The sequence below is a fragment of the Ammodytes marinus genome (assembly GCF_949987685.1).
Source record: "Ammodytes marinus genome assembly, chromosome: 4".
Taxonomy (NCBI): domain Eukaryota; kingdom Metazoa; phylum Chordata; class Actinopteri; order Uranoscopiformes; family Ammodytidae; genus Ammodytes; species Ammodytes marinus.
Genome location: NC_137233.1, coordinates 18,277,526 through 18,337,825, shown reverse-complemented (window position 1 = coordinate 18,337,825; position 60,300 = coordinate 18,277,526). Strand labels below are relative to the sequence as shown.

General features: G+C 39.0%; 1 protein-coding gene across 2 annotated transcripts; it reads right to left on the bottom strand.

Annotated features, from left to right (window-relative positions):
* Positions 1 to 20,978: 20,978 nt before the first annotated feature.
* Positions 20,979 to 59,360, bottom strand: rad18 (RAD18 E3 ubiquitin protein ligase). Of its 2 annotated transcripts, none has more exons than XM_080025737.1 (13): positions 59,223 to 59,360; positions 56,840 to 56,918; positions 56,285 to 56,346; positions 55,131 to 55,201; positions 45,710 to 46,140; positions 44,893 to 44,992; positions 43,816 to 44,009; positions 41,488 to 41,558; positions 39,676 to 39,736; positions 32,353 to 32,481; positions 31,593 to 31,719; positions 28,264 to 28,308; positions 20,979 to 21,610 (listed from the first exon to the last, which is right to left on the bottom strand). In XM_080025737.1, exons 1-13 carry the CDS (start codon positions 59,250 to 59,252, stop codon positions 21,511 to 21,513), a joined length of 1,500 nt encoding a protein of 499 aa, XP_079881863.1. In that variant the 5' UTR covers positions 59,253 to 59,360; the 3' UTR covers positions 20,979 to 21,510. The 2 variants fall into 2 exon arrangements, with proteins under 2 accessions (XP_079881863.1, XP_079881864.1); XM_080025738.1 differs by having other exon boundaries at positions 43,816 to 44,003.
* Between the last annotated feature and the right edge of the window lie 940 nt (positions 59,361 to 60,300).

Here is a 60,300-nt window from a genome sequence, read left to right as displayed (position 1 = left end):
GGCTTTGCAAACATTCTGACCTCACACATTCACCAGTAAACATTTGTGCATCACAAATGATTTCCTTGCTCATATGTCAAAGCGCTGTGGTGCTTTTCAAACAAAGTGAAACTAGCTTTTACTGCACGTATACCGTGTGCAGAAGGCGCTCACGAAGAAAATACTGGACACGGATCATGTGAAACTGTTCCTGCTGAGTCTTACTGCAGAGGATTAAGTTGAAACCGCTAGAGGAAAATAAAAATAAAAATTAATTAGTAGATAAATGTAATGGCTTGGGTTCAATGATGAGGATATCTTATGTGAATATAAGAATGGAATATTTGCCACTTGAATTTCTTTATGTGCAAGACTCAAATAAACTGGTTTGATATTTTGTTACAAAAAGAAAAATCCCAGAAATGGAACAAAGTGTAGCTTTCACGGGCACGGAACGAGGCTGTTAAATCTAAATTATCATATTATGCCAGCCAGACAAAGAGTGATGGTACTACTCGCTTTTTGGACTGATTTTGATCAAGACAAGCAGACTTGGCACAGAGCTGTACGTGATGGGGGATAATCAGTGCTCTTTGAAATACCGGTAGCTCCCCTCTCTCAGACCATTACCTCCAAATACACTAGTTAGCTGCTGGCCATTAGGCCGTTTGTTATCCTGTGTGTGTGTGTGTGTGTGTGTGTGTGTGTGTGTGTGTGTGTGTGTGTGTGTGTGTGTGTGTGTGTGTGGTGCAGAGAGAATGGAGCTCTTTGGAGTTTTGATTGTATGGTACCATTTCATACACTTAATAGACTGCATCCATGGCTCTATATATACGTATGTCCAAGAGTGTACGCCTGTGGCTGTCATTTCAAATGTAATTGATGTCAGAAATATTCTGCCACCAGCTACTAAGTCCCAGTGATTTCAAAAACTACTTAGAAAGCTGCCATTAGTAAACCCAATGTGCTCAAGTTAGGAGAAAGGCTGTAAGTGAAGTAACTTTTCCAACAATGGTCATTCTGAAAGGTTATAAAAGGTATAAATAACCTTTTTATTTTGGACAAATATAAGCGTTTTCACACTTTTCATTGTTAAAACTAGGCAGGGTCAGCTGAGGTCTGTGCTCTGTCCTAGTTCTTGTGCGCTGATGGGTATGATTTTTCATAGAGTCATTACGTAATGTGGCAAAGTTCTAAAACATCTTTTACTATGTGTAACTTAATAAGCTTGCATGTCTCTCTAACAATTTTCGGTAATTATTTTGATCAAGGCCTGCACAGTGTAATTTGTTTCCAATTTGCAATCCAATTAAGTATTCAGATTGCAACCATCATTATTCGCCCACATGTTGTTCCCTTGTATCCATGGTATACGTACTGTACTGAAAGACTGCAAACTGTGTGCGTTGCAGGCGGTTATCTGAAATGATTCCAACTTTTCTCTAGTAATCTTTACATGCCCGACACAGCGGCAAAACGGTTCCATCCCTATAAACACAAAGGTCTGTCAACGACTGACTGAGTGATGAAGTCCCACCATTGGCCAGTCGAGTGTTGTAATTTCCCCACTGGCCATTACTTTTTTTTTAAATGATAAGGTACAAAGTGGACCTCCAGGCTCGATGGTGAGGTTATTCCAGCACTAAAAACGTTTAGTCTACACATCCCCTTACTACTTCTCACATTGTGAATAAATTGAGACTTATCACCCTCTAAAGCTTTCTCAGTACATCATACGCACACGGTACATTACTTGATTGAGAACAGCTCTGAGTGCGCCGATGAGCATGAGGGAAAACATAACAATCACTCTGACAAAACACTTATCACAAAGTCACAGAAAAACAAGACATCCCGAATGTAGTAATGAATATAATAGTTTGATTATATTAGTATTGTTCTTGCAGCTTTTAGGCTCAAACACAGCTTAACCATATTGATATGCTGCTCCAATTTGGTCACAATGTAACACATTGACCATACAATACTACTGTAGGTTTTAAAGGGATAGTTTGGAATTTTGGACATAGGGCCTGATTCCCAAGTTAGCCTAAGTGTTCTTTATCATTGGAGACAACACATTTCATTCAGTCCTTCTAGTTGCAGAGTTTGCTCGTGCTAGGCTAGCGCACAGGATTGGGGTCTAATTAGCCTGCTACTAAAACAGTCTTACCAACTCCACTGTACACCCGAGGCCAATCAATTATAACGCCAGACTATAGATGTAAATGTCTGTGTTGATAGAATAATGTTAGAAATAAAACCAACCTTGCATATTGCATTTTGAGGGGATTGCTGTGTCTCAGCAGCAGCGTTATATTCCTGGTAGTAGGCTTCGGTAGCGGCGGACTGATATTACCTAGGTTACAGGCTCTATAATAGTTTGTTTATCTGCCGCTGTCATTGCTACAGACGCAGAGTACAGTGCACAAAGTAATTTTATTAGCCTATTCAATTAACAAGATATGGCCACGTTTGGAGGACTTAGCGATGCGTCTGCTTTTGAAGACGATTATGAGGAATTTGTTGTATCCAACACTAATCTCCACTAACGTTGTCATCAATCTGTCAGTAGGCTAACATTATGAAAGGGGCCAGCTTTATTAGCTAGTGTAGCCTACCAAAAGTTATTACCTGTTCATCAGTGGCTGTTGGTGCATCTGAAAAGAAGGATGGCACCGCTTTGGTTTTCAGTGATTTATTGGTCTTTAGATTGCGGGGGTTTCTCGAAGTCGTCCAGTCTGAAATTATCGTTCCAAATACTCCGTTTGCGAACAGTTTCCACCGGTGTTTTTATGTCCAAACCAGCAGCAACAAGCCACTGGAAATTGGTGGAAACTTTGTGCTGCACATCGATAGGGTTTATTTTTACAATTCCTAAATGCACACTGAACCACCGTGTTGCCTAGTCCTTCGTTTCCGCTTCTGTCCCACGCTGCTCTGTTTACTTTCTGCTGTAGTGATTCGGTTACACAACTAGCCGGAGCAAATTCCGCTGCTGCTGAGAAAGTAGTCCCTCAAAATGCGATGATTCATGCGATGCGAGGTTGGTTTTATTTCTAACATTATTCTATCAACACAGACATTTACATCGATAGTCTAGCATTATAATTAATAAGCCTCGGGTGTACTGTGGAGTGGGTAAGACTGTTTTAGTAGCAGGCTAATTAGACCCCAATCCTGTGCGCTAGCCTAGCACGAGCAAACTCTGCAACTAGAAGGACTGAATGAAATGTGTTGAAAACTGTCTCCAATGATAAAGAACACTTAGGCTAACTTGGGAATCAGGCCCTATGTCCAGAATTCCAAACTATCCCTTTAACCTAGTTGTGTTATACTACAGGCTCACGTGTTCATAAAAACAGTCATTTCAAGAATGATTTTCTGAAATGATTCAGGACTCAGCAGCTCAAACCCCCACAAGCAAATAGTAACTATGTTTGGCTAAACTGTACTCTGATATGACTTTTCTCATATATCATTCACTGTCTGCAGCTTAAGAAACATGCAATATCATCTCAAAACATTGCCTTATGCAGTACATAGTACCACTAGTCAGGGATGTTCCATTGTTTGCTGTGGAGTTTATTGCTACATATTGTTGCAAGCTTCATGTCTGACTTATGTGGTGTATTTCAGAAAACAAATCATATCAAACCATGTTGTGAAATAAAGACAGAAAATTACCAAATAATTATTAACTGTCAATTCTAAATCTGAATTAAAAAATTCTCACTGGGTTTGTCATTCATGAGTGAACCATTTAGCTTTACAAAACATAATTTGATCCTTTGCTGATACAAAAACTTTTATGGAAAACCTTGTTTACATATATAGGCTATATAAAGACATAAAGGGTCTGGTCATCTTACCTTTCTCAAACAGTATTTATGAAAATATGATATCCGACAGCAGTCTTTGTGTATAACGGATATCCAATCATCCAACTGTTTGAATATGCCAGATAAGACAACATAAGGTTTTATAGTCCAGGACATGCATCTATGTACTATACACTGCTATACTTTTAATACCACACTATTCAAATAGATACAATGAAGTATTCACACATGTAAAACCTAAAATCCAGCAAACTATTAAGCAAGAAATAAGAGAGTTTTGATATATGATGATGGTTGGTTAACTCCTGTCGTGCAAAGAGTTTAATGCTGCACCATCTATCCAGGATTCCATCTTCATGCCTCGGCAGTCGACTGAGTATAATGAAGTTATTGTGAGACAGTGGGTGACAATTATTCAAGTGAACTTCTGCTCACGATGATCCTGCCCTGATACCAAAGAGCATGGCATCTGTGATTAATAATCCCATTTAGTTGAAACAAAACATAATCCTCTTATCAAGTCAATTTTAGCTTATTAGTCAGTCCTCTGTCAACCCATTAGGAGGAAGACTGAGGATTAGATTCACTCTGCATTACTTTCAACTTTTCCGTTTACTTCAAATAGCTGAGGGTCCATTGTGCAATCTGCAATTAATTTCAAGTCATTTCCCCCCTTCATTATCGTCTTTTGCATTTGAGAAAATGCCTTACAAGTATTAATGCTTATAAATGGGCTCAAATGAATTGGAACTAAACATATCAGAAGAACAGCTCATCAATTCATCTAAGAGGCTAAAACAAGTGGTGGCAGAATAAATAACTGCTGTAATTCAATGTGTATGCTCGACAACGACAACACGTTTTTTGACGTTTTTGACGGCATCAAGGTTTTGAGAATTAACACAAAAAATCTTCCATATGCCTCAAGTTGTTGGTATTCCCATAGCAACAGCCTGTGGCCAGCTCATTATGTTGTGTCCTGTGGCTGGGCCTATATGAATTAATCAAATAAATACTTAGAATATCATGTATTAAACAGAATATTTATGGGAAATGGATTTGGGTCGTGAGTTTTTTGTCGATGTGTGTCGCACCCATGAGGCCCTGTTATTTCTTCACACAAGTTCTGTTCAAATCCAATCTAGCACAAAAGAAATAAACTATATTAAAGTAAATAGGTCACATTTTAAAGATGCTTGTGCCAGTGGTCCTTCAGATCATCCTCTATGTATTTGTCTAGAGGTTTGTGGGTTTGTTTTTCTTCTTTATAAGATCATCTCTAGCAATATACATCAAAGGAAGAGCCCTCTAAAGCTTAGAGGGGAAGAATTGACCATGATAAAATAGTCTTGAACAGAGTGAATTGCAGACGGGTGTTGTAAACTAAGATAACCTTTGCATTCTGCTGTAATCAGTCAACTTAATTGAGGAGACTCAGGGTCCATTTAAAATACATACAATGTACACATGTAAGTAACACTGGTTGATGTTATGTACCTATCCCCGTAGGAATAACTGGTGACCATTCAAGGGATTGACTTTTGGGAATCCTGCTACTAGACCCACTTTAAATATTATTAGTTATTGTGTATAATCATCTGCATACAGGACGTCCACAAAATCAAATGGCGCACACAATATACAGAATAGAGGTACAGTAGAGTTGCTTAGTTATTTTATCTGATTTAAAGTGAAGGAAAGCTTTAAACGTGTTTACAGTCCATGCTATATCAGGTATGTTGCACTCCAAAGCAGCTCTGCTTGGTTTTTCTCCCGCTGACTGATAGATTTCTCTCGTTTTCTTCCAGGAGCACAGAGCAGTAACCAGATTTTATTTTATTTGTTAGATAATTTCCTGCTTTATCTATGGTAAGTATAATTACAATTGATGTTTGATGCCAGCCACAGCTGCAATGCACATGCATCACTGGACTGACTTAAACTATTGCCAGTAGTATACGTCCAACTCATTAAGAAACAGCTCAAGTCGAAGGGAGGGAAATAACAGTTTGCACATACAGAGATTTGAATCACATGAATTGATAATTGCTTGATCTCAACTGCATCATCAGACGTCCCTGTGTTTTTTTTAACAAACTATATTAGTAAAGATGCCCTGTGGGAAACAAAAAGTAGATTTCTTCCTAATGATTTCATAAAACTTCTTGATCTTGTTTCATATGTGTGGCTTGTAAGTCAAATAAGTTTACCCAATGCCGCAAATGAAATTATATATTATTACATTTTGTGACAATTAATTCCAGGAAACTGTGATAATGTCTCTGAAATGCCGCCTTCAGATAAGTTGAAAAATGACCGAGGCATACCATGGTGCAAACAGGGAATGACTTACAGAAATACACTGAATAGTAGTGGGAAATAGTTTGAAATTCATACATTAGAAATTACTCAGTGAGAAGAAGTGAGGACCTATAGGGCCAATTCAATTATTGATACTATTAATTAAACTTTGAATCGCAAAATACAAGACTTGGTGAGTGTCTTCGGACACTTGAGGTTTACTTTGGTTGTGCACTACATACTGTATATATTTAAGTTAATGCAAAATTAACAACAAAAAAAGAAAATATATATAACTAATTCAAATGGATGACAAGGATCTTTATTCCATAACTGGACATTTCTTTTGCCCAAGACGGTAAGGTCACAACATTCCAGCCGAGCCTGCTGTGATGGATGAGGTGGGGCTTCATTCCTAAGTTATTTCATTACTGAGACTCAGTGGCACTGGCTGGGTCTGTAAGACAACACACAGTACGGCTGATATCATCCTTACATGCATGTAAACAACCATCTCCGGCACATGAGTCTGTGCACAAAGACATGAACCCCGGAGCGGAAAAGTGCCTCTTATCAATTTAGTAAAATCATCTGAGCAACATGCCATCTTTCTCTGCCACCAAAATAAGCACTGCCTCTCCAGAGACGGCGCAATTAACTCATCAGTGTCGCTATAACAGAAGGAGTGTACCTCCAAAATGTGTGTGAGGCATGGAGGCCACTGGTGCAGTCGGATACTGTTCTTAAGTTTATGTTTGACTTGCAGAACCTGGCAAGTGCAGTGCAGGGTTCCTAATTAGTTCCACCGAGGATAAGATGTTAGCCAGTGTGAATTGGACATCAATATTTTTATGTCTAAATGGAGTGGAAATATTTTAGGCCTCATACTTGCCTTTTTTCATTATTTTTTTACATTCTACATTATTTATACTTTCATAAAACTATTAAAAAAACATGTTAAATTTTCAGAACCTAATTGACCTAATATTACACTAACCAAATGAGATTAAGGCCACTGACAACCTCCATCAAACAGCCCTTTGATAGAGGACTCAGTGCTGTTTTTTTTTGTTTTTTTCTGTTTTAGTTTTAATTTGCATCAATGGATAAATTGAATTGTAACTGCTGTGAATATTAATGACTATATTAACTTTGGAGAGAGGAGAGAGAGAAATGAGTAGCAGGATAGGCCCTGTTGGCTCTGAGTCTTTATCAGGACAGGTTTTACACAAACAAAAGTAATGCACACAAATAAACACACACACACACACACACACACACACACACACACACACACACACACACACACACACACACAAATAGTAATAGATTGGGGGAATATGTTTAAGGGTTCTTCCCTCCTCAGTGATTGCTCTAACAAACAACTATCTCCCTGCCAGTATTCGCCTGGCTGCTTCATACACAGTCTGGCAGCCAAATTGTTGAGTTACTGAGGTGTTTCCTGCATTGCGTTTGTGCTGCTGTGTCCCTGCTACAGGCTCTTTTCTATTCAAACCCAGTCTCTCAGTTCAGAGGCTCCTTGGAAAAGAGAGGGACAAAGTCAAATCGTTGAGCACGGAGTCCAACATTAAATTGCCCCATTGGTCTGGTCCATTTAGAAATTCCACAGTATGGCATGTCACCACATCTTAATTGAAATGTTGCCGACTGCCTCTCTATTCAAGGGCAGCTGCTTTGGCCCTATAGATTCCAGCCACAGCATGGAAAGGAAATCAAGTCAATTTGAAAGGAAGGATATGATAATGTAGAGGTTATTGAGCTGTCTTACATTTTCTATTGCCAGTTTGTCATTTGATGTCCACAGTTAGTGTCCTTGCCATGGCCATTGACAGCCATCAGTTATAATATATTCTATTAGCCTTTTGAACTGTGAACTTGAAACAGGTTGTTTAAATTTTGGGACAGTAGTAGCACCTGCCTGCGTTCCATATTTGTATTTTTGGCATCATATTAATGAGGCTATTGTTGTAGATTTCAGTGTCTGATCAATAATATTGGTTAGTATACGACCCTATACAGGTCAGAGTCACAAGGTTACTCATAGCTTATATGGAGATGTTATTAGATACATCTCAGCTTAGTCGAGACCAATGCAGCAATGACATTTATTTACTAAATGTTTCCTTATATGGAGAGGAACACATTGTGATGTTTACTAAATAGGGAATAAATGTACACACAGCATCAAATGAGGAATTTCAGTTTAAGGCAGCAGCCAAGGGGGCCGGGTGGTCGTTTATGGATGTAAATTACATCTGTCACCCTGAAGCAGCTGTCAGTACATGCAGTAAGCTGTATGTCATATTCAAATGTGTCTTCGGTGGCAGTATGATGAAATCCCAGTGGATAGCACTGAGGGCACAGTCAACAACTAGCAAGATAAGTGTGGATAATGTAATAGCGCACACAGGATTATGTAGATGGCCCCCAGTGAAAAGCCTCTTTCAGGATAATAGATTTGACAACCTGAACACTGTGTGCCACTGTCTCCAAGGAACCATTTAATTTATAAGCAGTTAAAATGATTACATGCACAATGTTCTGAGGCTATTATCATAAAATGAACTCAAATCACCTCAAAATGTCAGTCTAGATAAACAGTTAGACTGTTCACAAAGACAACTCAACATCATCATCATCATCATCATCATCATCATAACCACTTGCAGCCTCGTCCACTCTTTCTCTCACCTGACAAGTATTCACACCTCATTTTGGTTTATCAAATGAATTGTTTTGGTTGTTTATTACTGAACTGAAATGTATGTTACCATTCTGTAGAGCTATTTTTTATTTTTATAAATCTCACTTCACCCTCTCAGAGCAGCCGAGAGATGGATCATCACTCCCGCACCTAGCTGAGCCTGCATGGACAGAAAGGGAGAAAAAATAACAATCCCATTGTCATGGCATTTCAGCGTGATGAGATGAGACCAAGTGCAATGTTGCCCTCTGCAAGGTGTTTTGTGGCTCTTGTTATGGTAAAGCTGCTTTGTATTGTCTGTCTTGGAGATGCAGGGACACATCTGTAGGCATAGATAGCAGCATGCCTCAACTGTTATAGACAGGCATTTTTATGATTTATGTTTTTTTTTTTAGTTTTGAAAGCTTAATCATCATTAATTGTTGACATTTGAGCAACTTTTATCAAAAATGAGTCACTACCGCTGCCCAGAGTTTCAAAGTGAACATTAAAGCTTTTCAGTTCTAAGTGGTATTGCTGGTTCTCTGCTATTAACGATAACGACATGGGTGGGAATCCATTAGGACACTTATCACATCCACTGAATCCCTCCTGTTTCCCTTTTTAAGCTCTCGACAAAGAAAACAGAAAATGGCTCTACATTAGATGTGACGTTTGGTTTTACACATCAAAAAAAGAGGTTTCCAAGCCTTCTTTGACATGCCACTCTAACTGTGTCACTGTATTACACAGTAACAAATACAGACAAAACATTAAAACCAGATCGTAACATTTTACATTTACTGTTTGAAACACATCTTCAACAAACGTTTTTAAATATCTCTTGGATTCTTCCAGGAGTGTTTTTTTTTATTTTGCGAAAAGCTTTCATTATTCCTCATAGTGATATTGTTAGAATATTGAATAAATAATCATATAATTGATCTAATCCTATACACATGCTTTCTGTGTTCATGTTATCTACTCTGTGTCTTCACACATACAAAATGCCATCATGAGAAAAAAAAGGAGATGTCTTAGTTAGTGAGGGGAACTGAGGGACAGAAATGATCCCATGAAATTCACCCAGAAGGGGTTTAGCACTGGAGGCCATGCATGATTGGTCTGGTGGTTTCAATTTCCTGCTGGGTTTCCAAATATTTGTTTTCATGTAACCTCTATTTCTGCTTCACCTTTGTGTAATCCCAGACAAACACATTAGGAACAAGTTCTGACAGCTGACAAAGAGTCTAAACATGTTGATTTGATTGGGTTGAAGAGGAGAAAAAGAACCTTTGATTTATGAAAACAAAACTGACAGTAGAGAAGTGCTGGCAGAGTATATATATATATGTACATATGTATCAGAAATAGAGACCTGGGGCCGTATTCACAAAACATTTTAAGGCTAAGAGTAGGTCCTAACATGCTGATTTAGGAGTAACTCTCAAAAATAAGGGGCGTTTCACTCCTAATTGTAGGACTCCTAACTTTTTAAGATAAGTGTAATTCACAAAGCATTTTAGCGCTAAAACTAGCTCCTAAATCTATAAAAAGCTAGGAGTCCTCGAGAGGACTCCTAAGTCACTAAGAGTAAATCACAGACAACCATTTGATGGTGTTTTGGAGAGATTTAATGCTAGTGAGCTTTATAAAAAGGTACCTTTAATAGCTGTAAGGGTTTAATGATCTTAGTAAAGCTATATTTAGAAAGTATAGTTTATATTTATATAAAAAAATATTTATTAAGTTCCTTTTCCTGCAGTTGCTTTGGGTTTACGATGCACTGAAAGTTACTGTTGATGTCACGTTTGGGTTTAATTTCCCACTAGAGGCCTATGTGGCGCTTCCCAGCATCTCCTCCGTTCCACAGGTCCGCTACTGTATAGTTGCGCGTCTCGCCTTTTTCCTTCCTCATGCACTTTACGATTTGGCCGGCTGTTGTTTCTAAATTGTGAATTTCCTGGTTTGTCGCTGTCTGACTATTGCTACATAGTCCGCCATTGAGAGAAATACAGTGAGAGTGCATGGCGTGCAGCTGTTCAATGAGGATATTTTTTCCGATTCAAATCATTGTAAAATGAATAGACCTATGTGGCGCTATTGTAGGTTAATTGTGAACGAATGTGTGGGAAACCCTGCAGTATCTTGGTTTCATGTTAAATCAGTGTCACTTGTCATTAATTGTATATAAAAACTCTTTACTTTAATACAGCGACACGATATGGATATCTCCCACAGTGTTTCCATCATAAATTCACTCTTAGCTCTCATTCCCTCTCAGTCAATCACTGTAGGCATAGAAGGTATGAACATGACATCATCCATAGCAACAGGGTCAACACCGCCCTCTAGTCTTAGCTAAGGAGTCCCTCCCGTTCCTTAGTAAAAGTTGGTCTTATCAGCTTTGTGAATAGGTTTTAAGAAATTACTCCTTACTAAGAACTTTTAGTGCTCCTTAGGAGTACTCTTAGCGCTAAAATAAAATGTTTTGTGAATACGGCCCCTGAAAGGCAGGCAAATAAATGAAATTGTCTTTTGAAAACCCCTTCCCGTCACTGTGAGCCACAGACTGGAACCGGGAGTGGCTAAGAGACATTTTCAGGCAGATGTTACAGCAGCCTGATGTGATTTGTAATGATGCGGCGTGTTCTAAAGGGAGCGCAGGAAAACATTAGTGATAAACCTGATAAAACATCAAGTCACTCAACAGCTCCCTTGCAGGCACACGTGGATGGAGCAGTCATTTGGTATAGACCACAATCCACATTCTGTGTATTTACTTAGAATTCAATCAAGGCCCCTTTGCAGTAGCATCAGACCAGTTTCTATCCCAAGAACAACCTGGGATGATTATGTGCATTTGGAAACCCAGTTCTCCCTCTAGATAACTTTTTCTAAGTAGATTTTTTCCCCCTCTTGGTGAGATAAGACTACAAGAATGTACCACAGGCGATGCTACAGACTCACTTCACTGCCTTCTATGGCTCTGTGTACACTGTGTTCCAAGTTATCATCACACTAACTTAAATAACCAGCTCAAATGACCAGGATGTGCTATGACCTAAGATAATAAAAATCTCATTGAATCTTCCCTCCAATTAGGAAAAGCGAATAGAATGGAGGAGGTCATGTTAAATTATTGGAGAGTTGATAAATACAGCTGGATACAGACCAATGGTTTAAGTCCACACATGTGGAGCATGGTGTTTTATTACTGCAGTAGTATTATGCATATTTGAAAGTGGTGGTATTGAGGAGTGTTTGTGTTACTCTCTACTGCACTGGAATGGAGCAACAAACGCTGAGAGGGCTCTGGCAAAAGGAAACAATATTACATACAGCCACTTAAGCTTGATTTCACCAATTTAAATATAAACACTACGCATTCAGAAGTGTATTATTGCTTGTTTTGTAAAACATCTTGTGCCAAATCTGGTCTTGGCTGCAGAGAGTCCGTTTTGTTCAGAAGGTTGTTTTTTTAAGTTATTTATAGTACCACAATGATAAAGAGAAAAAAAGCACAAAATAAAAATATACCAGGGAGATAATGGAGATTGCCCAACAGTGAGACAAATGACAGTATGTTTGGCTGCACGGACTGATCGGAACATATCTGATCAGTCAAACCACAAATCTACTGTATTTTATTGCTTAGTTATATAACTTTAGTTCATGGATTTGGTGTGAACTATCACTGCTCTGTTAAAAACCTAATCAAACATTATACCTAACTGTGTTTAAATAAGCGGCACATATTGTAGTCTTTGGCACAGAGCAGTAAACAGTAAGATTTAGCCTTGCACTCCTATGCCATTATCATATACTGTATACTTGTGAAGGACACACCATAAAGATCAAAATGCATGCAGCAGGGCTGTAGATATCGTATTTTCTTCTTTCACACATTCCTCTTCCTTTGTTGAACCTGGCACTTTCATTACCCACAATGCAATAAAACAGCCAACATTATCCTGTTCATCAGTCTGAGTAGTGGGTGTTATGCTTGTAGCAGCTACGGTAATGTCGCCTTGGGTTGCTAGACTAAGCACAAAGGAGGAGCAGGCCACAGAGGACTGGTAAGCTCCCTTCTTTTTCAAACCCTTGGATTTTTTCTTTTTTTATTTAATCTTGTAATCCTCAGAGATGACAGACGCTCACTCCAGTGGCATTGCATGTGACAATGTATCAGATTTCTCACAGCTCCTTCTGAAAACACAAAAGGCTTTACACGTGTTGTGTTCCCCTCATGAGAAAACCTCCCAGCCAATAAAAAGTTGATATCTAGTGAAATCTTACAAGCTGTCATGGCTCTTGATGTGATCTGAACTTGATTTGAACTTTTCTTTTTAGATGTCTCGTCTAAAATCAGAAAAGTTGTGGAAAGTAAATCCAGTGCCTCAATACATTAGGGAAGTTAATTTCCATATGATGTATTCATATAATAGGTTAAACATTGTGTTCCCATGATGAAAAAAGAAGCAGTGATAAGGCAAGGCAAGGCAAGTTTATTTATATAGCACAATTCAGACACAAGGCCACTCAAAGTGCTTTACAGGGGCAAGATTAGAATACATAAAACACATTATAAAACATTTAAAAGCGAATAAAAGAAGAAAAACATTTAAAAGCAAATAAAAGAAGCAAATAAAATGAAAATTGCAGGTTAAAATGGAAACAAAAAAGTCTTCAGACTCGATTTAAAAGAACTGAGAGTTGCAGCAGACCTCAAGTTCTCTGGGAGTTTGTTCCAGATTGTTGGTGCATAATAACTAAAAGCTGCTTCTCCTTGTTTAGTCCTAACTCTAGGGACTGTAAGTAGACCTGTAACAATGTATTTCACCTCTAGTTAACCTTACATCTGCCTCATTAGCCATGTAATAACCGTCTTCTGCGGAGGTCTCTCAACACGATTCAGAATTGATTTTTAATTTATTTTATTGGTTTTTAAAGCTCTTATGGTCTTGGTCCTAGTTATTTATTAGATCTGCTTTGGCCTAATGACCCCTCTAGAACCCTCAGGTCCTCTGGTAGAGGCCTTTTACAGTTTTTCACAATTTCTTAAACACATTTCCTGATAGACTAGCCTACCTCACTTTTTCAAACCCCTAAACACAAATCTCAAAACTCAAACACAAAATGCAGAATCCTTCACTTCTCTTGCAAAAGCACACTTTACCCTCAAAACAATGTTAACTCTTCACTAAATGGTGTTTTCTTTTCAAATGACAAACACACACATCATATGACTAGACATTTCTAGCACTCATTGAACACTGGTGTGCAGAATGGAAAACACTATAGTATAAATGCAAACCACTATATGAATGCTTTATCAGTAGAATTATGCCTTTGCATGTTCATACACTTTCACCTACAGTAACAACAAATACTTTACGGTTTTTGCCAAATGCTAACACTCATGTTGCAGAATAGTTTATTTTGCCATTTCAAACACAATGAATAGGTAGGACTGCAGTTCAAGCAATTCAGTGTGTCAGTTTAAACTAAGAAACAATTACAGTAAAATTAGGGAACAATGGTAAAAAAAAACAGCGTCGCAAGGAATTGGGTGGCTGGATTATGAATCCTTTTATGGATACCGCCTCCTGTTTGCGTCTGGCCACATCGCCTCAACAACATCACACTAAATGTCATCCTTTGAGAAGCAACAGGGGAATGATCACCTGATATCCAGTCTAAATCTCCTAATTATGGAGCGACCTATGGGAGCGACTCAGGTTGGGCTGCACTCTCTGTCCAGGCTCCCTCATTGATAGGCCATGATCTATAACATAGTCCACTATAGTGTTCCTGTTGTATGTGTCTCCGTCTGTTGCCTTATTTGTCCTTGTACTCCTGTCACTCTCTCTCCTCATCTCCCCCTGACTCTTACTGTCTCAGAAAGGAGCTGAACTCACCTGTGGTCTATGTGTAGTGCTGAGGCTTAGACTGATTGATATTCAATTAGTTTAATTTTTTTTCAAGAAGTGTGTTGGAGAATTTCAAACACAGTGCAAAGCATATATCGTGTTTGTAGGGTTGCCCATGGACACTTCGACATGTGGCGGGTAATCGAACCTCTGACCCTGCACTCCAGGGGCGACCTCCCTGCCCACTTCGCCACTGCCGCCCCACTGCCGTTTGGAGTTCAGCAGAATTGGTTAAGTACATTGCACATTGTGTCTGATGTTCCAAAAAATGTGTTTAAACAATTGAGAAAAACTGTAACTGTTTTCTAAACTATTAGTATTGTTCTTTTTCCCTTTTCTTTTTGTCTTCATTTTATTGTGTGAAGCACTTTGTGTCGCCTTTGCTGTATATGAAAGGTGCTTTATGAATCAAGAATGATTGGATTTGATGAGAAGCTGGGGGAAAGCCCCAGGTGGGAAGACTCAAAGTAAAACATGGTAGAAGACATGTTTTGGTAGTCAAAAGCACAAAACACAAGAAGCGGTGGTGTTAAAAGTCCGCAGGGGATTTCAAAGCACATGGTCAGGTACAGTATAACAGAACTGATGCAGATGTGTATTCAGTGTCTCGCCCGATGAGACTTTAGTGGCGCAATATGTTTATATTTACTTAGCCTACCAAAAAAAAAGAGGTCTATCAGGTCACTGCACCAAACCTGCAGCTGAATGACACATTCACTTTTCAATATTGAAAGAAAATATGGCTTTGTAATTCAATTCTACCAGGGAAGCAATTAGATTCTGGTCACAGATTCGGCAGACTCAAAAATCATAGAATTAGGCAGCAGGTACCGTATAGCACAAGTGGGGCTAGGGGAAAACGACTTCAATGACTTCAAAGTGATAAATCTATGAATAAAATACATTTTAATTGGCTGATGTCACTGTGAGCAAAGTTTTGACATAAACAAATCCTACCAGAATTACTGCTTTAACGCTGTATCGAATTAAAGTGACGCCTTATTCAAAATGTCCTCACGTCCAATGTACCCCCCTAAAGCTATTCCTTTTAAGGAAAGACCCGAACGGCAAAAATCATTAAAGTAGTTAGATAAAGGTGTTCATCTGTGCTGCAAGTGCCTTCCTGTTGAACCCGCAACAGCAGCTTGAATTGGCCATATCCTGGACACAAATTGAATTTGTTTAGCGTTTTGTTTGAATATAGCATCTGTAAGCCCACATTAAATCATTTGAACTTGCTTGTGTTGTAAATGCACCACTGATGGCATCCTCCCCTTACGTTGCGGGAACTATTAAGTAAATTGCCGTGTGTCCCATCTGTGATGGTAATGAAATGCATAGACTAGTTGTGATTGCAATGAGTGTTAGACACCAAAGTGTAAAGATGCAATTCAACTGATACTCAAAATAATCTCTATCAGTAATTTCCTTCAACTAGGGGGCAATGTCACACTAGTTCACCAGCAGAAATTGAAATAGAAACACTTCATACCACACACAGACAAGTCATGCTGCTTTCATAACTTCTTCACAGCGCTTGCAGCCTTTGTGTCAAATGGTAACTGCAGATGCAAATAAGGTGCACTATATCTACTTTTCATTATATTGAAGAATGGGTTCCTGGTAGTGTAAGTCCCAAAGAAACACCTTGATATTGTAAATGCATGTAATTTAGCCTGTCAGTGTATTTTCGGTGTATTTTCTTTTTTAATGTCTCAAAACATCACCGCTCAGCATGTCGTTATTGTTCCAAACCTCTGTGTTAGAAAACAAGAAAATTAGGGATTTGCATCTCGCCATTAAACTCTGCTGTAGCAAGCCCTTTAACAGATAACAAAAGACAAAGCCCTCTCAGTAGTTTTCCTAGGGCGCCTCATTGTTTTGCATCCTTTGTGACTGACCAAGGACACAAGGCCAAAACTAAAGTATCCTGCATATCAATGTAATTTTAGAAGTAAAGTCAGATTTCCATTGCCTACCTTATGTATTTGAATATTCTCAAGGATGCTGGGAGTAGCCAAATAGGTCAACAATGGCCACTGACAGAATTCTGCATTTGAGACAATACTATATTATAGAAAAAGGTATTTGAAAACAGATCAATTACAATTTTCTTAGTATTCATCATACACAGGCACATTCTGTCGGAGATGATTTAATTATAGGCTTATTTCTATAAACTCTACTTTATCTCTGTCTCCCTGCGCGTCTTGGAGTCTGTTATACTGTTTGTAGTTGCCTGCGGTTCATCCAACCAGGTAGCTGATTGCACTCATCCTGCACCGCTCTAAGTAATTTCCTTTTAGATTGCAAGGAAGAAAACAATCACAGCACTGTTGTTGGGAACTACTGCTTCTACTTAAACCACACAGATGATATATTTTATTTTCATGCTAAACTAAGCTATTATTATGCAACCAAGGTTCAATGACTTTCCAAGAAAAGAGAGCCATAATCACACACAGCTCCTCATACTGATCAGATTCTTTCTCTATACAGCCTGGATCTTCCTTTGCCTTCTTTATTATTATAATTTTTTATTTAGGTCATTCCTATCAGTTATGGTTACATTTGAATCATTCATATCATTTCTGAGGTCCAGGGACAATCAGTGGTCACAACTTTCCAACATAGGAATACAAATGTATAAGACATTTATTATGAAAAGGTATACTCATCAGGCCCGGTTCTAGACAGTCAGATTAGGGTGGGCCTGTAGAAATTTTCACAACTCTGCTAGGAGGGTCCGGGGGTATGCCCCCCCGGGAGATTTTTTTTTTACCTTTTTAAAGTTAAATGCATGAATCTGGTAGCCTGGCAATCCCAGACCTGCCACTAGGCGCTGGCAAATTAAATTTGCTGCGCGTGTTGGTCTGGACACGCTCCGTTGAAGCTTATCAAGAAAGCCAGAAATCTGGCGGGCGCGCCAGAGCCCCTTATATGGTACTCTGGGGAGGACGTAACCGGATGACGACAGTGACGTGCATGCGACGTCGAAGCCGTGATAGTAAACATCAGAGATGGCTGCGGATATGTTGTGTGAGTTTGAGACTGCTTTGGCCTCGACCCTTAACGATTTGGAAGACGGCACTCAAATCTTTCATTAGCAAGTAAGTGGAATGTTCTATTTTGCCGACCGACAACGGCAAACGTTTAATTTAACAGTTTAACAGCTGTTCGCTAAACGAAAGGGGCTTACGTCGCCTTGTGCATCGCTCTGATTGGTTGTAGTGCTATCCAACTGCGTGCAGTGGCATTTGAAATGCACGAGTAGGAGCCGCCCCTTGAGTTGGAAATTACTATTGATCGTCGCCAGACCCTCTATCGTTCAAGATATCAGGGTCTGGATTTCCAGGCTATGAATCTGGTGCACTTTGAGAGGAAAATTAAGAGGCTAAATCTGAGGAATTTTGTGTGAACAAATAATTTGGAGACACTGGGTCGGATGAATTAGAAGCTATTGAAGAAAGGCACATGGATTTTCCATAGAAATATAAATTTGAAATAATATAAAAATATTATGCAGGGTCCTCTGGGATGGGCTTGGTGCTCTTTTTCTTTTACGGGACATATTTTTCTGTAATATGATGAATTAATTTAAATGCAGTGAGAGGAACGAAGCAGAAGAACTCTGTTGTCCAGTTATCTTTTTTTCCACAGACGAGGCTGAAATAGGCTATAGACTATACACAGTGCATGGGCAACTGAGGGCAGCCCCATTTTCAAATATTTTTAAATAAACTCAATACTAACTGTGCATGCCATGGACTTGAACGTGACGTGATCAGTTAACCTCGGATTACCTCCCAGAAGAACTGATTCAATTATTAAGCTATTAACTATCTACCAAAACATTGTATTCCTTTTATTGTATGATAATTTACATTTACATAATATGATGTTGATATCAAACACACACAAAAAAAAACGAAATAAAAAAATGAATTGGGGGGGGGCCTGGCAGTCGGGACCCTAAGCAACTGCTCATTTCGCTTATGCCTCGGGCCGGCTCTGCTGACCAGTGACCACTTTAAGCGGGTGGGTAACTTGGAGGCAGGCTGTCCTGCCCACCCAATAATACAATTAGAAGCAATGCATGGTAATGGTATATTCTTTAGTATTAATTAATTGTCTGAATTTTATTTGACATTTTCTTGGACAGTGAATGAACAGGTCCGTCCGATAGTGGGTCTGGACTTCCACCTAAAAAAAAACATTTTTTTTTGATTGGGTGGGCACAGGCCACATTTGGGTGGGCACGGCCCACCCTGGCCCCTGGCTACCGCCGGCCCTGATACTCATTCTATTTGACTTGTTGGGATGGCCTTTGCAAAGCATTAAACATCCCTAAAATGGTACTTGTACCATATACAGCTCAGGACATACATACTTTCACACTTGAGTAATATTTCAGGTTTTGTAAAAGAAAACATCGTCTTTGGATACAAAAAGTGTACAATGTTTTGAGTATTTTACAGTCAAGCTGGAATTTCCGAGAAGTATGAACAACCAGCTCAGCCCTGTATGTGTATTCTGTTCCATTTTGCTCTGAATCCTTAAATGTTGCATGGTGCTGCAACAAGGGAGGCTTTCTCTCCTTTGTTTTTTTCTTATCTGCCCAGGAGCTATAGTCTGGGTTGAGTGGTTTTTAATCATAATAATTTGGGCATTGTGAGGACAAGTGAGACAATAGTCAAGAGCTTCAAAAAATGACTAAACGCCTGTCTCTCCCAGCTTCTACAACGTTATGCCCTATTTGAACAACAAGAACAACTAGTTATCCATGTAAAAGAAAACAATGTATCGGTCCTTATATCGGTTTTGTCTTCTGCCTCTTAGTGACTTGCTGTTACTTTATTACACTAGTTTTGATGTAAGGAGTTAGAAAACCAAAGTAGTATGCATTGGAAACTCTGGTTGGTGTCACTGTCAATGTCAGTGTTGTCCTGCATTCTATGGATTTCCAAATGAACATGTTTTGTATAATTTGAAAAGCTTAATAAGAGCTGAAGAAGGAGCAGAGAAGTTCATGCATAACAATGTGTCCTCAGGGGTCACGGTTGCAACGCTGCCCGGGGCTTCCTGAAAAAATCGACCTGATCCCTTACCGTCACGGTCAGAAAGGGAAGACACAGAATCTGGAATGTGAGCAAATGTTGGATTAGGATGGGAGGGGTGGTGGGGGCATCAACCGTCAGGTATGATCTCATTTCAAAATATGATTCACCTCGTGTTGGAAAGATTGATAAATATCCCCCTTTAACATTACCACCAAGCCAAGTACAAATAAGGTGATTGTGAACTCTACTGAAAGGGCTACACAGTCTATGTGTATGGAATGAGTGATATCACTGCCTGCTTCAATGCTTACCCAATCAGGGCAGGGATCAGGAGCCACTCAGGGCTCTCCTGCGGTTTCAAGCAAGAGTAACATCCCCACTAATTAAACCGGAGACTAGCAGCCTCACTGTATAGGAAAGAAGTTGGTGATCAGTGGTGTGCGGAATAATGAGCGCGCTACATTGATATGAGTCCAGCGATGTCTGTCCCCGCTTGGTTTGAGGAAAGAAGACAGCCGAGTCAGAAGCATCGTGTTTCTGACTCCAGGCGAGCTCTGTTTTCAATCAAGGCCGGCTCCCAAATGTGTTCCTGCTCACTCTCCCTCCATGCACATATACACAAACACCAACCTCCCTGTCTTAAGTGTTTACACTCTGGCTTGCTTTGACCTCGGGTTTCCACCAGCACTGGATTGGAATTAAACTGACCCCGGTTACTCTTCTTTCAAAGAAAACAATCAATTTGAAAGGTACAGAATTGGTTGCACGCTTTAAAATTGCACATGACGGATGAATCCCATGTGACTGCGATCCTGATCTCTCAAAAAATGACGGAACATTTTGTAGCATTGACTAAACGTTATGCTTAGTCAATGCTTATCGAAGCATTATCGAAAGCATTAGCTAGTTAATGCTTAACCGTACATTGACTTACCATTAATAACTAAGCATTAACAGTTACTTAATGCTTAATAAGCATTAACTAAGCGTAAATAACATGAAATAAGCATACCCTAACAGTTAATTAATGTACCCTTATTGCAAAGTGTTACCGATCATTTAATACAGCTGCTAATTCAGTAGTCACACCAAGGCAACTATTTCAACATCTATCTGTAACTACATGGGCAGCTTCTTTGAGAACGTTTATTTATCGTGTAATCCAAGCATCGTTCTATACAAAACTAATGGATGCCATCACAGGTTTATTTCTGTTTAACTGCATATTACAGTGGCCCTTAAACAACTTAAACAAATAAAGATAACATGATAAACAACCAATTTCAAGCAGCAATAGAAAACTTGATAATGACTTGGACACTTGTTACGATTTGTCTACAAAGTTATGTTTGCTTAATTCTACTATAAAAACAAAACAATTTATCAAATTTCCAAAGATTAGAAATTAAATGTTTTTCCACACAAAAGTGTGTGAATGGATTCAAGTATTGACTTCAGAGTCCGATACTTCCAGATGTAACCTGCTTCAATTCAAGACTACAGAATGTTAAAATACTAAACATGTATTCATTCTATAAACAGATAAACTTCAGAAAAAAAACATGGAAATGCTGAATAGGAATGTGCATAAAGTATCACTTCTGGATTTGCTTGATCAAGAGGCTCCAAAGTGTATTTGTTGACTCAGTTCGTTGATTCGGTAGACAAGACATCTGTATCTCTCCTCTTCTCTACGTTTTACGCCGTCGTTTTCCAAGAACGGGCGATGGTGCGGCATCGTCTCCTCTCGAGCTGGACGTTCGCTTTTGGACTGAGGTCGTCTCTGTGACTCTGTAAAAAAAAAAAAGCATTTTCAAGGATTACTTCTTAGTGTTTTGTGATTGTTGGGATTAGAAAAAATGTGCAAAGTTTCTGAGGCTAAACATTGAGGATGAATCATTAGTAGACTTTCATATCCAGCAAATACATTGTTAAAGTGAAAAAAGAAGAAAAAGTAAATAGTGCTTAAGGTACCAGACTTTTAAAAACACACTGCATTGACACATATCTGAGCAGGGGAAACAGGTCTTATTTTGTAGTGTGACGTCTCAATGGCACTGCTGTGCACTAATAATACAGATTTAAAGAACACTCACTGCTTGACTACCATCAATACCGTTAAAGCAGAAAATGATCCACAAATTACGATGTGCTCTTTGGGAATATGCATAAGCTATGGGCCCCAGAAGATTGTCAACCAAACACAGTAAATGTAAAAACCCATGTTAAACGTGCCTTCTTCTCTCCTGCCTTCCACCAACATATCTGGGTGTGTATCGTGCATGTTTGAGAGTGTGGGGAAAAGCTAATTCAATCACTTCAAAGATTGAATCATTTTCTGGCAAAGCATCTGCCAACATCATTACTTTAACCATTACCATTTCTAGGAATCAATTCTTCAAATATAGCTTTAATGTATGTGGCAGGCAGGTGAGAGGTTTTAAATTAATATCTGTTTTCCGACAGTACATACAGTATCTCACAAAAGTGAGTACACCCCTCACATTTCTTCACATTTTTCTTTATATCTTTCCATGGGACAACACTGAATAAATTACACTTTGATACAATGTAAAGTAGTCAGTGTACAGCTTGTATAACAGTGTAAATTTACTGTCCCCTCAAAATAACTCGACCCACAGCCATTAATGTCTAAACTGCTGGCAACAAAAGTGAGTACACCCCTTAGAAAAAATTTACAAATTGGGCCCAAAGTGTCAATATTTTGTGTGGCCACCATTATTTTCCAGCACTGCCTTAACCCTCTTGGGCATGGAGTTCACTAGAGCTTCACAGGTTGCAACTGGAACCCTCTTCCATCCATTTATGACAGCATCACAGAGCTGGTGGATATTAAAGACCTTGCGCTCCTCCACCTTCCGTTTGAGGATGCCCCAAAGATGCTCAATAGGGTTTAGGTCTGGAGACATGCTTGGCCAGGCCATAACCTTTACCCTCAGCTTTTTTAGCAAGCCACTGGTCGTCTTGGAGGTGTGTTTGGGGTCGTTATCATGTTGCAATACCACCCTGCGGCCCAGTTTACGAAGTTTGAGTGCACATGGTCTGCGTCGTACACAGAGGTTGGCTTTGGAAAATAGACGTATGAGTGCTGCCAGCATTGCTGAAGGGCTTGAAGGGGTGGGGGGTCAACCTGTCAGTGCTCATACCATACGCCGCACTCTGCATCATACTGGTCTGCATGGCTGTCATACCAGAAGGAAGCCTATTCTAAAGATGATGCACAAGAAACCCCACAAAAAGTTTGCTGAAGACAAACAGACTACGGACATGGATTACTGCAACCATGTCCTGTGGTCTGATGAGACCAAAATACATTTATTTGGTTCAGATGGTGTTAAGAGTGTGGAGCGGCAACCAGGTGAGGAGTACAAAGACAAGTGTGTCTTGCCTAGAGTCAAGCATGGTGGTTGGAGTGTCATGGTCTGGGGCTGCATGAGTGCTGCCAGCACTGGGGATCTACAGTTCATTGAATTCTAACATGTACTGTGACATACTGAAGCAGAGCATGATCCCCTCCCTTCATAAACTGGGCCGCAGGGCAGTACTGCAACATGATAACGACCCCAAACACCCCTCCGAACGACCACTGGCTTGCTAAAGAAGCTGAGGGTAAAGGTTATGGACTGGCCAAGCATGTCTCCAGTCTTAAACCCTATTGAGCATCTTTGGGGCATCCTAAAACGGGAGATGGAGGAGCGCAAGGACTCTAATATCCACCAGCTCCTTGATGTCGTCATGAATGGGTAGAAGAGGGTTCCAGTTGCAACCTGTGAAGCTCTAGTGAACTACATGCCCAAGAGGGTTAAGGCAGTGCTAGAAAATAATGATGGCAAAACAAAATATTGACACTTTGGGCCCAATTTGGAAAAAATTTCTTAGGGGTGTACTCACTTTTGTTGCCAGCAGTTTAGACATTAATGGCTGTGTGTCGAGTTATTTTGAGGGGACAGTAAATTTACACTGTTATACAAGCTGTACACTGACTACTTGACATTGTATCAAAGTGTCATTTATTCAGTGTTGTCGCATGGAAAGATATAATGAAATATTTGAAGAAATGTTAGGGGTGTACTCACTTTTGTGAGATACTGTATAGTCAATCAACACGAAAATGCAGAGGTGATAGAAAATATTCTGTAGATTGCAATTAACTAAGAGGAAATAGGGACAGGTGCATAGCCTGAGTGAGTTCTGATTATCATGCGCTGTATTGGTAATAGAAAAGCTATTTTTACTATCTTGAGCAACATGCTGCTCGAAACACCTTTAGCAAATTCACTATAATTAACACAAGTATAAGGAACAGATCTTCTGACAGCATCCATGTGGGGAATTGCAACATGGAACTGCTCAAACTGCAAGACGGCCGACCAAAAAGTATGCCAGAAATCCACGATTTCCTTTTGAAATAAAAGTACCCCCTACTGCCCTTAACACAAATATGTATATGTGCTTTTCCAAAACTACTGAAGCACAACGGTGAAAAGAACTCCCAAACATTCTGTCAAAATGCTATCGTATTTCTTACAATGTGTGAGAAGCAAAATACACATTGAATGCAATTTTCCAAAAGAGTGTACAGAAGTTCTACAAATGGAAGATGTGGGAGAGTGTTTTTTGCTCTGTACTGCTCGAGTCGGTCGGTATAACAATAAAATAGACTTACAACTAAAGGAAACGTTACTGTTGTTCGAAGTACACATCTGGGCTGAGCGCTTAAAGCCTCTAAATAAGCCTTTTTGCCACCATGCAGGCCTCAGTAGGCTCTACTGCACAGCATGACTTCTTAAGTTATAGCCCCATTAGTGAATCACCTCTGACACAAACTGGTGGACACCGTGGTCTCCTCCTTTCTAGAAATGTTCAGATAGCATGACTTTGAAGCCAAAGGGGAGCCCTCAACCTCAGTGTCCCTACATGTGGAACCACTTACAGCTTCACATGAAGAGTTCTCTGTTGCAGATCATACTTCAGACGTAAATCCCCCTCCAGCCAGTGACTAGGTACTCTGCCTCTTTATCTTGACTGTTTGTAGTGGAAAAACAAAATTCCAGCACTGGAATTTGGGTCAGAAGTCCCCACATGTGGATAGTAAAAGGTGTGGGAGATGTCTAAGTGTAGTGGATAACTTGTAAGCAGGCAGTGGGGGCTGTGCGAAGTCTGTATCGGGGACTATAACAATTAACAATTAACCTATCATTGTTGGATTCTGACAGCCTGGAGGAGGGATGCCAAATGAAACATAACATTTGCTTTCACTCTTGTTACAAGACTTGGCTTCTGGCCATGGAGTTGATGAGGAATTCTAAGGCCCCACACTGCTGGTGTGCTATGATTACATCCAGGAAAAAGCTCTGTGTAGCAAGATGACATTAGGAATGAACATTGGCAGGTTTGGACGTTGCCTCAAGGTCATTCAGAAAGAGATGAAGAGCAGAGTTCTGATTATCCACAATAAACACAAAGTGGAATCCCATTCAGAAGGTTTGTGCTTCTGATGTTTTGACAGTAGTGACAGCAAAGCTTTCTATATGAGATAACCTTGAAATAGATTTGCCTTGTTTGTGGGTGACTTAACAGCAGAGGATGATGAAATATGATATTTTCAGATTTGTATCTCCATTGTTCTACCATGAAAATAACATACATCTGTATTGGAAAAACCAAGTTAAAACAGAAAAGGACATGGTGTCAACTGAAGTGGTAATATCATTTACATTACTTTGATTTGTTGCACTTGTCCTACCAACGACAAGGGTAAGTTTAGCAGCATCCAGCATGCGGCTACACCACCAGAATATAATAAGAGGGAGAGCTGATGCAATGCTGCGTAGACAGCACTTTTTGTAACTAAAATGTATGGTCCTCTGTCAGTGCAGTGGTTTCTGCTGAGCCTTAAAGGGAACTGCTTTGTGTGGCTGTCTTAGAGCACTATTACACAACTAATTTGACAAAGATGATAGTAATAGCCCAGTAACACAATTATTGAGAAAATAAAAGAAAATTAGGGGCGCTTGTGGTGTGGTGGTTAGGGAAAACTTCCCCCGATGAGGCTCAGTCCTCAATGCAACAGACTTGGGTTCGAATCTGGCCCGGGTCGTTCTCTGCATGTCATTTCCCCCTCATTTCATCTCTGTCTCTCCAAAACTGTCTAATAAAGCATAAAAATGCTAACAAAATAATAATAATCCTTTAAAAATAAATAATACAATAAAGGAAGGAAAATTGAATTAATAGCTGACCAAAGTCAGATTCTGACACAGTTTAATTTGATAAAATAGTCTTCCTGGAGACTTAACCCATTCACGCCTATGGCAATACAGTATAGGATACATGTCCTTATCTCCTGACGGTTTTCTGAAAAAATGCTACGAATTGTCAACGTCTACTAAAACCTTAATATAGAAGCCTCTGTAGCACATAGAAACATGAAATAAAAAACTATTAAAAATGTAAGGTTCACAAGTTTTACTAAAACATTTTCCTCAGCACTTACAAACCAACACATTTTTCTAAAAATCATCAAAATCAGATGGGGAAAAAAAGAATAAATTATATAAAATATTTAAAAATAATGTGCTAAATGAGGTTATAATCCTGCTTCCTTTAAGCATGGATAGTAGTGACAGAGTGTGCAGTGGAGAGAAAAATATAGACAGATAGAGGGAGGGAGAGATAGCTTTATTTTATAATTTAGTTCAGTTATCACTGGCTTTGAAACTGAAACTAAACTATCGCCTGGCTGGGCTGACTTGAGGTGGAGCAGCCAAATAGTCTAAATTGATAAATATTGTTACTAAACAGAAGTAATGTGTTGTGTGATTTTCGTCAATAGCCTATAGTAGACCTAGATTCTGCGCTCATACCGCCACTAACTGTTCTGTAATACACTATCACGTGAAGACACTTTTTTTGTTGTTGTTGATTGACGTGATTTTCGGCAAACACCACACCACACAACATTAGGGTGGTCACGTGGTTTTAAAAAATCAACAGGACCCACCTCATGTGTATTGAACCAATGACAGTGCATTCTATGCTGCACGCGCCATGAAAATTATGAAAAAACAACAATGATGCGCCACGCGGCAGGAGATACAATGTTGCGTAGCTCAGCATCCGGTATCAATGGGTCAAGGGTTAACCAGCAGCTCAGTGAAATCAACTACAAGAAAAAAGTTTCTAGCGTTTGCCAAAATGTGTTGATAAGTGCAACTTAATGAGCAGTGTTATCGTGCTGCTTTTTATAACAAGTGCATTTTCCAAAATTGCTGAAGGAGAAGAATTAGATGCGATGGTAATACGAGTCACTAGGGACAAGCAGTCCAACCTTGAGCTGTGAGTTGAAAGCAACATTTATGAATGCCTGCTTATATAATAGTGGCTTGCGGGCCAGATTCAGATTTAAGAAATCCCAAACTTTGGTCATATTAAAAATTTATTAAATATCCATTTCCTTTGTTAGACTTATATAGACATACATTTGGCCTGATACGAATACGAGTCCCAGCTAGAGCTACTTCCCTGCTCTAAAAAAAAATTGCGCCGTCTGTAAACTGTGTTAGAAGTCGTATGATACTTTGTCTGTCCAGTAGTCTGTGTTAAAAGTCAAAGTGAAATCTGAATGTAAATCAATGACTGACTAGGATGAAAAAAGGCCCTAGAAAATACATAAACATCCACAGACGGACCTACAGTCAACCCATTAACTCTCTTCATAATATGTGTGCATTTTTATACTGTTGAATATTTTACACTTGACTATTTTAAAACAAGTGGATACTTTAAATGAAAAAACTAAATGTATGTTATTGTCAAGGTCACTTAAGAGCATGAAGCCTACTGCCCCTATCCACTATCTAAAGGTTCTCAAATAGAAAGTGCTCATACACAGTGCATTAATGTCGTTTCAGGGGATGATCAAAGAGTATGTGTATGTCCCAAATTGTTGGTATCGGACCTCCAACAAATGACTTGTCTGTTTAGCAGGAAACTACTTGTTTCAGTTCAGCACACCATTTATGACCACCAGCAATGGAAGTGAATCTAATACAGTCTATATGCACTTAACTATGTGAAACTGTGCATACACATTAGACTGCAGCTTGTATCGTATTATGGCAACAAAACAACAAAAAAAGGAAAGCTTAAAGAAATTATCAAGTGGCAATGCATGAAAGCTTGTCCAAGTAGCTGTGTGGAAGTGGATGTGGGAGGCATAATATGCAAAGAGTTTATCACCTCGCACAAAATATAGCAATCCAGCCAGAAGCATACTGACATCCAATCTATGTATCCACACACTAATGTGCAATTACTTGTAATGGAAAATAGACCGATTCCTAGAAATAATAAGTGGCCCATGGAAAAACTAGAAATACATTACTTTTCTTGACATTAGCAATAGAAGCAGTATAACTTACTCAAGGTTTCCTCCAGGCTCTGGACCAAAGATGTCTGAAATAGAACTGTAGAGAAAAAAAAAGGCAGAACACGTCATTTGAGTTTAACTTTCAATGTTTTATGCTGTTTCAATAAACAAACCTAGAGTAGTATATGTACAGTAAGTGGGCAATGCAGCAATTACAACAACATGGACAACCAGTATTGAATTTGCAAATATGTACTTTAATATTAATAACTTGTGGAACTGAGCAACCATTGAGATGTCCAAGCAATTGTTAATAAGCATTTATAGTACTGGAATTATGCAGCTACAATCACCTATTTATACAACGGTTATCACGCTACTGTTGCATAGCAAACTGGCATCAACGTGTGTATGAGAGAGGGAGAGAGAGAGAGAGAGAGGTTATCTCTCTTTGTGTTATATTATTTTGAATATAAAAACAATCTCAAACATTTGATAAATCCAATAACATGTCAGTAAAACAGGGGAATACAATGCAAATAAAATGCAGATAAGGTTTGTGTATTTCTGAATGAATAATAAAAGGCAATTAAAGTAATTATACCTTTAAAAGATACTTAAGCATGAGACTTTTTTTTATACAATTGCACAAATGCTGCTTGTAAAATAATGAGTACGTTGGAATGGGTACTGAAATGCACAAACTGCACTGTACTCAATAAAAAACTTTCTGCAATCAATAAAGCAAAGCACTGCAGTATCCTGACAACCTTTAGAAGAGTACAATGCAGATTATTATACAAATTGCACTCCTATACTCACCCTTTAGAAATACTCTAAGGAAATGTTCTGTAGGGCAGCAGCACAGCCACTTTCAAATTGAAATGTTCCCATAAGTGCCATAAATTGAAACTTAAAGGTCACATATTCTGCTCATTTTCAGGTTCAACATTGTAATTTGGTTTGCTACTAGAAACAGTTTTCATGGTGTAGTGTCTTAAATTATCCCTTATATTTCTCACAGTGCCATTGCTAAATATCCTCTTTTCAATCCCTGTCTGATTCTGAACCTAACTTTCGGTTTGAATCTTATGCCTCGTTTCCACTGAGCAGTTCGGCGCGGCCTCGGATCGAGTTGCCTTGGTTACGCTAGATCTAGCGAGCCTTTCCACCGCAGACACTACACTAGCATACATACCCTAGCATACATAGCCGCCGCCAGAATATGGGTCAGAGCATCGAGCCAAGGAGACGACTGCGGTCCAGCCAGCCGTCTCTCTTTTTTTTTTCCACTATTGCACACACAAAGCGGTTTAAGGCGGAAATGGTTCTGTGGACCAATCAACGGACTGCAGTGTGTAGCTCCACCCTTTCGGCATCCTATCATATGGCTTGGTACCCCAACAGAAGGGTGCTGAAAATAGGGTCGGCTCAGCTCTCTTCTTTTGGATCCCTACCCAACTTTTGACAATGGAAACGCAAATAAAAGCGGGCTGAGCCGCACCAAACCGAGCCGCATCGCTCTGTGGAAATGAGGTATAACTAGCAGTTAGATTCAGCGGTATCTGGGGGTTTGTTTATTATAGGTGGAGGTAGTGCTAAGTAAGGTTGGTAATGAGGAGATGAGATCTCCCTAAGAAGAAACATTTGTGGTTGTAACATCCTGCTACCACATTGAAGGACAGTGTCATTGCCAAAGTTGCAGTGTGGCGAGGGCAACTACTTCCCAAAGTAACTGGTGGTACCTGAGAAGATGGGCGAAGGTGTGCTACAACTTAATTTGCCTTGAGCATCTAAAAACACTCAGGCCACATCAATGCTGCAGGGCTTGATTGATTCTACAATTTCTGTTCTGTTTGTGACTTACAAAAGGGCGAGCCACATTTTATTCCTGTAATAAGCCGCATACATTCATAAAGTGTCAACAGCGCTGCTGAATCACCATCTGTGTTGTTAACAAACAGGGCAGAAAGGCATTTAGGGATTTGGATTAACAGTCACAACCTCTGTTCTGACTGACTTTAACAGTGAAGGCACAGACAAGAGTTCATCAATTTAAATTGTAATGGTTTGGCAAGGGAGCATGTCGTCTGGTTCCTGAGTCCTGTAGTTTGGATGCAAGCAAGGTTTTAGCTAGAGATAGCAACCCGTCTTTCCTAATTTTATCTTTTTAATTACACTCATAGCGATTTCACACTAATGCTCCTGATACTTGATTATGTATATGTTTTGCGATTAAATTTAATACTGAAGTATTGGACGTAAAATCAAATAATGATTCCTCTTTTGATACAGGCAGGGTGTATTTTCCTTTGCAGTGTCAAAGTATAATACAAGCTAAGTGAATGCTGGAGGGGAATTTAAAGAATGAAAGAAGATGTCCAAGGCCGATGTGGTGTGAAAGCTAGAGATAACTACTCCCACTGAGAATCTTCCATTTTTAAGCAGACATCTTTTCCTATGCTATGATTCAGCCGCAATTCTTTTTGAAATCAAAATGTGTTTTGCCATCAGAAAACAGTGATGCAAGTAAGCCCACAATATTCATTACACTGACTGCACTGTGTACACTGTCATTTCATGTTTAGGCCAAATCAATGTGTTATTCTATACAAAACAATTTAAAATCTGATTAGGCAAGCTGTTTGTGCATGCCAATTGAATGTTGAATGACTTGTCTGTGGATATTTTCAAAGAACAAACTTTACAAAGGCATGATGTGAAACTATTTTGTTCCAAGTGAAGCCACAAAATAATCTACGAGCAGCCATAACTGAATTTAATCTACAAAAGGACTGGCTGATGATTTGAGAGCAGCCGAGCTCTTTATCTGGCTGGATCAGCTGGTTCCATTAGCTACAAGAAAATAAATGTTAAGGATGGGAATGTGTAGATTCAGTATGTGTTCTGACTCTGTATTTACCATAATGCAACAGAACATTTGTGTAGTTTGTACACTGACTAATTGATATATATTCACTTATATTATATATATTAAAACGTAAATTGTTGAGGGGGAAACATGATTTCTAAGTTTTACGTGTTTGTGTCTGAGAAATCAGCATACAGACACGTTTTAATTAACTCAGACTGGGTTGAAACAATTATTGAGTTCATAAGAAATGATATACCAAATTAAAACACAAGAGGCCTGACTATCTGTGCTATCATATTTCAGAAATGATGCAGTCAGGAGAAGGCACTGCTTTTTCAATAACATCAGAGAGTTATTCAAGGTTCAAACTCAACTTATCACTGTGAAAAAAACAATTTGTCATCTTCAAACTGTAGAGGTAGGATGAAGAAAGTTCTTTGTAAAGCATTACATAATAACTCCCTGACAACAATCTTTGAGTTAATGTCCCTTTATCTAGGGCTCACCTGCTGATGGACACGTCACTGAGAGTGGGGCTGGGCGACAGGTCATACCCTCGTGCAAATGGCTCCTCCTCAGCTTGTCCCTCTTCCACCTTCACCAATAAGCAGCTCTCAGATTCTGGAAGTTGATCTGAAAAAGGGAGAATATGTAGAGTCATACAAGGCATTTTGGAGATTTTCAACAGTAAACAAATGACTTTTCAAAGGGGATACACATAAAGTGAATGGCCCTGATCCCTTGGTTTCGTTTGCACGACAGATTTTCACATATTCTCTCTTCTTTAAACAGTAAGCTTTAAAATATGTATCTGTATGTATCTGTATAGCAGAGGGGAGCTGGATAGCTGCAAGTGTTTCACTAGGAGCTACACCTTTCACATTGTCACTTTAAATCTTCAAATGTTTTTTCAATCAATTAAACAAAAAAAGAAATCTTAGAAAACTAGAAAGCTTTCTTTTAAATGACCAACACATGGGGGAAAACTGGAGGTTACGTAGTGGTGTGCTAACCTTTTCCATCTTGCACTATATCTTGTCCTTCTCTGCACTCTTACTTTTGTTAAATTGTTCTCTGCAGTTCGAGTGGTTCCCAAAACAGTTTTACTGAAGACAAATGGTGTTGTGAAGACACAAGGTGAACTTGCAGCAGCAGGTTACCACTGGGACGGGCTGACTTTAGCTGAAGGCTACCGCATAGGCTTAAGAGTCTCCTGTGGCTAGAGGACATTTTAATCCTCAAGAAAGGTAATGGATGTCGCAGTACCTGCAGTGTGTGTTTTTTGTGGATCTTCTCCGCCCACCACTTCCTGTTTGATACGAGTCTGCCTGGTGGTCTCTAGGCGACCTCGAACCTGGGCAATCAGGCGGGAAAAGTCATTGCTGTGCTTCGTCCCTGCAGGCAATACAGAATAGAAATCGTTAAGGAACGAGTTGAGACAATTACACCCCATTCAGTGGTGCATCAAAGAAAATAATATGAAGAAACACCAACCTACAAATTCAAAATTCAAAGAACTTTATTCTTCCATTAGGAACTTCATATGTGGAGGAGCATCAGGGTAGAACAGTACATACAATATACAAACGCGCGCAGACACACACACACACACACACAGCATCAGCCCGTACTCGACATATGGCAGATAAAAACAATCTTTGCTTAGCCTAGTGAAAAAATAGTACCTCCATAGAGGAGGAGTAATAAATATGTTAAAAAAGTTAAAAAAAATAGTCCAGAAAAAAAATTAAAAATAGAGAGAGGAGACAGTTCAAAAAGGGTTTTAGCCATTCAAAAGTCTAATGGATGCCGGGACAAAGCTTGACAGGGCTCGGTTTGTTCTTACTGTAGGGGCTCTGTATCTGCGGCCTGAGGGTAAGAGGCAATACTGGCTGTAAATAGGTAACAAGCGAACAATATCCGTTACACATGGAAATGGAATCGGAAATGACAAGTTCCAACCCTAAAAGTTTGAATACATTAGGGAAATACAAGGTTTTATTAACACCATGAGAAGCTCTACGACGAGATCAATGGGGCCAAGAGAATTGAAAGGAAACTGTAGTGAAATTATAAAAAAAAACGATATCACCGACTATGATTGAAAGCAGACAAAAGAATAATATTAATTCATATAAACTAAGAAAGGAGAACTCAGACAGAACTAAGAGAAAGAAAAATTAAGTCTATATGCCCAAACACTTTTATTTACTTTGATGCATGATCTAAATATCAATTAGGTAAAAGAAAATACAGTTTTTGAATATGTCCTTGAAAAGACTTTGTACATTTTATCTTTACAATCAATCTGTAGTTGATAAAATGTCATACTGAAGGAAAAGACAATGGAAATTGCATTTCTCATGAAAATAGACATAACATAGACAGAATTACAAATACATCTGGGGCCGTATTTAGGATCCCTATTATGGAGAACATAATAGATCTAATTTTGTCTTTTTAAATGTGCAGATTAGTTTGCACAACGAGACTTGCAGTAGGCGACTTAAACTTTAATGGAAGGTGGGCAAACTCTTATTTTGAGACTAACTTTATATATATTTCAAACTTTCTACACATGGAGCAACTGTGTTGCCTCAGACTTGTCACCGATATCTTCATGAGCAAAGAAGTATTTTATTCTCACACAAATATAAGCCAAAATGCAGTTGCAAGGCTTAACTTTGGCAGAACTTGCACATTTACTGGTGTTACATGACTAGACTGTTTTTTCATTTTGTAATTGCTAAGTACATAGTTTAGATGTCTGGGTTGAACTCAGTCAACATTCCAGCTGGATAGTGGATACACTATGATACTGTGTGAAATGAGGATGTTTCTCCACTCACAACATATTTGTTGTCTGTAATGCTCCTTATTCAAACCAGTGTATTTAACCTCTCGGTTAATGGTACCATCACCTAATTTAGCATAAACTAATATTCAACACCATTTCTGGGGGCTGTCAGCCCTGGCAGGCGTTAGGACCCGAGTTGGCCCCACATTTGTTCACATAATGATAAAAGTAATAATGATGATAATCTTTATTTGTATGGCACCTTTCATACATTGAATGTACCTTAACGTGCTTTACATGTGAGAGTGCAAAATGAGTGCAACATGGAGAAGGAGCCCTGTTTTCATTTTTAGCCCCTGCTCTTTGGGAGTCTGTGCATGCCACTGCCACAGCTTACTCCTATGATCTGGAGTTCAAACAGCTGTCTATCCACCAAGAGCAGTGTTGGGAACGTTACTTTAAAAAAGTAATTAGTTATAGTTACTCACTACTTGTTCCAAAAAGTAACTGAGTTAGTAACTGAATTACTTTATAATAGAAGTAACTAGTTACCAGGGAAAGTAACTATTTGCCTACTGTAAAAAAAAAAAAAAAAAAAAGTTGCTAGGCCTAGGCTATATGTCAACACATTTGGATTTTTCTGAGCAGTTTTCACAAGTCAGTTGAAATGAGTAGAACAGACAGGTAGGCCTACTTGTAGGCTACATAACCTTCAATATTTATTGCACATCAACAGACAGCAATAGGTTTATCCTGCACTTCAAGTATTTTATTCTCAACAAAAGTAGCCTAGTAGAGGAAACTGCTGAATGTACCGTGCTGATCTGCTATATCACTGGATTCACTTCAGGGGTGTCGGCTAAAACACCACTTAAGGCCAAAAATGTCAGACTATGAAGCATGAGACGATGAAAGGAGGAGTAAGGATTTATCCTATGTTTATTTCCTTCTTTAACATGCACAGCAGCATACAGATCCCAGGAAAATAACAGTAGCAATATTCGTCTCGTGATGACACGCTAAACAGCTGTTGCAACCGGCGAATCGCGGCCGTTTAATAACGTGCATAAATTATAATTTATAGAGATCGGGAAACTCCATGCACTTACTCACAAGGGCGACGCAAACAAACGCAGGGAGAGCACGTTTCAACCGTGGATTGATAGGTGGTTACTGCGGCAACGTACGGTACACGCTCACACAACAGAGAGAGAAAGAAAAAGAAACTTCACTAAACAGGCGCTCCGGCTGACTGATGTGACGGCGCTAACTGACAGTTATGTCATCCACACTGAATAAAACACAACTTAAAACACACCGGTCTCCTCACTAGCAGTTTGTGTAGTATGGAGCCAGGGGTGCGTTCGGATTACACAGTTTATTCAATCAATTCATAGTAACGCACCGCATTTAACGTTCAGTAACGATAACGGCGTTGTAACGACGGAAAAAGTAATTAGTTAGATTACCCCGTTACTGAAAAAAGAACGGCGTTACCTAACGCCGTTATTTTAAACGGCGTTATTCCCAACACTGACCAAGAGGCACAGTTAAAGCACCCCAAACAACAACCACTCTGACAAAACACTCAATATAGAGTGAGTCATGGAAAAAGACACCCAGCAGAGCAGGGGAGTTATTCGAAAATTGGAATATTTATAATAACTCAAATGCAGCTCAAGCATATTATGTGATCTGCTACGTCAGAACACTTCAGAACACTTTTTATTGGGACCTCTCCAGAGGAACATTTATAATCCAGGAATTCACATTACATTATAGACTGACTGATCTGGTTTTGACCTAGGCTTGTTTTTCAATGACTACTGCTGGGAAGCACATATACAATCAAACTTCTCAGGGACGGGTCACACAGAGCAGGGGTTTCCTGTTTTTCCTATTTTATTTCTTTGCAGTTATTCTGGGTTATAAGAATATTTTCTGAATAACCAGCAACTCAGCTACTGTTATCACAAAAAAAAACATTGAAAACATAGAGGGGAAAAGAGGTCCAAGCGCTCAATGGATGTAATATGTGTATGCGTGTCTGCTGTTTTCACCTTCCTGTCTGCTCATTCACTATTCCCCATGCTGGCAGAATGAGTCATCCACATCCTCATCTGATAAATCAAGAGGTTATCACAGCAGTGCAGCTATTTTTAGTACCCATCTCCTGTGAGCCACATACATTTCTTTCAACCAGTTTTAAAGTTAGCTCTATGTTAATTACAAAAAGTTTTTCATTTTGTTCAACCATGAAAATATGACTTTGGCTAATGTTCTCTAAACCCACTGTTCTTGCTTCGGCCTGTCCCCTGAAATTAAAACACAGCTGGTCTATATTCCTGTTCTTCTGTATGTGAGTGACACTTAAAAGGTGAAGTAAGCGATTTATTTATGTTAATATAATTGTTAAATCACTCTTTATTCATACAGTGATCACTTGCATAGTGTGCGCGTTTCATAAAGCCGATCTCTCAGTCACCCGCTCTGCATGTAATCGGCAAATAAACTTTTCGGGGATCCCGAAACTGATATCCAATCACAAGAGAGAACGCTACAAATCGGCACCCCACAGCCGGTGCACGCGCAGAGCGACAGATGGGTGAATGTTAATGTGTCTACAATGGCGGAGCAGGTAAAAATCCTTCCCAATGTCTGTTTTGATGGTTTTTATCATGTTTTATCAAACTTATGGATCTGATATGATGCTAGATAACTCGCTGTTTGAAGACAGCAGTGCATTAATGTTGTGACGTAGGGACGAAGGAGGGGACTGCTAACTGCAGTCAGTGACAGGAAGTTAGCTAAACTGACCATTCCGCTTACTGAACCTTTAATGCTGGGCTTACACTACACAACTTTTCATGCGATTTGACAGTCGCAGACAATCTTCCAATGTCGGACTGAAATCACGGGAGTCGTGCTGGAGTTGTGGTGCGCGCACGTTATCTCAGTCGTTTGGTGTATGGTGGTCTTCTGACCCGGTTTCAGCCAGTCTTCTTCCCGTCTTGACGTTCCGACATTATCAAACAGGTTTGATATTATCGCTAGTCTTAGGGGGTTGGCTCAAGCGAAATTACGTAAACACTGTCACACTCTCGCATGTACCAAGCACGACACAGGAGGAGCAGCATTAGTCGCGACCTGTGTCCGCCTGGTGAGGCACTTATTTCGGACACTTTTTCATAGAAGCCTCGATGGAGAACCAGGCTGACAGCCGCGCAACCTGAACACTCTACCGTCAAATACAGGGTTAGGAGTTAAAGTTATTGGGGGATGAGATCAGCAAATAAAGCTGGTCAAATAACTAAAGGATGTCCCCTGCTCGGAATATTGATATGTATAGTAAGAGGGTTTCAGTCTTCAGTCTTTTCAAAGTCTTTTAAAAAGTCCTCTAGTGTAAGCCCAGCATAACTTGCCAAGTAAAGTCTACATGTCATGATAAAAGTGGAATCAATATAATTTAAACTTGGGAGAACACCTAAGTCACCACATAAGTTTAACATTTTCATTCCACCTCTTGCTGCTAATAACTCAATGATGACACAGCAATTATGCTTGACTGTGTTGCTGGCAATGTGTTAAGAAAGGTATACGAGGCTGGCTCCTAATGGAGGGATGATTTTGTTAGAGATGCAAAAGTATGCAATACTCAATATATTGCCTCTTCAGGTACCTCTTCTCTACTTCTTGTCTGTATTACCATGCATCACTTACCGGGTTTCGACAAAAATAATGTTGTGCTATGATGCATTAACACTTAAAGATTCAGGTCTCTACTAGTGGATTTTCCTACTGAACTAGTTGACCAGAAGCAGAAAATCAGGTGCATGATCATTCAGTCCAAAAGCTTAAGGGATGCTTTGGAAAATTGTCATCACACTCTGTTACTAATATGCCCAAATAGATTTTAATCTTTAAACACATTTGAGAAACATATTTGTGAGATCAGAACTTTGTAGCTCAAGTTTCTAACAAAATAAAATCCATGATCAAATATTTCGCCTTCAACTCCTGTCCTTGTCTCATAATGTAGATGATGTTAGGGCAGTTGGGATTTTTGAACGATGCAAGCATGTTTGCAAATACACTGTTATCCTGTTTATGTCAGATCCCCAAATGACCTTAACTATGTTTCTGTATGAAATATCCCATTCTGAAGCTAATTCATTGAGAAAACCTTAAATATAGCAGTATACTGTATAACAAAAGTGAAATTGCCTGCTTATATTGACCCACCTTGTCAAATGGATGGACCTAATATGGTTCAAAGCTGCAAACCACCTGCCTAATAACTTTGTAGGTCGCCCTTGTGCCGCCAAAACAGCTCTGACCCGTCAAGGCATGGACTCTAGATGCCCTGTGGTATCTTGCACCAAGACGTTAGCGGCAGATCCTTTAAGTCCTGTAAGTTTTGAGGTGGGGCCTCTATGGGTTGGCCTTGTTATTCCAGCACATCCCACAGATGCTCCATCTGATTGAGATCTGTGGAATTGGTCATGTCAACACCTTGAAGTCTCTGCGGTGTTCGTCAAACCATTCCTCAGTATTTATTGCAGTTTGGCAGGATGTAATATCCTGCTAACAGTGGCAACTGCCATCAGGGAGAACCCTTTCCATGAATGGGTGTACTACTTGGTCTGTTTAAGTAGGTGGTACGTGTCAATGGACCCGAGGTTTCTCAGCAGAACATTGCCCAGGGCATCCCACTGCCTCCGTAGGCTCAAGCAGCCCTAGCTGTGTTGCACTGGGTGTTCACAGGTTACACAGCAACGGCTCAACTGCGGTTTTGCTCCCTCGTCCATCAACATTCACGGGTAGCGTTTTCAGAATGGCCCATGGCAAACCATAGCCTGGCTCCGCCCGCCTACCTACAGCCGTCCAATCAGTGAACAGAGCGAGTGGCTGAGAACGATGACGTTGAAGTCGCGCTCCAGTTTCAGTTGAATGCTGCGTTCCTTTATACTCGGAAGAAGGAGATTTCCGACTTGGTAGTTCCGAGTTCCGACTTGTCTGTGTTCCAGTGCATCTGCTTGCGAAAGTATGGACGCCGACAACCTTTCTCGTCCAAATAACTAAACGTTAGGCTCTAACAAGTTACCGTTGCCAGGTACCGGTAGATCCATAGACTACAATATGTAGTGAAGTCGGAGAGTTCCCTGTACAACTGGAATGCACAGTCAGAAGCCGGCTCATGACACAATCCAGAGAGGCACTGGGCAGATCCATTAGTTTTAAACTTCAACAGACACCCGCCTCCAAGTGAGTGAACGTTTGCCAATTACAGCAGTTCCAGACCTTCTGTACAAATTAAATGAAGTACGATGGTCTGGTTGGACCAGGCTAGGCAAACCACTGCTGGACAGATGGAGTCACAAGACCACAGAGTTCCCGCGGTAATTACAGATAACGCACAATCGAGCAAGACAATACGATGTATGTGGTATAAACACAACAACAAACCCACCTTATTGTTCATATCTGAAGGAGTAAAAGAAGGGTGGACTTGCTTGAATGTATTTTTTTAGATTTATATCTGCCCTGTTGACCCCCATTAGGCAAGTGAGAGCTTTAGCCTACTAGAGCGCCTCATGTATTTCACAGTCAGCAACATTCACTCTTGTCTGTTAAAGATTAATGATCATAAAATGGGTGTCAGTTATCAGTTGGAAAAAATATTCAAAATGGACATCCCTATATTGCACTATGGTTTATAAAAAAGAAATAAAAAAGTGAGTCAGACCTTTAAATGTGTCACCAAATTGACAGTGAAAAAATAAATGACTTACTATAATTTGCATGCACTTCTTCAATCTCCTTCTCAGACTGATTCTTTGAGAAAACCATGACCTGCAAGAGATTCAAATTGACAATTACATACTACACTTGGACTGTATTTGCAAATCAACTGCCCTATTTAGAGCTTGTTTAAAGCCAGCATTAAACATTAAAGAACTGTTTTTCTACTTTCATTTATACTTTCTCCAAGTAAGCCTCAATCATTTTATTATGAAAGAAATTGTATTATTTCCTTTAAACAATCCAAGTTTTTTCCGTAAGCGCCGGCCAAATGGAAGCATTTCCAGCCAGCTACTCTTCTACCTCACCTCCGAAAAAAAAAAAATTCTTTAATCTTTTCTGTCGGTCCAGAGAAGCAAAGCACTCTAACTCAGCAGTTAACTAGCTAAAAAAATTAAGCAGTCAGTCATCTAATCGTTCAGCTTAGTTTGCCACGAATCATAAAATAATGCATATAGCGCTGCTGACTGAGACTAGTGTAGCAGCCCCTCCTCCCTAAATCAGTGACATACAGACAGAGGAGAGGAGGAATACTGAACATGTTTTTCATTCTTTTTAACTTTCCTCAGTATTCTGATGTCAGAAATAGACTATGATTTAATCTATTGAGACATTATTGAGTTTATTTAAAAACATTTGGAAAAATGGCCTCAGTTGCCCATGCACTGTGTATAGTCTATAGCCTATTTCAGCCTCATCTGTGGGAAAAAAAAAAGATAGCTGGGCAACAGAGTTCTTCATGTAAAGCTAAGTGGTTCCTTTAAAGAAAAGAACATAATATAGAAAGATTACAATTTGTGGATGTTTATTTGCATAATATTCTATTTTATTTTAATATGTTTATGGTAAATCCATGTGTCTTTCTTCAAAAGCTTCATCCAAAACAGTGTCTCCAAATTATTCCAAAAATAAGTAGGCCTACTACACAGAAAACAGTTGTTCACACAAAATTCCTCAGATTAAGTCTCTTAATTCTCCTCTCAAAGTGTACCAGATTCATGCATTTCACTTTAAAAAAAGGTAAAAAAAATCTCCCGGAACCCCAAAGAGGGGCGGGATCTCGGCTAGCTACTATTTTCACCCAACTGGACATTGGAGGCACTAGCGGAAAACACTCACAATCTCTATATCCTTAATGGCATAACAAATACATTGCATCCTTTTCCTATTTGTACCTACCACCCACCTCTAATGGCACATTATAGCTACCAACGGTCAATATTAAAGGTGAAGTAAGCGGTTTATTTATGTTAATTTAAGTGTAAAATCGCTCTTTATTCATACAGTGATCACTTTCATAATGTGCGTGTTTCATAAAGCCGATCTCTCAGTCAGCTGCTCTTCATGTAATCGGCAAATAAACTTATCGAGGATCGCGGAATTTTTATCCAATCACAAGAGAGAACGCTACAAACAGACACTCGTCTCACTCATGGTCTCACTGCCGGTGCACGCCAGAGCAGCAGATGGGTGAATGTTTATGCGCCTACAATGGCGGAGCAGGTAAAAATCCTTCCCAATGTCTGTTTTGATGGTTTTTATCATGTTTTATCACACTTATGGATCTGAGATGATGCTAGATAACTTGCTGCTTTAATGTGGTGACATAGGGACGAGCGAGGGGACTGCTAACTGCAGTAACTGACAGGAAGTTAGCTAAAAGAACCATTCCGCTTACAGCACCTTTAATTGGAAACCCTCATCAAAACATAGTTTGAATTTACACAATTGGTTGACAGGAGAATAGATACTGAAATTCACAGCCTCAAGATATCCCATTAAGCAGTAGGTTATATACGTACAGGTTTGACTTTCCCCTGCATTCGATTCCGTATCTTCTCATCGGCCTCCAGCTCTTTGGCAATATCTTTAGCTGTTGACAGAAGACAGGAATATCTTTATTACTCCTGAGATCCCAAATATTGCCTGTTATATGAATTGTGCTATCCAAAACATAATAGGTTTTGACCCATGAGCTTGCTGGTCAAAACTGAGGCACCTGTGAGGATACCAGGTACGACCTGAGGGATCAAATGTGTACATACAAGTTATTTGTTCATATCTTATTGAAAATGTATCCTCAAATGTAATTCCCAGCTGGTAGTTTGATGCAGAGTGATATCATAAATACAGTGACTGAATCTGATTTGGGAGGTGTGTTTGTTCATCTTAAGCCTCATGTTCAAATTTATTGGTGCATTTACTCTTTACGCTTTTTGCTAAGTTAAGCTTTTTGATTAATTCGATCCAGTGATGCAAATATTTGATTAAGAAAACAGTTAACAGGGTCAACCTACTCACTCATAACTGAAAAAATTACGTAAAGTAGGGGAGAACGGGGATAAACAGTGGCTTGAAAAAGTATTCATACTCCTTGAACTTTTACACATTTTGTCATATACAACCACACAGGTACATTTATTTTATTGGGATTTCATGTGTTAGACCAACACAAAGTAGTGAATAATTGTTTAGTGGAGTTAAAATGAAAAATGGTTTTACATTTTTTTTATGAAGAAAAGATGAAAAATGTGGCGTGCAAAAGTATTCAGCCCCCCCGAGTTAATACTTTGTATAACCACATATCGCTGGAATTACAGCTGCAAGTCATTTGGGGTATGTTTCTACTAGTTTTGCACATTTATAGACTGACATTTTTGCCCATTCTTCTTTGCAAAATTGCTCGAACTTCAGATTCCGTGCCAGATTGTATGGAGAGTGTCTGTGAACAGCAATTTTCTTGTCTTTCCGGATATTCTTAATTGTATTTAGGTCTGGACTTTGACTGGGCCATTCTCCATCCAATATGACACTGAATCTTAAGCTCAAGTTATTTTGCGAAGAAGAATGGGCAAAAATCTCAGTCGGTAGATGTGCAAAGATGGTAAAGACATACCCCAATAGACTTGCAGCTGTAATTTAAGAGATAGGTGGTTCTACTGTACAAGGTATTGTCTCAGGTGGGCTGAATACTTTTGCACACAAAATGTTTAAGTTTTTTATTTAGAAAAAAAAATTGTAAATCGTATTTCATTTTCATTCCACTTCACAATTATGCGCCACTTTGTGTTGGTCTATCACATGAAATCCCAATAAAATAAATGTACCCGTCTGGTTGTAACGTGACAAAATGTGAAGAAGTTCATGGGGTATGAATACTTTTGCAAGGCACTGTATGTCACACGGGTTGGATGTAACATTCATTATATCTCGGCACCAGAAGGCGCTGTCTCTGAAATGTTGGTATGGAAATGTCCAGTATTGGGATCATAGGTCACCTACATAGTCCTCTTTGGAGTAAGACAGCTGAATTTGATGTGAGAGGACGTTTTATGTTTTTCATGTTAAATTGAAAACATTTAGCTCCTCAGTATTTTTCTTCTAGACTTTTACACAATGGGTTTATAACAAAACACTCGTTACCCTTAAAACGTGTGAAGGGAAAGCTATCGTTTAGATTGTTGTTAGCTAGCTAACTAACTAGTTCTTAGATGGTTGTAAGCCTTGATGCTAGCAAGAAATTCCAGTTGGGGTTGGTCGTCACATTTTCTTTGGGGTTGGTTGTCACATGTTATCCAAAGGCTGCATTCAGGAAAGGAACCCAAAAACTAAAAACAATGTCAAGCTGTATCCTCACTGACAATCCAGAGAAGGAGAGAATAAAGCTGGAAAAGGCAGCTAGCATGCAAAAGAAAAAAAAGGCAACAAAATCAAACGACCAAGTGCATCCCAATCTAGACCAGATGCCAAGGCTACTGCACCCCAGTTGGGGAAGAAGAAACAGAAGAGAAAGAGACAGGAGGAGGAGTCTTCATCAGATGAAGAGGATAGTTTTTGTTTGTATGGAAACGTTCTCCAGTCAGGGGAGGTATGGGAGAAGTGTTGGATGTGCAACCAGTGGGCACACAAGCTCTGCTTAGTTGGAGTGAGCAGACCCTATATTTGCCGTCACTGTAACTCAGATAGTGAATGTGTGTAGTCTAGTTGAGTAGGCTATTATTGTTAGATTTGTTTTGTTCTTTATGTTGTAACATGGATGGTCTCAATATGGGTTTTCTGTTCGTCTTCCTTGCTCATTTTGTGTAAAGATACCTATCACCTGTATGTTATGATGGAAGAAATACCTTTACCTGATTTTGGGTTCAGGGAATCACACTGGGCATTAAATAGCTGGACAAAGTCCCGGTGTCTTTTGATCAGCTGGTCTCGATGACCATGTATTGAGAGATGGCACTCCTTCAGCCTCCTCTTCAGCTCCTGCAGGGAAAGCAGGTTGTACACCAGCTTGGCCATTGGACGCCTCATCTGACCAATGGAGCTGCAACTGACATGTCGACTAGTTTATTTCAGTAATCTCAAGATTTAACCTAATAAGGCCTCATGGGGGCATTTCTGTGCTCATATGTAATAAATTTATATCACTGTACGGAATAAGTCTTTGACATAATAAGCAGAAAGAAATGATACACATGTCAACTTAATCAAATATATCGCACAGTGGCCATGTCAGTGCAGCTCATAATAAAATGAACGGACAGGAGTTGCTCTCTTTCAGCCTGCTGAAGGCACACACCTCCGAAGAAGGCTGTCAAATGTAGGTTTGTATTTGTATTTTTAGATTTGTATTTTTCTTGAAAAGAAAAGTGAAAAGTGCAAGCTTTTTTTTTCGAATTAAGTTCGATAGTATGAGGAATCCTCTTCACACAGGCTGGCAACATAAGGCCTGAATAATTCAACCTCAGCCATTCATCATTATGACATCAAGGTCTAGTAAAGATGAAGTGTTTTGCACTGCAACGCAAATCAAACTGACCATTAAAAGAATCCCATTTTTGCTGCATGAGTCATTAATCAACCTGGAAAATCGAAGTTACAGTCGGTTATGTCACAGACCGTGTCTTCACCAAGAAATGTAGAAAGGTGTATGGTAACACTACAGATATAGTAAACAAAAAAACAAAACAAAAAAACTCTACTTATCACCGCTTTTTAAAATAATTTTTGAAAGCCACAAAGATTCAAAAACTTCCGACTTTGGTTCCCTCACAATGATAGTGTCAAAAAAGACAATGATAAAGATCAACGCGCACCGCTACACTTCTGTCATCATTCTAATCTTTAAAAAAATCTATTAAGTGTCTTTAACTTATATCCAACCTTTGGAGCATTACAGCAGAGAGTCTTCATTTAGGTGATGAGTATTTTACCTTCTCAAGCTTTCCTTCTTCTCTCCTCTAGAAAGACACGTGTCCAGATGCTTGTTGATAAACTGCGCAGACACACCGACAGAGCACACAGGGCAGGGAACTGCAAAAAGATACACAACACAAGAGAATGTTATGAGCTGCTTCATTTAAAACAAAACATCTATTTTCAGATCTGCAAGTCACATTAAATTCAAAATCCACCCTCTAGCTGTAATTAATCAAAAAGTTTGTATAATAACACACCACACAAAATATAACCACACGATGCATTTATGATTAAAATTCTTCCCATGAAAGAGCTGATCCTAAACAAGATACTCACAGTCTAAAACCAAATACAAGCTTCATTATGAGATGAGAGGGCAAATAGATGTTTTAAATATTTTGAAAGTACCATCTTGCGGTGTCTTCATAATCAGGTTTTTATCAGTCGGCTACTGAAGGGCATGATTAATTAAAACAAATTGGGTAGACTAAATTATGTCTTTACTGCAAAATTTCGGTATTTATACGTCTGTTGTATATTTGTAAGATACTTAGCTTCAGAAAAGCTGCCCACTGTCTCACTAGTCTTATGCCAAGTTGCCTGAAAAGCCCAATATTGTGCTCGCGTCACAAGAAAAAAAATAAAAGAGAGAGAAATAATATAAGGGAATTTGACCGAGTAAGATTCATTTGGTCACATTAGCTGTAAATGTTGATGTTTTCATGAGGTAAAAAAATAAAATAAAAAAATAATATAAAAAAAAGAAACATCTACGGGTGAAACTCCTTGTGTGTGCGTGGAGCACATGTTGAATAAGGTATAAAGCTTCACCTTTGATCACAGGCTTTATGTCTTTTGATGGCGTAGAGGAATGTGCCGTCTCAGTCCCAGGGCTGACACTGTATGAGCCTGTGTCCTCCTGTTTAACTGACACCAAACCCTGGGTAGATGCCAGGTCCACTTCCATCGGCTCTTCCTTCACCGACACTTGAAGTTGAGCGGTCGTCGAATGCAGGTCGGTATGATTGGCATTGTAGGTGCACGCAGGCTTTCCCCCCCCACGCTGAACAGAACGAGGAGCAGAACTGTCTTGCTGTGTTTCCTTAATGGGATGTTTTTTAGGCCTCTTTTGGAAAAAGCTACTCAAAGCAGAGCTGCTACCCCTCTGGCCCTTCTCTGTTGGAGTTTTGCATTTGACAGCTGAAGCTGCGGTCTTTGGCGATATAGGAGGCGATTCAAAGTTTGCTTTTGAAAACTGCTGCCTGGAGAGAGAAGAGAGAGGCAAAGTGCACGAGAATGAAAACGTTTGCAGCATATGATTTACACATGCAGTCAACCATGCTCTTTTTTTATAGTTTATATACAGTACATTCTGATATATATAGTCTCTCACAAAACTAAACACTTTGGCAACACAAATGTATAATTATGCAAAGTACACCATGTAGGGTGAGATACTTTTTCCCACTTAAAAAAACATACTGAGCCATTTAAAAAGAGGAGAGTGGCATCGGCCATTAAATAATGTTGACAGTAAAATGAGTGCTTTTACGTCAACTTCACCTACTCAATTACATCGCTCGTTTTCCGTTGAAGGAGGAAAAGTAGACGCGAAGGCTCTATTCTTGGACATGTTGGAAAGTAAACAAGTTGCAGCTGCGCCATTACTTGGCAATAAAATGGAACCAATGAGGTGTGTGATGGTCTGCTTTCCATATCTAAAACTTATTAGTGCTTACTGTCCCCATTACAGCAGGTATACACGCACGCACGCAAACACACACACACACACACACACACACACACACACACACACACACACACACACACACACACACACACACACACACACACACACACACACACACACACACACACACACACACACACACACACACACACACACACACACACACACACACACACACACACACACACACACACACACACACACACACACACACACACACACACACACACGTATAATTAGGTATCATTCAACTAAATGTATTACTTTGAATTGCAGAATTTCTTTTGGATTATAAGCAAAAGAAAAAGTCTGTCTCTACTGTATGTCACTTATTGTTCACTTTTACTGAAAAATGTTCTGTTACTTAATTTCACCGTTACTCAACACTACCTGTATAATTCAGATGTACTTTCCCCTCTCATTATAGCCATTAGTCGTAACGGTTTCTGCCTCATTTGAGCAACCATGTTTTTTTCCATCACTTTAGTTTGTCAAAAGGCTCTAAATACTGCTGTGCCCCTGCAGTTAACTGGCTGTTGCCATAGCGAAGACGCCAGTGACAAGAGCAAATCATTCTATATTTTATGAGATGTCTATCTAGTCTATCTATGCTTAATTATGTAAGTTCTTATTTGAATTAATGTTTTTATAGAAAATAGCAGCAGCCAGGCATTGTTGTTAAGTGTCAAAAACAATACCATGGAGGATTTTTTTTAAATAATTGTCCTAAAGGAATAGCATCTATTCATTGTCCTATCTCTGACACAAACAAATATTTTCTTCAAAACAGAGTCCAAGTGAGTCAAGTACAGGTCCTTCTCATATAATTAGCATATTGTGATAAAGTTGATTATTTTCCATAATGTAATGATAATAATTGAACTTTCATATATTTTAGATTTATTGCACACCAACTGAAATATTTCAGGTCTTTTGTTGTTTTAATACTGATGATTTTGGCATACAGCTCATGAAAACCCCAAATTCCTATCTCAAAAAATTAGCATATCATGAAAAGGTACTCTAAACAAGCTCTTAACCTAATCATCTGAATCAACTAATTAACTCTAAACACCTGCAAAAGATTCCTGAGGCTTTTAAAAACTCCCAGCCTGGTTCATTACTCAAAACCGCAATCATGGGTAAGACTGCCGACCTGACTGCTGTCCAGAAGGCCATCATTGACACCCTCAAGCAAGAGGGTAAGACACAGAAAGAAATTTCTGAGCGAATAGGCTGTTCCCAGAGTGCTGTATCAAGGCACCTCAGTGGGAAGTCTGTGGGAAGGAAAAAGTGTGGCAGAAAACGCTGCATAACCAGAAGAGGTGACCGGACCCTGAGGAGGATTGTGGAGAAGGGCCGATTCCAGACCTTGGGGGACCTGCGGAAGCAGTGGACTGAGTCTGGAGTAGAAACATCCAGAGCCACCGTGCACAGGCGTGTGCAGGAAATGGGCTACAGGTGCCGCATTCCCCAGGTCAAGCCACCTTTGAACCAGAAACAGCGGCAGAAGCGCCTGACCTGGGCTACAGAGAAGCAGCACTGGACTGTTGCTCAGTGGTCCAAAGTACTCTTTTCGGATGAAAGCAAATTGTGCATGTCATTCGGAAATCAAGGTGCCAGAGTCTGGAGGAAGACTGGGGAGAAGGAAATGCCAAAATGCCTGAAGTCCAGTGTCAAGTACCCACAGTCAGTGATGGTCTGGGGTGCCATGTCAGCTGCTGGTGTTGGTCCACTGTGTTTTATCAAAGGCAGGGTCAATGCAGCTAGCTATCAGGAGATTTTGGAGCACTTCATGCTTCCATCTGCTGAAAAGCTTTATGGAGATGAAGATTTAATTTTTCAACAAGACCTGGCACCTGCTCATAGTGCCAAAACCACTGGTAAATGGTTTACTGACCATGGTATTACTGTGCTCAATTGGCCTGCCAACTCTCCTGACCTGAACCCCATAGAGAATCTGTGGGATATTGTGAAGAGGAAGTTGAGAGACACCAGACCCAACACTGTGGATGAGCTTAAGGCCGCTATCGAAGCATCCTGGGCCTCCATAACACCTCAGCAGTGCCACAGGCTGATTGCCTCCATGCCACGCCGCATTGAAGCAGTCATTTCTGCGAAAGGATTCCCGACCAAGTATTGAGTGCATAACTGAACATAATTATTTGAAGGTTGACTTTTTTGTATTAAAAACACTTTTCTTTTATTGGTCGGATGAAATATGCTAATTTTTTGAGATAGAGATTTTTGGTTTTTCTTTACTTTTTGGCCAAAATCATCAATATAAAAACAATAAAAGGCTTGAACTACTTCAGTTGTGTGTAATGAATCTAAAATATATGAAAGTCTAATGTTTATCAGTACATTACAGAAAATATTGAACTTTATCACAATATGTTAATTATATGAGAAGGACCTGTATGTTTTAGAGCTATTTTAAGAGTTTTAATAATATCATATTATTATATGTCGATGACTATTTCGATAATATCGTATATCACATTATTTTACCAGGATAACGGTGACATGACATTTTCACATTGTCCAAAGCCTTTCAGCAACTCATTTTCCAGCAGGAGGAAGGCGACTCAGTGGGATGCTGTAGTTAGAACACGAACGCTGGCGTTTAGAATTTAAGTTTGCAGTCACCTTTATGTTACAGGATTTCTGCTGTAACCAAAAGAGGCCAAAGCAAGTCAATGCTATCTGTTTAATTACACACACTAATTAAATTCAAATTGTACCATCATATTGATTCCCTCTACAATGTGAAAGACGACCTTTCATAATTAGAACTGTGTGTTGAGCACACGGAAAGATAGCACTGCGCTGTGCCCTTAAACACTCCCACACGTTTTGACCCATACTCCTTTAGACACGCTCTGTCACACACAATTTCATAATATGATTATTCTGTCCAAACTTCTCACAACATCTCAACAATTATTTAACCCTACAAGTAGGGTTGCAAAGGGGTGGAAAGTTTCCGGTAAATTACCGGAAAGTTTCCGGAAACTTTCCACGGGAACTTTCGCTCGGGAATTTTGGGAATATTCAAAATTGGAAATTATAGGAATTAACTAAATGTCGGTAATTTAAATGATTTTTTTTTCATATCCAAACATAAATCTAAACATCTAAACACTATGTTTGGTCATAGGCAGACATCCATGCAAAATAATACAATTAAAAATCATTACATTTGAAGAGATTTGTTTGTAAGAAGAACTTTATCAAGTTTTGATTATTTTATGAACAATCAATAATTTCACTGAACAACAAAAAGATGAATGTTGAGTTAAATATTACTCATCTGTCTGACCCCACCTATTCAATAAATAAAGTCAAATGCCCCCCCACCATGTGATGGAGGAATGCACAGAGTATGTAGAGGGCATGGCTTCAGTACCCCTGCAGTAGGATGTGTGCTATGTGCAACTTGCCAAGGTTGCTTGCATAAAATCTGGTTATTTTAGTCAAGATTTTGCTCAAATATATTTTCCCCAACTATATTTATAATCACTGTTTAAGCCTCTGTAAACCTGGTCTAGTAAAAATCAATATATGATATCAAGTTGGGTGTCTCAATAAACTTTCAAAAAAATCTGATTTGAAATTAAATGTTCATAAATATATAAAAACTTAGTTGAAAAAACAGCTTTTTACAGTCTAGAACGTTTGCCAGGACTGAAATAACATAGTTAGAAGGATTTAGTGCATTTGGTTTGCTTTAAATTTAGTAAATTCCCAAAATTCCTGTTAATTCCCAAAATTCCCGTTAATTCCCATAAATTCCCGTTAATTCCCATGGAAAGTTTCCAACTTTGAAAATTCCCGGAATTTTGCAACCCTACCTACAAGGGAACACACACCATTTCAATGACAATGAGAAATTAGGAAATCAAAAAATGTTCTCAGCGTGTTGTATTTAAAATAAAATAAAAATGTAAATGATGTGTTAAATAAAATGCAATGGACTACACCAGTTTGGAAGTGCGAAGACATTGGCCAATTACAGAAGAGAAATACTATTTTCAAGGGAACATGCTGTATTGACAGAAAAGAGCATTATGTCCTTGGTTAAATAAATTCAATTAAAGAGCTCCAGCTCTACCTTAGGGGCTATTTATACGACAACACGAAGCAGTGCATACGCAAAAATATTTTCGCGGATGCACTATATCATTTACATGAAAACAGCAAACGCAGGCATGAAACCTCAAGTTTTTGAGATCACCTCCCAGGGAAAATTTTTTGGAAAACACAACGGTTTTGGTTTCTTGTAAACACCGAAACCATTATCCCTGGTAACGCTGACCTCACGGCTCCACTTCACGTATGCGTAGTCTATAACATTTGCATAAAGTTAGAAGACAACATAACATGCAAGGTGTCTCCGCGGCACCATCATCACCATGATCTGTGATCAGCGGAGAGTGTCGTGCAGGGCTCAAATATACAGTCATATGAAAAAGTTTGGGAACCCCTCTCAGCCGGCATTATAATTGACTCTGCTTTCACACAAAAAAAGATAAAAGTGGTATGTCTTTAATTTACCAGGAACAGCTAAGTACTGGGATGTTTTCCAAACAAAGATTTTTTGAAAAGCAGTATTTAGTTTTATGAAATTAAATAAAATGTGAAAAACTGGCTGTGCAAAAATATGGGAACCCTTGTGGTCTTGGTGATTTTAATGCATGTAACAGCATGTAAAACTGAGGACTTTAAACACAAAATTGGTTGGATTATGTTGTTAAGCCTTGAACCTCATATAAAGGTCTGTTTAATCATGATAAAAGGTATTGTAGGTGCCTAAATGCAAGTTCCACTTCTCTTTGACTCTCTGCAGAAGTGAGACAGAATGTGATCATCAAAACAGCTCCCAAAAGATCTTAAAAACAAAGATTATTCATTGTCATGGTTTAGGGGAAGGCTACAAGAAGCTTTCCCAAAGGTTTCAATTGTCAATTTCTACTGTAAGGAACGTTGTCAGGGAATGGAAGGACACAGGCACAGTTGCAGTTAAACCCAGGTCTAGCAGACCAAGAAAAGTACAAGAGCGGCATATGCGGCGGATTGTGAGAATGGTTGCACACAACCCAAAGATCACCTCCAAAGACCTGCAAGAACATCTGGCTGCAGATTGTGTATCTGTACATGGTTCTACAATTCAGTGCAATTTGCACCAAAACATCTGTATGGCCAGGTGATGAGAAGGAAGCCCTTTCTGCACCCACGCCACAGATACAGTTGCTTGGAGTATGCAAAAGCTCATTTAGACAAGCCAGCTTCATATTGGAAGAAAATGCTTTGGACTGATGAGACAAAAATTAAGTTATTTGGTCTTTATAAAAAGCAGATGTTTTGGTGCAAATTGCGCTGAATTGTTGAACGATGTACAGATACACAATCTGCAGCCAGATGTTCTTGCATGTCTTTGGAGGTGATCTGTGGGTTGTGTGCAACCATTCTCACAATCCTCCACCTATGCCGCTCCTGTTTTTTTCTTGGTCTGCCATTCCTGGGTTTAACTGCCACTATGCCTGTGTCCTTCCATTTCCTGACAACGTTCCCTACAGTCGAAATTGACAATTGAAACCTTTGGGAAAGCTTCTTGTAGCCTTCCCCTAAACCATGACAATGAACAATCTTTGTTTTTCAGATCTTTTGGGAGCTGCTTTGATGATCCCATTCTGTTTCACTTCAGCAGAGAGTCAAAGAGAAGTGCAACTTGCATTTAGGCACCTAAAATAAATTTTCTCATGATTAAACAGACATTTCTATGAGGTTCAAGGCTTAACAACATAATCCAACCAACTTTGTGTTTAAAGTCATCAGTTTTACATGCTGTTACAGGCATTAAAATCAACAAAACCACAAGGGTTCCCATATTTTTGCACAGCCAGTTTTTCACATTTTATTTTATTTCATACAACCAAATACTGCTTTTCAAAAACTCTTTGTTTGGAAAACATCCCAGTACTTAGCTGTTACTGGTAAATTAAAGACATACCACTTTTACATTTTTTTTGTGAAAGCAGAGTCAATTATAATGCCGGCTGAGAGGGGTTCCCAAACTTTTTCATATGACTGTAACACTCGCCAATTTAGTCTAAGCGATAAGTAAGTTATTGAGACCACCAGCCAGTTTGTCTGGGGAAAGATTTGTGCTCTGCCGGTTTTTCAAGCAAAATAAACGTGTGTAGCTTCTATATGCCAGGGACACGGCTCTCTCTACATTAAAAAAACACTATCCATAGTTCAGCATGCAGCGGTTAAGTTACTGTTCAACAAAAGGAGCATTAAGGCTACGGCTTCACAGTAAAAGCATTTCACAGTGGCTAAACATTAATAGAATTTCACTGGACAAACGTGAGTTGACTTTTATTTTGAAGTACGCCTAACAGGAAAGTAGCCGCTCACAAAGCCCCTTCACTATCAGAATGTCTTCTGTTTTCACGAGTTCAATGCGGTGAAATAAGAGGACAGAAAGCTTGTTATTTACAATACTTGTAACCCCAAGCTTACACCAACCGCTTTATGAACGTTAGTGGCATTAATTTTCGGTTACAGTAAGGTTGTATGCATCAAATTGTACCGTTTAAAAAAAAAAAACTAAAAACGGGAAAACTGTCACGTTTTCACCGTGTAAAGGGCCCCAAAGTAAATGAATTTACTGAGCGAGATGGGCAACTACTAGGTAGCTGTATACAGCCAATATAAACATGTGGGGCTACAATAACAGCTAATGGTTTGCTAAAGAAATAGGCCTTTAGTTTAATGGCCGTAAATTAGCGCCATCGGCCAACAGCCACCCAGTGAGCGTTTTTCACAACAATGTGAGTGGTGGCCCCAAGAAAAAGCAATCCGCAAACACCTGCTGAAGCAGAACATGTACATACCAGATGGAGAGATGTCAATGTAATTTAAATTTGCTTCACTACAATGACTATAGTGTTTTTAGACGGACTTAAAACTGAAAACCATAACATAAACAGTCTATACATGTCTATTTATTTCAGAGCGTAGGAATTAATAAAGACAAGTCTATTGCAACATAACAACAAGAGTTTATGACAGAGTCACCTATCACAGGATCCACCTTTTCAGACGCTCAATGCTAGACAACAGGAAATTAAAAAAACAAAAAGGAAAGAGCAGCCGTGTAACAGTGATGAAAATCACGTCTCCGTTTTGAAGGGAGACCTTTCAGTGTTGATTACACTGAGGTGATTGATGAAAAAGGAAAAACATCACAGCTTATTGACTGATAACAGCACTCAGGCATTATATCGAAATTAGCTCAGACAATGAAGAAACAATTCTGATGGCTTTTGTTTGAGTAAATGCTCAATGATAAACAGAGGATGAGGTTGTCTAGCGTTTTCATCTATTCTGCCTCGACAGACGCATCTGTATGTGGCACCCTCAAACAAGGTTAAACAGTCTCTCAATTTCTGCATATAAATAGCAAAGCAAACTAAACAGTATATTCCTAAGGATATGTGGTCTGTTGCCCTTCGTATTGTTATTTCTTCACTGAAACAGGAAAGAGGCAAACAGGGATACAGAATAGAGATAAGACGTTGAGAAGGAAGTTTTGACCGTGAGCCATCACGCATAAATATCCCCTGCATTGACCTACTGCACCTTGTAACTTCAACTTTCAACTAAGGACTGTAATTTATCTTCACAAAACAACTGTGACATGGCAGGAAAACAGCACAGCATTTTATCAGTCTGCCAAAGACAAGCAATGAGTTCAAGCATGTCACCTCGAAATTTAGAGTTCCTAGAAATGTCCTTTACAGCAGCACTGGACACTGCTCCATATGCCTACATCCTGCTGTAATGAAAACATGTCCACCCTAAAGCTACACAACATACACAAGTGCAATACCAGGAGAACAAATGAACGGCCTCAACTCATAAAAAAACAAAATCCCCATTTGATTTACAGAAAATCCTAAAAATCAGAAGTAAATTACCAGGAAGCGATTACAAGGCTGAAGTGTACTGAAGTTGTTTCCCTTGTGGACATGTTGTAATCTTGTCAATTACAATGGGATCCCTCCACAAATCCCCACGGCAAACCATTTTTCCTGTTCAGTTCTTAGAGCCATGACAAAAACAAATTGGCAGAATTCTCAGGTGTTCATGGTAAAGAGTTTTTTATGTGGATTGTGCAGTAAGTCATATTTCCTGATCTGCCATTTTCATTAAGGACCAAGAAGCCAGTAACTCAGTGACTCCTGCATCGAGTTTGTGGTGTATGTGGAAAAAATGGGGTTAAGGCAGTATTCTTTTTCAACTGTTCCATGCTTGTACTGATGGTATTATGCTGAATAAATAAATAAAAAAAGATACCAAAGCATTATTTCAATATTATGTTGCCAAGTTGACATGCAGATGAGAACATATTTTTCTATCATTCAGCCTGATGATTATACAGTTTTGCATAACCATTTAATACAACACGATGTGACCTGGATGTGTTGTTACCTTGCAGCTTGAAAGTTTACGACCAACTCGTCCAATAAACGGTTGTTTCTTAGATCCGGTTCTGTTGCTTTCTAAAAGAAAAATTAGATATAAGAAAACTGCCTCTTACAAGTAGGGGAAAACGGGGTAAGTAGGCACACTTTTTACTCTAGTGAGAATTGCTCATCACCTAAACATCTTTCAATAGTCATTCCTACATTAAATAGAAGCTTAAGGTGTTGGCTTGAAATGTGTACCCCTCACTTTTTCTATCTTATTGTAATAAAGAAGAAATTAATCATCAAAGACACCCTTACACATTGTGACAAACAACCCCATCAAGGGGTCGGTTGTCACACACTATGGGGTTGTTTGTCACAATGTTATCTTAATGGGAATAATCTTAAAAAGAAGGCAAGAAAGCAGAACTACATTTTAAAGTTTAATTGCATTGTCAAGTTGACAAATAGGCCTATATAACTTACTATAGCCTTGGCAGCTGGTCTAGTTTGGGATGCACTGGGTTGTTTTGATTTTGTTGCCCTTTTTTTTGCATGCTAACTGCCTTTTCCTGCTCTATTCTCTCTTTCTCTGGGTTGTCAGTGAGGATACAGCTTGACAATTTATTTCGTTATTGGGTTCCTTTTCTGGCTGCAGCCTTTGGATAACATGTGACAACCAACCCCAACTCGAATTTCTTGCTAGCATCAAGGCCAACAACCATCTGACAACTAATTAGCTTGCCAACCACAATCTAAACTATAGTTTACCCTTCACACTTTTTATGGGTAACAAGTGTTTTGTTATAAAGCCATTGTGTAAAAGCCTAGAAAAAAAAACTGAGGAGCAAAACATTTTCAATTTGACATGAAAAACACAAACTGTCCTCTCACCTTAAATTCAGCAGTCTAACTCCAAGGAAGACTATGTAGGTGACCTCTGATCCCAATTCTGGATATTTACATACCAAAATTTCACTGCCAGCGCCTTCTGGTTCCGAGATCTAACGATTGTGACAACCAACCCGTGTGACATTTTACCCCGTTCTCCCCTAATTATGGATTATGATCTGCTATTGTGTAAACTTGCTTTATTGCTTTTTAGGAGTATGCAAATTCAACTTGTTGAGGATGTGAGGGTGTGTATTTATTTATATCAGTCAAGTTCATACTTACTGTATTGCAAACTGGACACTGTAGCTTATAGGAGAAAAATTTCCTGATGCACAAGGAGCAAACTGTAACACAAAATGATAAATGACAGTTTGGTTAGCGTCAATCTGTTCGCCGAAAAGGCATCAGAGTTCTTAGTCACGGACATTTTGGATTGAAAAACAAAAATTCCATCCAATACACATCTGTATTCCAGGCACATATGAGGACGGTCTTGTATGGCTTGACCATATCTGCTCATTTGTATGCAGCAAAGTTGTGCACTCATTTACATAATAAAGCAAAATTCATAAATAAAAAAGCATGCAACTCTGTGGACACAAATAGATGCAGGCAAAGAGACATCCAGAGGGAAACAAAGCCTTGAGGAACATAGGATGTTTTTCTTGCTGGTTCACATCCAACAGAGATCTTAGCTGCATTTTGCTTGCTTAAATAGCTATGGTTTTAACAAGTCAATTAATGTTCTTGGCTTCAAATATTAATTTCCTAGCGTACCCCTTTATTGCAGTAATTACTCCTATAGCTTCCCTAAAAGCTTCTCTAATTGTTACTTACAGTTGTGAGAGCATTTAGTCATCATTGAAATATTGAGGAAGTCGAAGCAAATGGGACATCGAAGCAGGGCGTCAACATTCTGTAGAGAGAAAGAAAAAGCTCATGAAATAAACAAACAAACAACTAACTGCTTGTTTGGCAATAACCAAATAATTATACACTTAAACTGTCAAAGGTAAAATAGCCTGGATGCCAATAATATAAGATCTGTGGGGAAGTATAGCAATACAGACCGACAGCAAAACCGAAGCGGATTTAAATACTTTCCTAAAAAAGATTCTATTCAATTCAGTTTGATAAGTTTCTAACACATTCCTGAAGAGGGAAATAAATAACCCTTTCCTAGAACTAATCTACGGCCCATAGAGTATGCCATAAGTTGCATACCGGTACACCTGTTCTCTTAACTGTATAAGTAAGCTGTAGCTTAACCCTTTCACGCATAGTGGTCACTACAGTGGACAGCTATTCAAAAGCTGTTTTCTTGAATATGCATGGGTGTAGATCGCGTAGTTGCATATCAGCCACTACAGTGGACTCTTGTGTGTCATCCAATGCATTGCCAACCAGTGGCCAACCATTGTAAGAGCAGCCACAATTAGTCAAAACCAAGATGGCCGACAGGGAGCAGAAAAGTTGAGTAGCTCAGGAATATCCTGTAAATAGTAAATACTTCAAAAATAGCAGACTCTGGCAGGTAAAAAAAATATGGCAACAACAAGTAACATCTTAGGAGTCATATAGTTGTTAAAATTTCCAATTATTGATTTTACATTGGGAGGAAATTATGTTTAATCACCTGTCCACTAAATTGGACATCATGCATCACCGACTTCAATATATACTATGACTGCAGATGTGTTGTGCTTGAAAAAGCTTACTTTGCTGCAACTTTTTGGTTTTAAATCAATTGATTTATGTTATTAGAGTGCAACTTGAAGTATTTGTGTAAAAAAAACATTTTTTCCAGATTATTCCATTATGTGTAAAACAGTTGGTGTCACTATGATGCCAATTTTCATATAAAAATAGCTTTGATGAAGTGATGTACAAGTCAGTAGGCTGTACTACTGAATTACACCTGAAAAAGAGAAATTGGAGAACCAAGGACAAAGTAGTCTGTTATTTTCATAGAAAATTTTGATTGAAAAAAGTATTCCACGCTTTTTCATTAGATTGAAGTATTGGAATATGTTAATATATGTGAACAGGCATTGAAAATATATATTATTTTATAGTTTTCAGATAATATATCATTTTTTTCACTGTTTTGTTAAATAAATAAGGTCAAAATTGAGAAGTCAAAACGCATGGAGTCCACCCGAGTGGACATGTGTAAAACTCTCTGAAAAATGTGTGTTTAAAAAAAATGAAGTTATATTTTTTTCTTTTCATGCCTAAAGAAGTATAAAATCACTTGAGAAAAAAATCCAGACTAAGGATATCATAATTCATGCATGAAAGGGTTGCTATAAAACAGCTGGCACAAAATACTGGTTTCTGTGGGTTTTAAAATACTTTTATATCCCTTTAAGACCATTTTCGCAAGAAAATGTCCAACAGTATTGAAGACAATTTGGAGTCACTGCATGCTAAGCAAAGTAACTGATTGTATTCATATACAACAGGAATGATTATGGTACTGTATGTGGATTTCTTAGTTTTGTCACAGCATGATCAGTACACATTTTACCCCCCAAAACACATTTCAGATCGAGACTGAATCCAAGCAACTTTGACATAACATTAATTTCAAAATCCAAACAATTTTTAGGACCTGTCAAACTCGTATTGAAAACATTTAACACCTCTGATTATTGCGTTTAAACCTGTTTTTCATGTGCTCAAATGGTGTGTTTCAAAGTATCTCGCTCTTGGCATCATTCACATTACACAGCACCCCTAAACAGGTTAGTATTACCTTATGACCCCCCTGGCCAAGTAAGTGTAGGTATATTTTAGTTTTAGCCTGGTAGCATTAACAGGTTTTATCGTTTAACTTGGCTACGGTAACCATTAAACAACGTCAGACATGTTCAATGGACAGGGTTCTAATATGAAGTCATGTTTAATGACCAATATTAACGGTGATTAGGAAGTTAGTAACTCAGTTGGCCTAAAGTGCAAATTCACAAACGTGTTTGTTGCACTGTAGCTACAAAGGTTAGCTAATGTTACAGTAGCACGTTAACATCATTCAACTGCAGTTCAAATAAATTGATTTATTGTGTGTTTTTATAAACTGGTTTAGAAGTGTAACGTTGCTCGTTGGTTAACGTCCGAGCGAGTGATGTGACTAGCTGTTCGGGTTTTCATTCAGCTAAGGGCTAGTAGCTACCATGTAACCAAACAGATAGATTTTTAAATGAATAACACGACTTACTTTCAGACACGCTTCGTCTGGAAAATCCATGTCTAGTCAACGTCAGTAAAAAGAAAAAGGAAAAAAACTCCTGTTTGAGCAAGCAACAAAACTTGATTCAGTCGTCAACAATCAAAGACCCGCTCACTGCAATTCCGGACGTCTCTGACGTCATTTGACGACTTCCGCTGAGTTGTGTTCGCGTCAAATGTAGGCTAACTGGTTGCGATTTCAAGCACTGATTTAAGTCCAGTAATACTGGAGGCAAAATTGGTATAAAAGTCCTTGGAATAACCATTTCCTCCCTTCTATACTTTGAAGGCCTTTACCTTTATTGATGTCTGTGCTATAGGCCTACAAGTCTCCCTATGATGTCTCAAATCCTTCACTACTTTTCTGATTAGTGATTTGGCCTCATCTTTTCCAAAGGGAACTTTCAGTATGTCTTCTTCATTTCATTTCAACGCTCTCTTTGCAATCTCCTCTGCTTTCTCGCTACTCTCCAGACTAACATAATAAAGGGACCCACCAAAACCGTAAATTAGTTAACCCTTTGCATTCTCAGGAATATCGTGAACGTTTCAATCAATCATCTCTTATTGTTTCTTTTGAAATGGAAACTCTGTCTATCTTTAGGCCTACCTCTTCTAACCATTGAAGTCCTACAATTAAAGTGACTATTTCTGCTGTAAATACAGATGTTGCAAGGCTTGGGTTGCTGGACCAGAAGTATGTCATTGCTTTCAGTCAGTCAGTGTTTATTTTAGTTACATTGTATCCCACCATTTGAATAATCCTTCAATTTCAACCATAAGGGATATAATTTAACTTTTTACACTAGCTGACCTGAATCCACAACTTAACATGTTTGACAATTCTTTGAGATGTGTCAGAATTATATGTTTTTTTTTAGAAATATATAAAAAGTTACACAGAGATACTCGATATTTGAGTCAATGTAATCTAAATAGATTGATTGTACTGCTACAATAGATGCAAAACAAAAAGCCTTCCTTTAAATCATGTATTGCATGAAGCAACGTTTTGGTACAGTTCAATGACAATATAAAGGTACAATGAACTATCTTTACTGTTGCAG

Coding starts and splice junctions, on each gene's coding strand:
- rad18 (XM_080025737.1), bottom strand. CDS start 59,252: ATGGATTTTCCAGACGAAGCGTGTCTGAAA. Junction 56,919..59,222: donor CAGACGAAGCGTGTCTGAAA/GTAAGTCGTGTT, acceptor TTCTCTCTACAG/AATGTTGACGCCCTGCTTCG. Junction 21,611..28,263: donor GAGCCTGGAGGAAACCTTGA/GTAAGTTATACT, acceptor TTTTTTTTACAG/AGTCACAGAGACGACCTCAG.